Consider the following 68,881-nt stretch of genomic DNA (forward strand, 5'->3'; position numbering starts at 1 on the left):
GAGTCAGCCCTCTGCATTTCCATATAAATCTTAGAAGGAGCTTGACAATTTCCACACAAAAAATCTATTAGGGATGTTGATTGGTATTGTATTGAAATCTATAGGTCAGTTTGTGGAGAAGTGCTAGGCTCTGTTCTGTAACATAATAATAATAGTTTATCCATTATTGAACTTCACAGAAATGGGATCATAGAGTATGTACTATTTGTGTCTGGCTTCTTTTGCTTAAATAATGTGGGTTTTTAAAAAAATACTTAAATATTTTTTTAAGTAATCTCTATACCCAACATGGGGCTCAAACTGATGACCCCAAGATCAAGAGTCGCACACTCCACTGACTGAGCCAGCTAGGTGCCTCTAAATAATGTTTTTGAAAAGCTTCCATGCTGGGATGCCTGGGTGGCACCCAGTCAGTTGGGCATCTGCCTTCGGCTCGGGTCGTGATCGCAGGGTCCTGGGATCAAGTCCTGCATGGGGCTCTTTGCTCAGCAGGGATCCTGCTTCTCCTTCTGCCCGCCACTCCCCAGCTTGTGTTCCCTCTCTCTCTGACAAATAAATAAATAAATAAAATCTTCAAAAAAACAAGTGAAATGCTTCCATGATGTTGCATGTGTAAGTAAGTCCTTTTTATTGCTGAGTAGTATTCCATTGTGTGAGTATACCACAATTTGTCTATTTATTTTCCCATTAATGGACATTTGGTTTGTTTTCAGCTTGGGGCAATTATGGGTAAAACTTATGAATATCCTTGAACAAGTGTATTTTGGGGCATGTTTTCATTTCTGGGTGAATAGATAGGGGTGGAATTGCTGGGTTATAGGGTCAGTGTATGTTTAATTTCATAAGAATATGCCAAACTCTTTTCCAAAGTGATTGTACCATTTTACACTCTCATCAGAAATGTATGAGAATTCCAATCATGCCACATCATTGACAATATTTGGTATAGTCAGTCTTTGTAATATGAGCTCCATTTTTTTGTGAGTGTGAAGTGTATTTCATTGTAGTTTTAGTGTGCATTTCTCTGATGACCAATGATATTGAGCAAATTTTCATGTGCTTATTGGCCTATACATCAAATTGGGGAGAATTAACATCCTAATAATATGTAAACCTCTAATCCATGAGCGTGGTATATCTCTCCATTTATTTAGGTGTTTAAATTCTCTGAGAAATGTTTTGTAGTTGCAAGTATGAAAAAGTCTTGCAAATATTTTGCAAATTCATTTTTAAGTATCTTATGTTTTTGATGCTATTATAAAATGTATTTTTAAAAAACTTTTTGTTTGTCACTTCTTTTTTGGTAGTATATGGAAATACAATTAAATTTGTGAATTGGCCTTTCACCTGTGATTTACTAAATTCATTTATTACTCCAACTGGGGTTTTTTTCTTGTTTTTTTTTTAAAGATTTCATTTATTTATTTGACAGAGAGAGACATAGCGAGAGCAGGAACACAAGCTGGGGGAGTGGGAGAGGGAGAAGCAGGCTTCCCGCAGAGCAGGGAGCCCGATGTGGGACTTGATCCCAGGACCCTGGGATCATGACCTGAGCCGAAGGCAGACGCTTAACGACTGAGCCACCCAGGCGCCCTCTTGGTATGTTTCTTAGGATTTTCTATGTATACAATCATGGCATTTGTGAATAAAGACCACTTTACTTCCTCATGTTTTTCCTTTTTTTTTTTTTTTAATTTTAAGTAAGCTCTGCACCCTACGTGGTGCTTAAATTCATGACCCTGAGATCAAGAGTGGTACGCTCCACTGACTGAGCCAGCCAGGCGCCCCTACTTCCTTGTTTTCAATCTTTGTGCTTTCTATTTATTTTTCCTGACATACTGCTCTTGCTGGCATCTCCAGGGCACCACTGAATAGTAATCATGAGAGCAGACATCCTTACCTTCTTCCTAATCTTGGGGGAAAGTCATTCAGTATTTCACCATTAATTAAGATGTTAGTTGAGGTTTTTTTGTAGATGACTTTTATCAGATTGAAGAAATTCCCTTCACCTCTTAATTTACCGAGGTATTTTTTTTAATCATTAATGGGTTTTGAATTTTTCCAGATGCTTTTTCGACATCTAAAGAGCTAATCTTGTGTCTTTTCTCTCTTATTTGGTTAATGTGGTGGTTGGTTGATATTTCTAATGTTAAAGCAACCTTGTATTTCTGGGATAACCCACCTTAGTCAGATATATCATCCTTTTTGTATGCCACTGGATTTGATATGCTAATATTTTTTTGAGAAATTTTGTACCTTGGGGGCGCCTGGGTGGCTCAGTCATTAAGCGTCTGCTTTCAGCTCAGGTCATGATCCCAGGGTCCTGGGATCGAGTCCCGCATCGGGCTCCCTGCTCCGCGGGAAGCCTGTTTCTCCCTCTCCCACTCCCCCTGCTTGTGTTCCCTCTCTTGCTGTGTCTCTCTGTCAAATAAATAAATAAAATCTTAAAAAAAAATTTCTGTACCTCTGTTCATGAGAAGTTATTGGTCTGTAACAGTGCTGTCCAATAGAACGTTCAGTGATGATGTGATGTTCTGATCTTGTGTGGTCCAGTATGGCAGCCACTAGGCACACGTGGCTACTGAGCACTTGAAATGTGGCCAGTATGACATTTTACTTAATTATAGTTTCCATAACCACATGGGCTAGTTGCTGCTGTATTGGACAGTACAGGTCTGTAATTTAGAAACTTATAATCTTCTTGTCTTTTTAAAATATTTACATATTCTGTTATCTTATTTTGATTTTCCTGTTGAAGGACTGTCCTTACATGAGTCTTTCTGTTTGTTCTCTATAGCTGTAATTTTCTCTCTAGTCCTTTTAATACCTTTTTTTTTTTAAGATTTTATTTTCAGGTAATCTTTACACCCAATGTGGGGCTCAAACTCACAACCCCGAGATCAAGAGTTGCATGCTCTATCAACTGAGCCAGCCAGGCGCCCCTCTTTTAATACCTTTAGTTCAACTTCGTCCTGATTGCTTTCTCCATATGTGTCCTCTATTAGGGTACTTTAGGGTCTTTATCTGCTTCGGAGGTCTTTGAATTTCATTATCATTGCAGTGATGAATTTATTTTATTATTCTTCCACTTCTTTCCTGAGCTCTGACAGATTATGTTTTATCTTATCCTGTTTGCTCACAATTTCTACCCCAGCTGCTGTTACTTCTTCCTTGTTTTTATGCTTCATAAAAGCAATGCTTTAGTTTTAACTTTAGAGTAAGATGTTTGTCATAAAGTTTTATCTATTCTGTTACAACTTTTTATAAACATATGCAATTAGCAAAAGAGCCCCCAAAATATGATGCATAAATGAACAACAAAATAACAAGGAGAAATGGACAATTAAACGATCATATTTGGAAACTTCAATTCTCAACTTTCAAGAATAGATACAGCAATCAGGCAAAAGAGCAACAAGGATGTAGAGGACTCAAAGAACAGTATAATCCAACAGACCCAACAGACATCTCTAGAATAATACTCCATCCAACAATAGCAGAATACACATTCTTTTCAAGCACACATAGTACATTCTCCAGGACAGATCATATGCTAGGCCACAAAACAAGCTTCAATAAATTAAAAAGGATTGAAATCATACAAAGTCTGGCCTATGCCCACAATGGAAGTTAGATTTCAATAATAGAAGAACTTTCGGAAATTCACAAATATATGGAAATCAAATATCACACTCCTAAATAGTCAATGAGTCAAAGAAGAAATCACACATAGAAAACACTCTGGGATGAATAAAATAGGAAATACAACATACTGAAATGTATGGGATGTAGCAAACCTTCTATGTTCATGGATCATTAAAATTGTTACGATGGCAATACTTCTCACATTGACTTACAGACTCAGTGCAATCCCCATCAAAACCCCATCTAGCTTGCTTGCAGAAATTGACAAGCTGATCCTGGTGTTCATTTGCAAATTTTAGGAACCCAGAATGGCCAACACATCTTGAAAAAGAAGTTGGGAGGACCCATACTTCCTGATATCAAAAGTTACTACAAAAATGCAATTATCAAGACAACCTGGGGGCACCTGGTTGGCTCAGTCAGTAGAGCGTGCGACTCTTAATCTCGGGGTTTTGAGTTTGAGCCCCATGTTGGGTGTAGAGATTACTTAAAAATTTTTAAAAATCTAAAAAGAAAAAAAACGTGGGACTCACATAAAGTTAGGCATATATATCGATGAAATAAAATAAAGAATCCACAAATAAACTCATACATTTGTGGTCAGCTGACTTTTGACAAGGATGCTAAGACAAATGTGCTAAGGATACAGAACAGTTGTTCTAACAAATGTGGAAAGAATAGTCTCTTCAACAAACGGTGCTGGGACAACTGGATATCCCCTTGCAAAAGAATGAAGTCGGATCCCAACTTCACTCCATACACACAAATCAAGAGCTAAAAGTATAAAAGACTTAGAAGAAAATAAAGGGCAACTTCTTGTCAGGCAAAGGGTTTGTGATATGACACCAAAAGCACACAACAAAATAAAAAATAGAGAAATTAGACTTCATCAGCACTTAGCAACTTGTGCATCAATATCAAGAAAGTGAAAAGAACAACAAAATACAAGCACTCTTAGAATCATCTTTTATACATGTGCATGCATTTATGACAATGTGATTAAAACAAGAAAGTGAAAAGACAACCCACAGAAAATATTCACATATCTTATATCTGAGAAGAGTCTAGTATGCAGCATACATAAAGAATTCCTACAACTCAATAGTAAAAAGGTAGGGGCGCCTGGGTGGCTCAGTTGTTAAGCATCTGCCTTCGGCTCAGGTCATGATCCCGGCGTCCTGGGATCGAACCCCGTGTCGGGCTCCCTGCTCAGCGGGGAGTCTGCTTCTCCCTCTGACTCTCCCCCTGCTTGTGTTCCCTCTCTCACCATCTCTCTCTCTGTCAAATAAATAAATGAAATCTTTTTTAAAAAAATAAAAAGGTAAAAAACCTAACTTATTTATTTATGTATTTTTTAAGTAGGCTCTCCGCCCAGCCTGGGACTTGAACTCGCACCCCGAGATCAAGAGTTGTGTGCTCTACCAACTGAGCCAGTCAGATGCTAAACCTAATTTAAATAGGTAAATAACCTAATTTAAAAGTGGGCAAAGGATCTGAGTAGATATTTCTCCAAAGAAGTTATGTGTTCTGGCAATAAGCTCATGAAAAGATGCTCAACATCGTTAGTCATTAGGGAACGACAAATCAAAACTGTGATGAGATACCACTTTATACCTATTAGGATGGCTATAATCAAAAAGGCAGATAAGATGTGGAGAAACTAGAATCCGTGTGCAGTGATGATGAAAATCTAAAATGGTGCAGTGGCTTTACAAATCATTTTGGCGGTTCCTCTAGAACTTAAACAGAGTTGCCAGTTGGTCCAGCAGTCCCATTCCAAGAAAATTGAACACAAGCACCAAACAAACATGGACACACGTGTTTCATAGCGGCACTATTTACAATAGCTTTATGAACTCATATGTCCACGAATGGATGAACAGATAAACCAAATATGGTATGTCCATACAATAGAATATTATTCAGTCATAGAAAGGAATGAAGTACTGACAGGTTACAATATGGATGAACCTTAAAAACATTATGCTAAATGGAAGATGCCAGTCACAAAAAACCACATGTATGATTCCATGTATATAAAGTATTCAGAATAGATTATAATCTAGAAAGACAGAAAATAGATTATTAGTTGCCAAGGACTGAGGAGGACAGCAGTGGGAAAATGGAGGGGGGAGTGACTGCTAATAGATACGGGTTTCTCTTGGAGGTCAAGAAAATGTTTTAAAATTGGATTTTGTAATGGTTTCACAGCCCTGTAAAAATGTTGAAAACCACTGAATAGTGTACCTTAACTGGGTGAATTAAAGCTGTTAAAAATTTGCACAATTCATCAAGATGTTAAAATGCAGGTGTGACTTAGTAAGTCTGTGGTAAGGAGACAGTTTTGAGTAGCAAGGGGATTACAGACAGTTCTTTCCTACAGAAGCTTCCATGCCTACTAGGCATATGAGACATAAACACAATATGGTCAGTAAAAAAGGAGGCGAAATACATTACCCTCCAAACTTGAAAAACGATCTCCAAGGGTAGAGACTGAATCTTGAAAGAACCAATACACGAGGATGAGGATAGTTACTGCAGACATTTCAGGAGGCATCTGTCCAAAGAAATTTGCAAACATCCAACCAAACAGGCCAGTACGTCCTTAGGAACTGCGTTTAACCAAAATTGAAATCCAATCCATTCTACTGAGCCTCAGAGAAGCTGTGTTTAAAGAACGGGGCTTATACCCAGGAAAGCAGAGCCAGAGAGTCAGACCATGTTAGTGTCCCGGGCGGGTCTGTCCCTGCAGTGAGATGGTGGTGGCATCCTGTCTGGGCCTGAGGACCTCTGTCATTGAGGGTCGATCTGGCTCAAGCGACCTTCCAGTAATCATTACACTCTCCCTGGGGGACTCTCATTTAAGAAATTTGTTAACCTGGTTCACTATAAATTACTGTTTCGGTGTCTCATTTACCCAGTTGAAGTCATTCATGAGTCCTGGCTGTATTCCATTTCTGGACTCCAAGTTGAGACTCAGACTGTGGATCACAACAAACACAGCAAGCCGTGTCCTCTGAGAAGCCTGGTACCTCCAGACAAACAGTAGCTGTACTTCGTTCTCTTTATTACAACTCAAACAAAAACTCTAGGCTAAATGCCAAGAGAGATGAGGTGTGCCAGAAGGAGTAATTGTCAAAAGTTGGGCTTGTCGGGACGCCTGGGTGGCTCAGTTGTTGAGCGTCTGCCTTCGGCTCAGGTCATGATCCCAGGGTCCTGGGATCGAGTCCCACATCGGGCTCCCTGCTCAGCGGGAAGCCTATTCTTCCCCTCCCACTCTCCCTGTTTGTGTTCCCTCTCTCGCTGTGTCTCTCTCTGTCAAAAAATAAATAAAATCTTAAAAAAAAAAAAAAGTTGGGCTTGTCAGGGATGCCTTCCATGAGAGGTAGGGCTTGAGACAGGGGGTGAAGAATGGCTATAATCCGAATATCTTGGGGGAGAAAAGAGACCTTCTGGGTAAGAGACATGTGAAGAGTAAAGTTAAGATGGGAAAAATTGAATTGACTTCCTTAGGTGACCATCTGGCTGGAACAGAGGAGTTATTCAATTAGTAGAGGCACTTTTAGGCTTGGAAAGGCAGGTAGAGATCTGATCAGGAGAACCCCGAACACTAAGCTGTAGAGTTTGAAATTTGTCTTCTAGGTGGCGAGGAGCCATTGATGATTGCTTTATAAAGGGGAATCCTATTTTAAATGACATTTGAGGGTGGAGGTGTATACTCTGTGGGGTACACCAGAGGTTGTCAAACTCTGGCCCCCCACCTGTTTTTGTAAATAAAGTTTTATTGGAACACAGCCACTTCCATTCTTTTATGTCTATCTGTTTTCATGCCAAAAAGGCAGAATTGAGTCATTGCTATAGAGACTGTATGGCCCACAGAGCCTAAAATATTTGTTATGTGGCTCTTCTCACAGGAAGAATTGGCCAATCCCTGGTGTACAGCACAGAGTAGAGAGACCTACATCAGACAGCAAGGAGCTCAGGTCAGGGATGCAAAAGGACGGAGTCACAAGGTGATGAGGGGAGCTTGGCAGAGGGGAGCTTAAGGACCCATCATTTCAAAGGAAGAGTTTACGGATTGACTGGAATGTGGAGCTGGGGAGAGGAAAGCACTGAGGATAGTTCTGAGGTTTGGAGTTCACCTCACTAAAAAAAAAAAAAAAAAAAAAAAAAAGGGAAAATTAAAAGGTAGAATCTGGTTTGTGATCATGAAAGCTCATCCAGCCTCAGATACCCAGAGAGATATGGCAATTTGGAACTTTTGAATTTTCCTGGAAAAAAAATGCATGGGTTTCCAATGAGAACATTTATGTATTGCTTGCATAACTTTTCAAAAAATCAATAAGACGGGGCACTTGGATCCTAGTTCTAGATATTTCATACAAGTGGAATCATAAATATGTGTCCTTTTGTGTCAGGTTTCTTTCACTTGGCGTAATGTTTCCAAGGTTCATCCATGTCATAGCACATGTCAGGACTTCATTCCTTCTTAGGGCTGACTAATGTCCCCTTGCATGGATAGGCTGCATTTTGTTTATCCATTCAACTGTTGGCAGACACTGCGTTGTTTCCACCTTTTGACCATTGTGAATAGTGCTGTTTAGAACATTGATGGGCAGGTGTCTAAGTCGCTGTCTTCGATTCTTTGGGGCATATACTTAGGAGTGGAATTGCTGGGTCATATGCTAATTCTATGTTTAGCCTTTTTTTTTTTTAGCTTTTATTTAAATTTCAGTTGGTTGGGTGCCTGGGTGGCTCTGTCTGTTGTACGTCTGCCTTCGGCTCAGGTCATGATCCCAGGGTCCTGGGATTGAGCCCCACATCGGGCTTCCTGCTTGGCAGGGAGTCTACTCCTTTGGCTCTCTCTGCCCCTCCCCCCTGCTCATGTGCTCTCTCTCTCTCAAATAAATAAAATCTTAAAAATAAATTCCAGTTAGTTAACATATAGTATAATATTAGTTTCAGGTGTACAATTTAGTGATTCAACACTTACATACAACATCCGGTGCTCATCACAAGTGCACACCTCAATCCCCTTCACCTGTTTCCCCCATCCCCCCACCACCTCCCCTTCCCCTCTGGTGACCTCTCTATAGTTAAGAGTCTGTTTCTTGGTTTGTCTCTCTCTCTCTTATTTTTTTCCCTTTGCTAGTTTGTTTTGTTTCTTAAATTCCACATGTGAGTGAAATCGTATGGTATTTGTCTCTCTCCAACTGACTTATTTCACTTAGCCTCATACTCTCCAGCTCCATCCATGTCGTTGCAAATGTCTGTGTTTAGCTCTTTGGGGAATCTTTTCCTTCCTTGTTTGAAGTCCCTGGAAAAACTATCTAATGCCATTTCACTTTATGTTTGTATATAGAGCAAAGTTACGTCCTTTTTGTGGAATAGAATGTGAACCTCTGGGTTTGTCGGCATGAAGAGTTAATAGACTTTCCATATGATGAGCGTCTCACCTAATCCTCAAGATTCAGAGGTACTTTTACCTCTCATTTAGAAAGGCTCAGAGGCTGAATAATTTTGTTGCATAAAGACCTAAACCGCCCGAATCTTAAAGGTCCCCCCTCTTTTCCAGAATGGTATTTAACCAAAAGGAGGCTGAGTCCAACAGAGGAAAGGAATAGAATTAAAATGCAAAGTTCTAGAAAAACAGTCACCAGGGAGTCATTGGTTTGAGTGTGAGAAGCTTATTAGCTTGCAAACTCTTGGCTGCGTCATTTTTAAGACATCAGAGGAATCATTAAGATATATATATATATATAGGGGCGCCTGGGTGGCTCAGGTGGTTAAGCGTCTGCCTTCGGCTCAGGTCATGATCCCAGGGTCCTGGGATCGAGTCCCGCATCAGGCTCCCTGCTCCTTGGGAGCCTGCTTCTCCCTGTTTCTCTCTCTCTCTGTCTATCATGAATAAATAAATAAAATCTTAAAAAAAAAAGATATATATATATATATTTAAAGATTTTATTTATTTATTTGACAGAGAGCTAGAGAAAGAGCACAAGTAGGCAGAGAGGCAGGTAGAGGGAGAGGGAGAAGCAGGCTCTCCATTGAGCAGGGAGCCCGATGCGGAACTCGATCCCAGGATCCTGGGATCATGACCTGAGCTGAAGGCAGCCACCTAAACGACTGAGCCACCCAGGCACCCCCTCATTAAGATATTTTTATAAGCAAAAACACTGCAGTTTGCCACCAGTGGGGCCATGCATTAATAGGGAGGAGAACCAAACCAGCTCATGTCTCTGTTCCTCTGTGTCCTATTCCTGGGGAACAAGAATTGTAATTAACATAGGGACGATACTTAAAACCAGTGTTCCTCCTGTTGCCTCCTGAAGAAACCTCCTCTGACTTCTCCAGGGAGGTAGAAAGGATCTGGCTTTTTTAGGAGGCGTTCTTTGTAGCTTGCAGGAAAGGGGACTCAAGATGAATGATTCAGACCCACCCGAGCAAGCTGTCTGTAAGAGGCCCTGAGCTCCACGCTCATTAACAAGTTGTGCCCACACCTTCCTTTTCACCAATCTGGGCAGCAGCTGGGGTGAGAATTTCACCACCGCCCACCCCTCTTCCCCAGCATTGCCCCTGCTGCCCCGCCCCCCATAGGAGTTCAACCATGTGCCTACATTTTTTTTTTTTAATGATCCTGTCTCAAAGCTACTACTATCTGGCCTCAAATCCTGGTTTGAACAGAAAATCTGGCTGAAGATCCTTCCTCCCACCCCCCCACCCCCAGAAGCACTACCATCCCTGTCAGTAGCCCCTTCATCAACCTGGCTAATCATAGCTCTAGCTCTTACCACTCCCTGAAATCAGAGTGTGTTTATATTCTCTCTCCCCCTGGCAGGAATGCAAGCCCCTCAAAGTAGGGACTTTATGTCTGTCTCGTTAATCGCTATATGCTCAATATCTTTTTTTTTTTAAGATTTTATTTATTTGTTTGAGAGAGAGTGCAAGCGAGCACAAGCAGGGGGAGGGGCAGAGGGGGAGGGAGAAGCCGGCTCCCCGCTGAGCAGGGAGCCTGACACGGGACTCGATCCCAGGACCCCGGAATCATGACCTGAGCCAGAGGCAGATGCTTAACTGACTGAGCCACCCAGGCGCCCTTATGCCCAAAACCTTGAACAGTGCTTGGCACAGAAGCTTAAGATTATGTGTTGAATAAAATAATTGGTATCTCTTATCTTATTTTTAAATTACCTTTTCTGCACTGAAACAACAGTTCTTTTCTGTTGTCCCGGAGTCTTCAATAAGGTTTTCCTATCATATCCTGTTATCTTTATTTGGGGGAATACGAAGAGGGTCTCCTGCTCATACTCGGGCCACATGGGATGGATGGGGAGGGTGGTGACAGTGGCAAAGTGACCCACAGAGAGTGAGTGCGCGGGGACTGGCGAGTTCCTGGATTGTTGCTTCCCCAGGGGTTTAAAGAAAAGAATGATTCCTAAAGCCTGGAAAATTGAGGTCTATTTATGGATAAGTTATGTTTGAGTTCCATATTGTTACATAAAACACCTTCTTGCACTTGAGGAACAACGAGTGTAGAAGGCAAGCAGATGTCTAAATAGACAAGTACAGCACCTGGCTGGCTCAGTGGGCAGAGCATATCTCCCTTGATCTCAGGGTTGTGAGTTCAAGCCCCATGTTGGGTGTAGAGCTTACTTTATTTTTATCTTATTATTTTTTTAAAGCGACAATAATTTATTTCCTAGAATTCTGGAGGTTGTCTGGGCTCAGGTGGCGGTTTCTTGCTGGTGTAGGCTGAGCTCACTCATGAAGCGGCACTCTGCTGGGAGCTTGGCTGAGGTCCAGTGTCCAAGAGAGCCTCTCATCGTCCAGAACCTCTCTGTCCCTGTGGTCTTTCACCCAGCAGCAATCTAACTTGAGCTTTTTCAAGCCATTTCAAGACATCAAAAACAGGAGCTCCCAGGATTCTTTTTTTCCCCATTTTTAATTTTAATTTAAATTCAATTAATTTCAGAGGTTTCAGAGGTAGAGGTCAATGATTCCTCATCTTATATAACACCCAGTGCTCATTGCATGACGTGCCCTCCTTACTGCCCATCACCCAGTTACCCCATCTCCCCACCTACGTCCCCTCCAGCAGCCCTCCGTTTCCTATGGTTAAGAATCCCTTAGGGTTTGTCTCCCTCTCTGGTTTCATCTTTTTTTTTTTCCTCCCTTCCCCTATGCTCCTCTGTTTTGTTTCTTAAATTCCACATATGAGTGAGATCATATGATACATGTCTTTCTCTGATTGACTTACTTCGCTTAGCATCATACCCTCTAGTTCAATCCACGTCGTTGCAAATGGCAAGATTTCTTTTTTCTTTTTCTTTTTTTTTTTTTTTGATGGCTGAATAGTAGTCCAACTTTATTTTTCTTTAGGGTGGACCCCTAAAGTTTTCTTTAGTCTCTTAGCCCTGGGTGATTTCCAGTGCATTCACATAAACTGAATCTCAGGATTCAGCCTGAGAAAGCCCTCTCACTGGGTCTGCTCTTCATGAGGAAATTTCTTTTTTTCTTTTTTATTAATTTAATTTTATTTTTTTATGAAGAAATTTCAAATGGCAATGAAAGGCAAGCCACTGTCGGAGAGAAGGGTTCCCTCATCTCGCGTCCTGGAGTAGATCGGCTCCCCATTCATGTTCCCATATATCCCACACTTACCTTTTGTAACCACGGTCCCCTTGGCTAATGTGTGTGATGTCTGAGGTCCTCATCAGGCTGTCTGCTCCGGGGAGGAGGGGGTCAGTCCCTGCTGCACAGCACTTGGTTCAACAGATAATTACTGAAGGACCGACCACTCCCTGTTTCTTTTACTCTCCTTGAGCAAAAGGGAGAGCCCGGTGATCCTGGCCTTGAAGACGCGCTGGTTCCTGAATCTTCCTCCTTGTGAGGGACCGAGCAGGTTAATCAGGGCGATAGTGTATGACGGCGATTGGTTCCCGGGCCACCGGTGCGGGCAGTCTGTTCTGGGCTGTTCAAAGCTGGAGGGCAAGTCTTTTTACTTATTTATTTATTTATTTATTTGAGAGCGAGAGAATGAGAGAGAGCACATGAGAGGGGGTAGGGTCAGAGGGAGAAGCAGGCTTCCCGCCGAGCAGGGAGCCCGATGCGGGACTCGATCCCAGGACCCCGGGATCATGACCTGAGCCGAAGGCAGACGCTTCACCGACTGAGCCACCCAGGCACCCCAAGAAATAAAAATCTTAAAAAAAAAAGAGTAAAAGTGTCTTTTGGTGGTGGTGGTCACTTGTCAATTCAGAGTTTCCTACTCTTGTGTTACTTCCACATAAAGGCTTGTCCTAAACAGTACACTTTCCTTTTGTCATTTAAAACCTCTGCTTTTTTGGGGTGCCTGGATGGCTCAGTCCATTAAACATCTGCCTTCAGCTCAGGTCATGATCTCAGGGTTCTGGGATTGAGCCCTGTGTCGGGCTCCTTGCTCAGTGGGGAGTTTGCTTCTCCCTCTCCCTCTGCTGTTCGCCCTGCTTGTGCTCGCTTTCTGTCTCTCAAATAAATAAATAAAATCTTTAAAAATAAATAAATAAATAACGCCTCTGCTTTTTTTCCTAGAGATTAAAATGGGAGTCCTGTTGACATCTTCCTCAGTTTTCTTTAGTCTTCGAGCCCTGGGTGATTTCCAGTGCATTCACATAACCACATCTCAACTAAACCACAGCTGTGAACACACAATGCCTTCCATTGCCAATGCACACGATGTGACCTCATACCGTCCTTCTAGAAGTCCGAGAGATTAGCCTCAGGAAGACCTCCATAAAGAGGTGTGCCTCCTTTTGTTCTTCCTGGAAGGGGTTTATGGTCCTGCAAACTTTCTCCCTGTAGATACTCAGGTCAGAGTCGCCACAAAAAGAAGCTATTTAACCAGCCTGTCTACAATTCATGACTGGGACATATATGTCAGTGTTTCCCAGAGCCTCCCGCTTACTTAAGATCAAACAAAATGCAGCTTTTCAAGAATTGCTGAAATTAAAAGATTTGACTCTGCATCTCTTCTAGAAATGAAGCAGGGTCTTCCCTGAGGGTCTACTTAGTGCTTCTTCAGAAAATGGGGGGATCAAGGGTTGAAAAACTTAAATACCTTGGAAAAGGTGAAACAGCTGGTTTCTACAGCAAGGTGGTGGTACTCTGCACAGAGGCATTCAAATTAAATTAAAAACCAAAAAAACCCTCTTTTTTCTTTTTAAGATTTATCTATTCATTTTAGAGGGGGAGGCAGAGGGGGAGAGAGAGAGAGAGAAAATCTCAAGCCGATTCTGAGCTGAGCGCGGAGCCCGACACGGGGCTCAATCCCACAACCCTGAGATCACAACCTGAACCAAAACCAAGAGTCAGATGCCCAACTGACTGCACCACCTAGGTGCCCCCCAAAACAACAAAATTCTTGTGGTTAAATGTCTGGGAGGACTATTTTCCTCTTGTATAGGCTGTCATGCAACATTCTGCGCTATGTTTAGTTAAACTTGGAAGGGGATGGTGGGGGGAACAGCAGCTCAGATTATAGCGCTTTGTAGGTAGACTTGATTTTAACCAATGAGCCTAGAATGTTTTCTCCATTTGTTCCAGGAAAATAAACCCTCCCTAGAGTTTCTTTCTATTGGGAACACACTTCATCCCATCAGGGGTCCTCCATGGGAAGGCAGGAGTAGAAGTTGTGAAAAGGAAAGCCAAAGCGAGGGTCTATCAAAGAGAGGACAGTGCCAACACAGGACCCTGTTAAAGGGGAAATCTCCCGACTGTAATGAGGTAGGGCCCAAGGCTTGGGTAAAGTCACTCAACATAGAACCATTGAAAAGTGCAGACAGACTGGGTTGGAAGACCAGCCTCCCACCCCTTACTAGTGGGCAAGAACCTTACCCTCCCTGGACCTATTTCCCCATCTGCAAAGTGAGGGGTTTCCTGTCCCCCAGTCACTGAAACGTGCTAGTTACTGTTACTACTCATGAGAATCTACAATGTGAGAAAAATCCTCTAAAAGTAGAGATCTGGGTTCAGACCTAAAAGCCAGAAATAGCTCATGTCCTAATCTCAGAATTTCCCTAGTCATCTGAACCAAACTTAGCAACGTCCTCCCTTTTATGCTTGGCTCATCCAAATTGTATAAGTCGTTCAAGAGCAATAGGTGTGAGAAAAAAAGAAATGTCAACACGCTTTAATTTTCCACGCTTTGGGGCGCCTAGCTGGCTCAGTCGTAGAGCATGTGACTCTCAATCTCGGGGCGGTGAGTTCGAGCCCCATGTTGGGTGTAGAGATTACTTAAATCAATAAATAAACTTAAAAAAACAATCTCCACAGCTGTGATAGGACCTTGACTAGCAGAAGCTGTGCTTGGAAGCAAGAAAATACATCTAAAAAAAATGGTCTCTCATTTTTCAGGAAGAATAAATCCCCCTGTCTCCCAGGATAGGTAAAAAATAATTAAATTTGAGTGCCTATTATCTGTGCTAGGCACTTCATATCTACACCATGTTATTATTTTTTTTTAAGATTTTATTTATTTGTTTGACAGAGAGAGAGCACAAGCAGGGGGAGTGGCAGACAAAGGGAGAGGGAGAAGCAGACTCCCTGGCGAGCAGAGAGCCCAACATGGCGCTTGATCCCAGGAACCTGAGCCGAAGGCAGATGCTTAACCGACTGAGCCACCCAGGTGCCCCTATTTTCTTAGACCATATACAAAAATAAATTCAAAATGCATTTAAAGCCTAAATATGAGACCTGAAACTATAAAAATCCTAGAAGAGAGCAAATTTCTCTGATACTGGCCACAGCTACTTTTTTCTAGGTAGGTCCCCTGAGCCCAGGGAAATAAAAGCAAAAATAAACTATTGGGACTCCATCAAAATGAAAAGCTTCTGCACAGCAAAGAGAACAATTAACAAAACTAAAAGGCAACCTACAGAATGGGAGAAGATATTTGCAAATGACACATCTGACAAAGGCTTAGTATCCAAAATACATAGAGAACTTACACAACTCAACAACCCCCCCCCCAAATAATCCAATCTAAAGATGGGCAGAAGACATGAACAGACATTTCTCCAAAGAAGACATCCACATGGCCAACAGACACATGAAAAGATGTCAAAATCACTGATCATCAAGGAAATGCAAATCAGAACTACATGAGATATCACCTCACACCTGTCAGAATGCCTGAAGTCAACAATATAAGAAACAACAGGTGTTGGCAAGGATGTGGAGAAAGGGGAACCTTCTTACACTGTTGGTGGGTATGCAAACTGGTGCAGCCACTCTGGAAAACAGTATGGAGGCTCCTCAAGAAGTTAAAAATAGAACTACCTTATGATCCAGCAATCACACTACTGTGTATTTACCCAAAGACTACAAGAACACTAATTCAAAAGGGATACATTTGTAGCAGCATTATTTACAATAACCAAAATAGGGAAACAACCAAGTGTCCATCAATAGATGAATGGATAAAGAAGATGTGGTATATGTATATATGTATATATATATATATATATGAATATTATTGAGCGATAAAAAAGAATGAAATCTTGCCACTTGCAACAATGTGGATGGAGCTAGAGGGTAGTATGCTGAGTGAAATAAGTCAGTCAGAGAAAGACAAACACCATTTGATTTCACTCATATGTGGAATTTAAGAAGCAAAACACAGGAGCAAAGGAAAAAGAGAGAGAGAGAGAGAGAGAAACAAACCAAGACACCGACTCTTAACTACGGAGCACAAACTGAGGGTTACCAGAAGGGAGGTGGGTGGGGGGATGGGAGAAATAGGTGATGGGAATTAAGGAGGGCACTTGGGATGAGCACCGGGTGAATAAAATAAAAACTTAAAAAAATATGTCATGGTCTCTGCTTCCTTATTATTTCTTCTCTGATAATTCAGCATAGCCTGATTCAAGTTTCTTTCTTTCTGTTCTTAAACCCCAAATGCAAAAAAAAAAAAAAAAAAGGCTAGAGGAAAGGATTTTTCCAACAGTGGTAGGAAAATTGACTTTCCAATGAAATAAACCAGAGTTGAAATTCAGGCATTTACTCTCCACGTAGGTAACTTAAGCAAGTCACTTAACTATAGCCTCAGTTTTTCCAATAATGTCTAATTTATGAAGGAAGGAAATACAGATTTAATAATGTCATTATTGTTTTAAAAGATTTATTTATGTATGTATTTAGAGAGCGAGCGAGCAGGGGGAGGACAGAGGGGGAAGGAGAGTTAGAATCTCAAGCAGACTCAGGGCTGAGCATGGAGCCCGATGCAGGTTTGATCCCCTGACCCTGAGATCATGACCTGAGCCGAAATCAAGTCAGTCACTTAACCACCTGAGCCACCCAGGCGCTCCTAATATCATTATTTAATAATACCTAGTTTATGGTGTACTACATATTAAACTAGACAGGATGCATATAAATAGCCTAATAGTGATTATGACTCATGTTTATTGAGCATTATCACATGGCAGACATTGACATGGGTGCTTTATGCAGTGTTCCTAATATTCAAAGCAAAGTTGCAAAGCAGGTATTGCATTTTTGAGGTGAGGAAACTGCAGTTGGAGATTAAGCAATCCACTCAAGAGTGGAAAGTCTGTAGTGTGTGTTAGGATATGCTACCTGTCAGAAATGGCTATTTCAATGATATTCCTGCAATGAGTAGAGGACTTTTTGAGCAGGGCTCATCTGGTTTTACTGGACACCTTAGATAAATCCTGGTATGAGAAGTGAGTCTGATAATTTGCAAATATCTGGAAGTGGTGAAATTAATTTGGATAAACATTATTTATTTTTTTAAATGTCAAAAAACCAAAGACGGTACAGAATCACCCAACAGTAGCGGAAAACACATTCTTCTCAAGTACATCTGGAAACTTCTCCAGAAGGGACCATATGATAGGCCATAAAATAAGCCTCGGTAAATTTATTTTATTAAAGATTTTTATTTATTTATTTGACAGAGAGAGACACAGCGAGAAAGGGAACACAAGCAGGGGGAGTGGGAGAGGGAGAAGCAGGCTTCCCACGGAGCAGGGAGCCCGATGCGGGGCTCGATCCCAGGACCCTGGGATCATGACCTGAGCCGAAGGCAGACGCTTAACGACTGAGCCACCCAGGCGCCCAAGCCTTGGTAAATTTAAAAGGATCAAAATTGTGGAAAGCACATTCTCTGACCACAATGGAGGGAAATTAGAAATTAATAACAGAAGGAAATTTGGAGATTTCACAAATATGTGGAAATTAAACAACACACACACCTAACTAACCAATTAGCCAGAGAAGAATCACAGGAGAAATTAGAAAATACTTTGAGATGAATGAAAGAGAAAACACAACATACCAACATTTAGGGGCTGTGGCTAACACAGAGGCTCGAGGGAAACCTACAGCTGTAAACAACTATATTAATAAATGAAAAGATTTCAAATCAATAACCTAACTATATATTTGTAGACACTGGAAAAAGAAGAGCAAACTAAACCCAAAGCAAGAGGAAGAAAGGAACTAATGAAGATTAGAGTAAAAATTAATGATATAAAGAATTTAAAAAATTGAGAAAAACCAATGGAGCCAAAACTTGGTTCTTTGAAAGGACCAACAAAATTATCAAACCTTTTTTTTAAATTATCAAACCTTTACCTAGACTGACTGGGAGTAAGGGGTGGAGGGAATATCCAGAGAGACAGAGAGAGAGAAAGGAGAGAGAATTCAAATTACTAAAGTCAGGAATGAAAGAGGGAATATTACTATCAACCTTACAGAAATAAAAAGAAGTATAGAGGAATATTATGCACTGTATGCTGGCAAATTAGATAAATTAGATGAAATGAACAAATTCCTAGGAAGTCACGAATGACCAAAACTGACTCAAGATGAAATAGAAAACTTGAACAGACCTACAACAAGGAAAAAGACTGAATTAGTCATTAAAATTTTTGACACACACACACACACACACACACACACACACACAGCGCAAGCCCAGATGACTTCACTGGAGAATTCTATCGAACATTTGAAGAAAAAATGAATGAGTTTCCTCACAAACAAATTCAGTTTCCTCACAAACTCTTCCAAAAAACAGAAGAGGAAGGAACACTTTCTAACTCATTCTTTGAAACCAGTATTCCCTGATACCAAAACCAAAGATATTACAAGAAAACCACACACCAATATCTCTCATTAAAGTGTACGCAAAAATCCTCAACATAATACTAGAAAATTGAACCCAGTAATGTATAAAAAAGGTATATATACCATAACCAAGTGGGATTCATCTCAGGAATAAAGGTTGGTTTTAAACAAAATATTTATTTTATTTATTTATTTATTTATTTATTTATTTATTTTAAAGATTTTATTTTTATTTATTTGACAGAGAGAGACACAGCGAGAGAGGGAACACAAGCAGCGGGAGTGGGAGAGGGAGAAGCAGGCTTCCTGCCGAGCAGGGAGCCTGATGCGGGGCTCGATCCCAGGACCCTGGGATCACGACCTGAGCCGAAGGCAGATGCCTAACGACTGAGCCACCCAGGCGCCCCTAAACAAAATATTTTAAAAACTAAAATAAAAAGAATAAAGGTTGGTTTAATATCTGAAAATCAATTATGCAATACACCATATCAATAAAGGACAAAAACCACATGGTCATCATCTCAATAGATGCAGAGAAAACATTTGACAAAATTCAACACCTCTTCATGATAAACACACTAAAAAAATTTGAAGTATAAGGGAACTTCCTCAACCTGTTGAAGGATATCTACAAAAACCACAGGGCTAACATCACACTTAATGTTGAAAAACAAAGCTTTCTCCCTAAGATCAAGAACAAAACAAGGATGTCTGTTCTTGTCACTTCTATTCAACATTGTACTGGAGGTTCTAGTCATGGCAAGTAGGCAATAAAAAGAAATTAAAGGCATCTATATTGGAAAGGAAGAAGAAAAACTATTTCTATTTACATATTACATAATCCCATATATAGAAAATCCTAAAGAATGCACACACACACACACAAATTATTCAAGCTAAAAATGAGGGGCACCTGGGTGGCTCAGTGAGCTGAGCATCTGACTCTTGGCTTTGGCTCAGGCCATGAGCTCAGCACTGAATCTGATTGAGATTCTCTCTCTCTCTCTCCCTCTGCCCCTCCCCCTGCTTGTGCACTTTCTCTTTCTCTCTAAAATAAATAAATAAATCTTAGAAAAAACCCCCCATAAACCCAGTTGTAGTATAAAGGGGCTTGTAATGAATAACAAGACACCCATTTCACCTTTATGGCTCTCAAGTGGTTTCCAGAACTGAGGACAAGAGACCAAATATTATAACCAAAGATACTCCCATTGCTCTTATTACTGACGAAATGCCAAGGGTTTTTATGAGCTGTGAGCCAGGAACTATGGATGAAGACCAAATATATGAGAAGAAATATCTTTTGGTCATCTGAATGACCAAATATATATTTCTGACAAATCATAATATCCCAAGCCCCTTAACATATGAGTCATAGTTATTTTAAATTTCCTATCTGTAATTCCAAACTCTGTGTCATATCTGAGTTTGGTTCTGATTCTTGCTCTTTTCTTCAGTCTGTTTTTTTTTTTTCTTGCCTTTTAGCACGGCTTATAATGCATGATTTATTAGATAAAGGGACTGATACAGACCTTTAACGTCAAGTTTGATGTTAGTCTGGCTAGGAGTTGGACCGGTTTAATGGTTCCTGTAGCTTTAGGTGCCAGTGGCCTTAAGTTCTTCTAGTGTCCTTGTTTGTTTGACCTCAGTCTGGCTTCATCATGTCTTGTTCAGCCTAAGCTCTCCCTCCCCCAGACTCCATCCTCCACCCCCCAGGACCGGCAGGGTGTTAGATCCCAAAGGATCTTTCTATAACACAGACCCAACCATATGTCTCCCTGCTCAGAAACTCTCCCCTGCTTGAAACCCCTGCGCCCATGGAATGATGTACATGTTGCTCAGTGTGGCCTTCCCAGGTCCTCAGGGGTCACCTTAGCCTTCCCTCTCCTGCCCACCTCCCCCGACTCCTACACCGCATCAGGGTACCAGGGACACCCTGAACTGCTTCCAGGTCCCTCAACATGACACGCTGTCCCCGGTGTGTTTCTGCCTTGCACTTGCTGATCCTTCTGGAACCCTTCCCATTGGGACTGCAATGTGGCTTCACCAGCGAGATCCTGCCTTTTGGGGGAGGACTTCCCCAAGCCCCTGGTACATTCCTCGGACAGAATGCCATGCTGTGGATGCCACCAATGTCCCAAGGGAACTCTCCAACAGGCAAACCCCCACCTTACCCCAGGGAGAGGAGGCAAGGGGCAGACACTGTGGATCACCCCCCTGGCTCTGCTTTTGTCCCAGAGGTGGGAGGGGCACCAGACAGCATTGACCAGCCCTCCCACAGGCCCCCTCCGGCTGGGGAGAGGAGGAGGGAAGGTCTGGAAGGAAAGGAACATCTGTCTCTTGCCACCTGCTATACAGGCCAGGGATGAAGGAATCTGGCTCTCAAGTCGGAGTCTTGGGGTCCAAATCCCAAGCTCCACCAGGTATCAGCTCTCTGACCTCGGCAGGCTACTTACCGCTCTATGCTTCATCCTCCTCGTCTATAGAACAGGTGAATAATCAGGACCTAGCTTAGGTAAAGAGAGGCTTCATGAGAGAACGCAACAGCAAGACTTCTGTATGTGGTTAATGCCCACGGACGGCTAGGTGCTATTCTAGCCACCATGTTGGTCAAATGCCACCCAGCTACGTCCTGGGTCCACTTCCTCCACATCCTGGCCGGCAAGACAAGGATGTCGGCTCCTCTCGTGGAGCAGGCAAACAAGGTGCCGAGCTGTCTGCTTCCTCCCCGAGCGAACCACCGCTCAGCGCCCCCCTCCTCCTCTGCTGGAGGGGTGGGGGGCGGTAAGGTGGGGAGGCCCCGGCTGGAGAAGCAGGGAGGCTGCACATTCAGGCTGCATCAGGCCTGGCCCGGGGTGCCTATGGGCTCCTGGAAGGTGGTGGCAGTGGCCATGCGGGGCGGGGGGGGGGGGGCGCGTAGGGGGCCTCCCCCAGCCAAGGCAGCTGGTCCTGCTTCATTCTACTCCTTCCATGCAGGTGGCAAGGAGGGAGCTCCCTATTCTTGTGGGTCTTGCTACGTGCTAGGTGAGTACCGAGCTGGGGGCTCTGATGGCATATCCAGTCTCGCCAACTCCAGAAATTGGCGTTCTGCCTCCATGTTATAGAAGTCCAAGATGATGCAGCCAGGGTTGTCCAGAGACTGGCCCACAGGGAGCGAGCACTTCACTCCCCTCTCCTGGGTCTCAAGTTGACCAAGTCCCTCCTACTGCCCTTGCACCGTCATCGCCCTGTGCTCGCCCCTCACCAGGCTGAGTGAAGCTGAACTGCTGAAAGAGGTCACTTCAGGATAACAAGGACCCTCTGTTAGACATCTGAATAGTTACATTGTACTCACACTGCGCTCAGGTGATGCAGTGCACAACCCCCACAACTGTACACGGCGGCCCTGAGATCATCCTCAGAGGGGTAGTCTTTTTGGAGCACAGCTGTTGAATCCACCCTCCTGAACTCTGGGACTTCACTCCCTTCTTCTGGCATTTCAGGTGTCCTGTTTATTGCTAAACAAACCAATCTTCCCTGGTCCCAAGACTCTCCTGACTTCTGGCCCAAATCTTTGGCAGTCAGATGCCTTGAAGGAGTGATCTACCTTGCAGAGCCCCTCACCTCCCACTCTCATTGGCCCCAGGCTTCCTTGCAGGTAATTCCTCCAAGGTCACTCCCCAATTCCATGGTCTCCCATGGCTCCCCTCCTTTGCTTCTCCTGGACATCGTGTGATCAGTGCTAATCTGTCCTCATGCTGTGGGAACAACCCAGGATTCTCCTGCTTCTCGTCTTCTTCCTCCCACCTCAGAAATGTGGTCTTCCCACCTCTGAGCTACGACCAGGTCCTTGCCGGCACCTTCTGCCTACCCTGAGTCCGGGCCTGTGGATCTACGTCTGTCCATCCCAGTGTGGCAGGATGAAGCACCCCCCACCCCAGAGTCGGAGCCCATCAGAGCCCAGGGGGACCAGACTGCCCAGAAGGGCAGCGAAGCCTGGAGGGCTGTGGGAGGTGGCAGGAACCTTGCCCTTCGTCCGGCTTCTCTCCCACCTGACCTTCCCCTGGCTTTGGCGTCCCCAGCCCTGTCCCAACCCCTTGCCAGCTCATCACTAAGGGAGGTGCCATCTTTTGCCCCATCTCCCTCCGCTTGGTCACAGGCGACAAACTGGTGGTCCACACACGTTTTGTCTGGCCCACCACCCTTTTCTGAAGTTTCAATTAGTTGCTAGCGTTTAAAAAGTACCCGATTTCACGGAAGAATCCAGAATTCTAGTTTCTTTTGAAAAAATCAGAAGATCTGGCAACACGGGGCCCACATTCCTGCACAGTTGACACCCAGCGGGAGCTGGCCTCTGCAGGTTCCCTTCCTGTGGGACTTGCATGCCGGTTTCTGCAGTTCCAACCTTCTGGATCACCTGGTCACCCATGTCCACCACCTGGCTTCTGCCCGAGGCGGTCCAGGGGAAGGAACCAAAAGCCCTCAGGTCTAAGCGCACCAAGGCGGGCAGGACAGGGCAAGCAGGAAGGGGGTGGGCAGTCCCAGGTGGGAGCCGCGTTCCAGCCTCTCTCCATCGCTGTTCATTGCTAGCAGCGTCCCCGGAGCCCAAGGGTGTCCTGTCCCAGCTCCAGCCTGCCCCGGGGGGGCCGGGCTGCTGCAAGCGGGTGGTTTGCTAGCCGCTGCTTTGGGCCCCTCCACATCCTACTGGAGTCGGGCCCCGGTCCCGAGGCTTTGTCCTGAGCCTGAGGAGCTGTTGTGGCCTGTGGGCACGGGCTTCCTTACTGACCCGCCGGCTCAGCCAAATGTGCACCAGGGGGTGGCGGCCTTGTCACAGTCCAACAGGATGTTGAGGACAGTGCAGGGGGCCCCACCCACCGACAGGGCGGTGCGGGAATCCACGCGGTACTTCACGGTGCTCAGGCCGCCCTCCCGGTCTACCTTGAACTGCTCCTGGGAAGGGAAGGGGGAGAGGGCATGTACTCAGGGCTGTGTGGCTGTCCCCAGCAGCACCGCGGCAGTAAGCAGGAGAGCCAATGCGCCGATATGGCAGGGTGCGGGATAGTGGTCCCTGTGTCACAGGTCTGCCTGGGAGTCGGCACCTACAGTGGAGCCCCTCCCCTGCTCCCCGCCTGCCCAGGCCCTGAGGTCTCAGCTGGCCCACGGCACCCAGGTGCTCATGGCAGCCCCCAGAGTGGGGACTGTGCTGGGCCAAGCAGGGGAGGACAGGGCCATCTGGGCCCAAGGAGAGCTTGGTGGTAAGGCTTGGCCCTGTTGCTTTCCCCACGTCACCACCTATGCGTCCCCAATCAGGGTACCAGTCAGCACCTGTTTTTGAGCGGCGATGCGCTTCTGGTCCCTCTTCCGCCAGGCTGGGTCATGCAGGTGGCGAAATGTCTTGTACCCAGTTGTGATTCCCGAGGGGCGGAAAAGCTAAGAAGGCCAAAGGAAGGTGGGTCAGGCCGCCCTCCCGGAGCTCTGGCCCTCACCACTAGTCTTCCGGGGTACCCCCGCCTGCCACGGGCCACAGGCCACAGGCAGGGGCCTGCACTGCCACTCGGCAGGAGAAAGGGGTGCTCATCAGGGGCAGGGCAGGGGTGGCCATCTCCAAGCCCCAGGAACCTCATCTGAGCCAGAGAAGGGAACCTCAGGGCAGCCACAATGGCTGAGGAGGTGGGGAGTCCTTGGGGGGGGCATTACCTGCAGCCCGGCCCCTTTGATGCGGCGGTAGAACTCGTCGTCTTCGCGGCCCCAGCCCCAGAAGCGGTTGGACATCCCGTTGCACTAACACAGAGACAGGGAGCGTCACTTGCCCCATCCTCCCAGGGGTGCTCCCTGGTCTCCTACCACTTGGGAGTCGGCCAAGGCCCTCTGCTCCCCACCCCCACCCCGCTCCTGTGGAGGTTTGAATGGACACCCAGTTCCCGCTGCCGAGCACCGCGGCCCAGTCCCTCTGCCTGTTCTAATGGGGCCCTGAACTTGTGTGAGATGACTGGTTTCTCAAAAAAGTCTGGCTGGCGGGAGAGCACCTCTCCGGGGAGCTGGTGATGGGCAGAAGTGCCGGCTTGTGCTTGACTTCTGCCTGCCCCATGCCCCCGCTTCTCCCCGGGACGCTCTGCCCTGGTCTCTCCCTGGGGGGACGGGGACAGCTGGGCTCTGCCACAGCACCTTTGTCTGTCACCCGACCTGGAGCTTCTTCATTTACATAAAGCTGGCTTCAGGCACAGCCTGAAGAGAGGTGCAGCAGATGGAGGTCTGAGCCACTTGGTCCTCCCCGCCCCTCCACCTCCAGCCAAGCCTCTGACTCCGGGACGGGCCCCTGACTCAAGTCAGGCCAATCAAGAGGCAGCAAGGCACAGTTCTGGGACTCCTGTCTGGGTTGCTGAGGAAGGTACTTCATCTTCCACTGAACCTGGGCCTAGGTGGACGGGGGGCACAGCTCCAAGCACCCCGCACCTCGAATGTCTGAAAATAAATCCACTCTGCCGAGAAAGCCGAGCTGAGAGATGGCGGGGGAGATGGTGTCGGGGGACCCTTGTCTGAGAGGCTGGGCCAGCCGCACCTGAAGCCAGACCTTCCCCCGGGCCCGCCCAGACCGGTCCAGTCTGAGAGCCAAGGAACCGGCCCCCCTCCCACCCCCCGTGTTCTGTTCTGAAGCCAGCTGGTACCGGGGCTCCCTAACCAAGTCTCCCACGTGGCTGTCTGCTCCCGGGCTCCCGCAGGCGGGCGCCCCCTGGCTCTGGGCCTCACCAGCTGGTAGTGCTGCTTGGAGAGCAGCAGGATGCCGCCCACGTAGGTCTTGTAGTGGTAGAGCGGGTGGAGCTCCGGGGAGGCCACGTGGAAGGGCCCGGCCTCGGGGAATCCGTAGTCCAGCTCCTCATTGAGGGGCAGCAGGTCCACGTCGTGCATGGCGATGTAGTCCGTGCTGTTGCTGGTCTCCAGGAAGCCCACGTTGATGAGGGCCGCGCGGTTGAACCTGCGCAGGGGGGTGGCCGAGGCTGAGCGGGCGGGCGCGGGGGAGCTTGCTCTCCCCCCGACAGTGAGCAGGAGCCTGTCCTCCGCAGCACCCAGCCTGGCGCCCCACGCCGCCTTCCCTGGGGGGGGCTGCCCGACACCCCCCCCCCCCGCCCGGGCTCAGCTCACACAGATCTACCGAGCCCCCACCATGTGCCGGAAACCGCCGGGATCACTGCAGTGCCCGCACTGAGAAATCAAAGCCCTGCCTTCTGGGAGTTGACATGCTTACAAGGGAGAAAAATAAGTATGTGCCCAGCCAGACCCTGGTGAGCCCTGCGGAGGAAAGAACAGCAGGGCGAGGAGGGGGGAGCCCGCTGGGGGGCGGGGCGGTGTTCTTTCAGACAGGGGGGATGGGGGGACAGGGTAACAGAGTGGCAGGGGAGGGGAGTGGAGGGGATGGGGCTCCGAGCAGAGGTGAAAGCAACCGCCAAGGCCTGAGGCAGGAGCAGAGGGACCGAGGAGGGCTTAAGGGATGCGGTTGAGGGGGGGGCCCTGGCAGGTTGGGGCTGTGACCTGCAGGAAGACTCAAGAGCCACCGCAGGGCTCTGAGCAGGGGCAGGACGTGCTGTGACTTGGTGTGTAACGGGGTCACGGCAGTTGGGGTGTTGGGAAGAGACGGGAGGATCAGGGGCAGGAGCAGGCAGTCAGGTTGGGAGGCTCCTACACTCATTTAGGCAGGAGACAGTTTGATTTAGCTCAGGGGGGCAGTGAGAAGGGGGCAAGTTCTAGATGTATTCTGAGGGTCGGGATGCACCCCGTGAGGGAAAGAGAGGGGTTGAGAATGATTCTGAGGCTTTCCGGCCTGAGCAAGCAGAAGCGAGGAGGGGGCAGCTTCTGAAATAGGGAAGGGGGGGCGGGTGGGAAATCAGAAATGCTGTTTTGATCATGTTAAGCCTGGGCTGCCCGACACCCCCAGAAGGAGGGTGACGCAGGTGGTTGCACGAGTGGGTCTGGCAGTCAGGAGAATATGGGGGGGTGGTCAGCAGGGTACGGGCAGGGTTTAGCACCATGAGACCGACCAAAAACCCCCAGGGAGTCACTGGAGCCAGAAAAGAGGACGCTGAGGCGCTGAGCCCTAAGAGCACCACGTTGAGAGGTCAGGGAGGGGAGGCTTTGGGGCACGGTGGTGGGCTCATGGGGGCTCACTGGGGCTTACTGGTGGTATTGGCGAGAGCTGCCTCCGTGTCATGACAGGGGTAAACGTCAGAGCGGAGCAGGTTCCAGGGAGTGTGAGGGGAGAGAGGGAGGTTTTGCTACAAAGGGGAGCAGAGAAATGGTGATGGGAGGTCACGGGGTCTTGTCTTCTTTAGATGGGCGCTATCTCAGTGGGCGTGCTGCTGGGAGTGCCCGTTGGTGCGGGCGAGAAAGGAGCCGTGGCTGGAGCCACGTCCTTGAGCAGCACAGAGAGAAGGGGATCAGGGCCCGAGCAGAGGGGCTGGGACAGGGCATTCCTGGCACAGCGGGCGCCTAGGCCCCCGCTGGTGGGCACCGGGGCGGGCTCTCTTCCAGCTGGTTCTGTTTCCTCACACAGGAAGCAAAGTCATCAGCCGAGGCTGAGGAGGAGGAAAGAGGGGGCAGAGCTGCCTCAGAGAGCCGAGAGGCAGCAGGCCAGAGGAGCACGGGGCTCCAGGCAGGCCCTTCACTGCCAGGAAGACCAGCCACCTCTCCAGCCACATCCTGCGGCCCATGGGCCGAGGGACTGATGCTACTGAGGGACTGATGCTACCGATGGACTGTGGAATCCAAGCTGGGGGAAGACACAGTGAGGCCCAGGAGGGGTGGGCTGTGAAAACTGGGGCAACTGTGGCCTAAAGGGCCGGGTGGGGCCCCAGAGCCTTTGGACCTGTCTCCCAGCGGAGTGAGCAACTTCGAAGCTGTGGTCTTGACCCGCCCTTCCCCAAATACCCACAGCCAATCCACTAGAAAGCTCCTCCCCACCACATCTCCCACAGAGCCAAGACACCCTCACCTCTGACCACCCAGCACCCCTCTGGTGTCCAAGTAAAAGCTATTCCTCATACAGGAGCTGTGGTCATCTTTGCAAAATGGGTATTGGGGCACCTGGGGGGGGCGCAGGTGGTTAAGTGTCCGACTCTTGGTTTCGGCTCAGGTGGTGGTCTCAGGGTGGTAAGATCGAGCCCCACGTCAGGCTCTGCGCTCAGCGGGGAGTCTGCTTGGGATTCTCTCTCTCCCTCTGCCCCTCCCACCTGCTCACTCTTTCTGTCTCTCAAATAAATAAACAAATCTTTTTTAAAAAAGATAGATCAGGACCTTCCTTAGCCCCAAATTCTCCCCTCAAATTCCCGTCACACCAGCGAGAAGGGTCTACTGCTCCCCACCGCCCAGCCACCGCCACTGCTCCCCAGGGATTGGGGGGGGCTTTCACAGGCCAGAGACCCCCCCTGGCATGGGACTCCTGTGGGAAAAGGAGGAGCCCGAGGGGCTGGGGCAAGGTGAGGCCCTGGAGAGGGGCTGCTGAATCAGGAGGCTGCCCCTACCTGAAGTGGTCCACCTGGTTGAGCACGTAGATGTGGTGCTGGATCTTCTTCCTGCTCAGGAAGCGGTGCATATGGGGCACAAAGACCAGGAGCTCCTCAAAGCGCTCACGGAAGGGCACCAGCACGGCCAGGCGGTGGGGGCCCCAGGATGAGTCTTCTTCCCAGTGCTCAGGAGGTGGCTCGGGGGGGCAGGACCGGGGTGGGCCCGGGGTCTCCTGCCCTTGTCCCCGGGCTGCCCGGGCCACATCACCGGAGCAGCTGAGCTGCAGCCAGAGCAGGGAGAGGAAGCCCAGTAAGAGACAGGCAACGAAGAGGTGGAAGACAGAGCACTTCCGGGGGAGGCCGCCGGGGAGCAACCTGGACCTGGGACAAGAGCAGGGACAGGGTCAGGAGGGCGGGTGGCACAGGGGGCCCTCTGACAGGCCCCTCCTCTGGCTTCCCCCGAAGTTGGGTACAAGGACCGGTCTGCCCCAAGCGCCTGGGAGTTAGTGCAGAAGCCAACACTTGAATGCTTTTGTTCATGCTGCTACCTCGCATCAGAATCCTGCTCGCTGCTCTGGGCCCAGCCTCTGTCACGCCACCTCCAGGAAGCCCTCCGTCCCCGGGGCAGAACTGCCCCAGTTCCTTCACACCCCCTTACTTTGTGTGAGTGAGTCCAGGTCAGACCAAGAGCTGCTGTAGGACAGGGATGAGACTCCTTGTGCCTTGTACCTGCCCCTCCCCAGGACAATGGCTGGAGGTCCAAAGCCTGAGCTGACGGCAGGAGTGCTGCCTTAGAGATCCCATCCACTGCCTTCCAAAACCGCTCCCCTGTCAATTCACCCCCAGATGAAACCTTGGCTTCATCCTGCTTCTCACACCAGAAAGGCCCCTAAGGCAGGGGCCGGTGCCGATATCCATCCAGGGAAGAGACTTGAGTTGACTCTGGGAAGATCGGATCTGCCCCCAAAACAACACAAGGCCCAAATGGCCAGTGGCAGTTCACTGAACGAGTCTCAAAGTTTCAGTCCAAGGGGCAGCCCATGTGACAAGAGATGAGAGATGGAAGAGGGAAAGGAAGATGCAGGCCGGGAATGGAACCCAGGCTGGGTTTAGAAGCGGCCAGTGCCCCTGAATGGCCTGGACACTGAGGGAGTGCTCGGAGAGGCTGCTCTCTAGGTTAGGAAGGTGGGATTCACCTGATCCCTTTGCTGAGGATAGCAAAGGAGCTGAGCAACCTAAGAAAAAGCAAGCTTCCTCGATCTACTCCCCCTGCAATAACTTGCAAAACACTTGGCTTTATTGCCTTTAGGAGTCACCAGTTAGCTGGCAGGCGGCACAAATTCGACCTGAGTTGCTCCCTACCACTCACCCAGGGCACACATGGGGTAACCCAGAGCTTCGCCACTCACCATAGTCCTTCCTGCTCCAGCCCTCACACAGTCCGCCGTGCCCTTCCTTATTTTATCTGCCTGGAAGCCCGCTGCTGATCCTCTGGGGCCAACCTCCCATGTCATGGCCAGCATGGTCCCTCTCCCTCAACTCCAACGCCAGGGCCCACAGGGCCCTCCCCTCAACGTGCGTGCGCACAAACTGATAGAGCACTCCCTCCATGGCCTCTGGGCCTTCCCTCCTCGGAGCTCTTAGCGATCTGTAATCACTTGTGTCTCTGTAATCACTTGTGTCCTTGCTCGCTGTCTTCCCCCACAGGTCATCAGTTTCTGCCTGTGGCCCCAGTTTAGACAGCAGAGGGCTTGCTAGGTGAGTCACAGGAAAGGTTCAAGCTGTCAAGGACATGCTTTAAGTCACACACCAGAGCCAGACCAGCTCCTGACTTTCTCTAGAGCACAACCTGGAAGCCAGCAGCCCTGCAGCCAGGTCCCACACACAGCAGAGAGGTGGCCAGGTAAGACAGGGCTTCTGACTTACCCCCCATTGTCCTGTGGTAGGGCTCTCCGCTGGGGAGGAGCGGAGCCCAATCCTGCCAGTGGCTTGGGAAGGCTGGAACCTCTACAGATTCTCTCTCGCCCTCGGGGCTTTTTCTGGGGGTGGGATGTAGACCAGGGATACGGACATGAAGAAACATCCCACCTTTGGGAAAAGAAGCAGTGACCGTTATCCGGGGGTGTGGCATGGCTTGGGCACTCTGTGCAACTTCACAGTCTGTTCCTTCAGTCCAGCTTCCCTTTCCAGGATCACGTTCTCATAGGCAATCCTATCCTTTGGGCTCTAAGGGCCCAAATCGCTGAGCAACTGAATTCAGAACCAAATGTCAATTCCTCAGGACAAGTGGACACTGAGAGCTCCTGGCGCCACCTGGTGGCAAACTCCAGATCTGCAGGCCCAGCAGCTCCCAGAGCTCCCTGCTCTGAGGGGCAGACCAGAAGAGGTTTTTTGTCTCCATCAGTCTGTGCCCAAGGCTAGAAAAGGCAGATTCAAATCGAGGCAGGCTGGCTCCAGAGCCAGCACTCTCGATTGCTACACTAGCCTGCATTGGTTGCATGGACCTTTGAACCCCCTGGGTCCAAAGCAGGAATTGACATGGGTAACTTTTTTGGGGAGCACAGGTATGTTCCAAAGGTTAATGGAAAGGGATCAGGAAATGGAACTTCTCCTCCACTACCTTTCCTCTCTTTCCTTACACAAATCTTAGTGATACAGGTTTGAGTATCAGCTGCTCTGGTTAACAGCACTTCCCAACTGCAAAGGGACCTGTTAGACACGTCCTCTGTGCCAGGCACAGTGTCAAGAGCTTTACGGATGTGGTCTCTTTTAATCCTCATGCAGCACTGCAGAGTAGATATTATGATCCCTGTTTCAGAGATGGAAAAGCTGAGGTCAGAAAGATTAAGTGATCTGTTCTGGGTCACATGGCTATCAAAGAGGATTGCCGCCCAGGGCTGACTCCACTGTCCAGGCTTTCCTTCTCTTATATTCCTGTCTTCCGACTTCAACACCAAGTTGGAAAACCCCCCCAAACGAAAGAGTTGTGCCCATTATATTTCAGAATCTTTTGGCACCTGGCAAACTCAAGAGACATACAGGGAATGAGGTGTCATTCACTGGGCCTCCAGAGACCTGCTATCCGGTGTTCTGGGTGAGAAGAGTTTTGTGGGCACATCTTAAGAATGAAGTGTCGGTGTCCCCCCAAATCTAGGCGGGCAAATGGCTCCCCTACCCTGATTCTGCTTATTGGAGAACATCACTAGCTAAGGTCTGGATCCAGCTCACACCTAACCCATGGAGCAGGTCCCACTCGAGTACAGCTGCACCGGAAATGAACCAGCATTACGTGTGCGGAGTGCCTAGTACGTGCCAGGCAGGGGCCTGCCAGGCACAGCACCCAGAGCTTCGGTCTGGTCGGAAAAGCTTCTGGGCGGTCAGCAAAGGCTGGGGAAGCGTGAGAGAGGGTAGGGTCTGAGGCTACATGGACGTGAAGGGGGAAGCGGGAGACCAGAGACAAGGCAGAACGACCCTCTGGGGCCAGGGGCAGACAGAAAGACAGAGATCCAATGGGGAGAGGTCAATGGAGTCAGAGACCCGCACGAAGACAGACGCCAGTGGAGAAACACAGACACAAAGAGACCCACACGGAGCGACAGAGCCTCGCAAAGCGAGGGACAGAAATTCACAAGGGGAAGTCACCGGAGAAATACAGACCCGCGGAGCGACGGAGACCGCGAGACACAGAGACCCACACGGAGAGACGGCGACCCGGACTCAGAGAGAGAGACAGGGACCCACAAGGAGAACCACAGACCCTCAGGAAGCCCCGCAGACGCGGACGCGACGGCCTCGGGCTCCTAGATTCCGCGGGGCGGCCCGGAGAGGATCGGCACCCGGGAGGACGGGGCCCGGGCCGGCCGCCGCCGCTCACCTGCCATCCTCCCAGGGCAGCTGCGCCGCTTTTCTCCGGGAGGGGAACATCGTGGGGGGAGGTGGCGGCGCATGGGACTCGAGCTCCCAGCCCGGCCGGCCCGGCCTCCCGGGCCTACGCGGCGCCTCCGCCTCCCGCCCCGCCCCGCCCCGTCCGCCCCGCCTCCCGGTCCGCCGGGTCCGCCGTTCCAGCCGCGCCGTCCGCTCCTCCAAGCCACCGCGTCAAAGGTTCCGCGTGCGAGGAACGCCCGAGCGCTCCCACCGTGGGACCGCTCAACTGCCCTGCCGGGGACCCGCTTGTTCTCCCGAGAAACCGAGAGCCCGGAGGGGGCTTAAGTCACTGGGCCGGTGCTGGACTTAGACTCCAGGCTTCCAAACCGGCGCTCTGGGATGACGATCCGCACCTTCCTCCTCTTCCCGGCCCCAGGTGGTGGTGCATTCTTCCTCCGCAACAAGCCAGGAGGGGGGCAAGGCCAGGCTCGGGGCTCAGCCTCGGGTCCAGCAGAGACCCCAGGCCCTAGGGGGCAAGGCACCATCCCCTTGCACCTGTTTCCTCACTTGCGTGGATAAATAGTCACTGATCGACGTGGTTGCTTGGGTTGAAGGACAGGCCAACATACTTGGTAGGGTGCTGGGCACAGTCAACCCGATGTCAGTGACAGTTATTATGCAGGAGGGGGACACTTTGTTGGAGTTGAGGTGAGCACTGAAGGCGGAGTATAAAACGAAGTTCTTATACTTATCTGCCCTGGCACAGTGGGAATTTACCCGGCTGGGCCAGCCTCCCACCTGGAAAAAGACAGCAACAGAGCTCCTGGGGCTTGATCTCCCCTGCTCTTAGGTAAATGTGAAGTTCCCTAATAAATAGCTAACATCTACTGAGTGCTTACTAGGTGCCAGGCATGGTTCTAAATTCTTTACTCCGGTTCTCTCATTCAGTCCTTACGAGTAGTGTACTTGTGCCCACTTGAAAAACTGGGGCAGAGAGGCAATTCAGGGTGTAAACCAAGATACCTTGGTTGCACAGTTGCTGCTTCCAAAAGGACTTTACTGTCGGTGAGGAATTTAGTCACCCCAGCAGCCCCCTTTCTCCTTTAAACCCAGCATATACCCACCAGGGACCTCGCTGCTAAACTCTGCATTGCACTGCACCCTAGAACAGAGCCTTGGCAAATGCAGCCTAGGTTCGCTGATGACACAGGGGAGGCTGAGGCTGACCCCCTGCAGAGACCAGTCCAGTAAGGCCAGTGACAGAAGCAGGGAGGTGGGACTGTGATCTGAAAGCACAAGCCCACCTCAAGGGGACAGCTGCAATTCGGTCCAGCTAATTGTCACATCAGAATGAAGCCCCACTAGCATCAGATCTGATTTGTCTCAAGAAATCAGATTTCACATAAAATTTAATTTCAAATGGTGACACCCACATTCATGTTGATAATCAGCACCATAGATATGATGGAATGAGAATGGCACATTTTTAGTCTTTCTTTCAAAAACTCAGAACTCCAGTCTAATCATGAAACAGCACACAAATCCCAATTGAGGAACATTCTACAAAAAACCTGAACTGTACTCCTAAACTGTCAAGGTAATAATAAGCAAGGTAATTCTGAGAAACTGTCACAGCCAAGAAGGGGCTAAATGTAATGTGGTATCCTGGATGGGATCCTGAAACAAAAAAAAACAAACAAAAAAAGGCTTAGGCAATGGCTAAGGAAATCTACATATGGTATGGACTTCAGTGAAAAATAATGTATCGATACTGTTTCTTAACAAATGTGCCATACTGATGTATGACATTAATAGGGGCGAACTATTTTATACAATTTTTCTGTAATTCCAAAGCTGTTCTATTAAAAAAAAAAAGCGTCTTGTTTTTAATGTGGAGGAGGTCTAGGTGGCAATATGAGGTCAGATCACATCCTCCTGGCAGTTCAAGTAGTCTGCAAACTCGTCCCCCCCACCAATCTCTTTCTCTCACACTGTTGGGTTAACCTTCCTCAAATTTATCTCCACGGGGGCTGCCTGGGTGGCTCAGTTGGCTTTTGGCTCAGGAATGATCCCAGGGTCCTGGGATCAAGTCCTGAGTCTGGGGAGCTTGGTTCTCCCTCTGCCTGCCACTCCCCCTGCTTGTGCTCTCTTTCAAATAAAATCCTGGGGCGCCTGTCGTTACGCATCTGCCTTTGGCTCAGGTCATGATCCCAGGGTCCTGGGATCGAGCCCTGCATCGGGCTCCCTGCTCAGCGGGAAGCCTGCTTCTCCCTCTCTCACTCCCCCTGCTTGTGTTCCTGCTCTTGCTATCTCTCTCTGTCAAATAAATAAATAAAATCTTTAAAAAAGAAATAAAATAAAATCCTGAACTCCAGTGGAAACCATGCCCATCAACCTCCATTTGCCAACGCTCCCAACTCCCAGGCTCTGCCTTCTTACCTCAGAAGCCTTCCTCTCCTTCAAGGTCCTTGCTGAAATCCCATGCTATTGGTTAAGACCATCAACATCCTCAACCCCACCAGCCCAGGGACTTCTGTCCTTCCCAAACCTGCTGCGCTCTTCTGTTCAATGCCGACTACCTTTCCGAATGAGGCACCTCCTGGCAGCACCGTGACAATGCCGTCCACCTGCTCTGGAAACGCAGGGAAGGCACTTGTATCTCAAGGGAGTGGACACAGAGGAAAATGGTGTAAATTTGAGCACCAAGCCCACAAGTCACTTGTTTTATGGTCTTGGGCAAACCCACTATCCCCTGCTGCGGGAAGGTGGAGAGATGAGATGGTATAGGCTTGTAAGCCCCTTGCAGGCCAGGGTCATTTGAGGACTGCACTGAGGTTAAGGACAGCCAGGCAGGCCTAGGCCAGGAGGAGAAAATGTTCTCTTCCCCTTATCTCATGTTGCAAGTCCTAAATGCCTGGATCAGCAGGAAGTGGCTCTTGCCTCGCTTAAAGTGTGTCTTTCTAATCAGAAGTGTTCTTTCTAAAGACAAAGAACATGTTGTCTCCAAAGGAAGGATGGCTAAGAGAATTCTTTGTTCTGCAAGTATAAACAGGATGTATTTTGTTCTTATTGAATTTCGTGTATATTTCACTTCACGGATGTTGGCTTGATACTTTAAGTATACATTGTTATGTTTATCTGATCTCTGCAAGTATATAGCTACGTGAGAAATAAACGGCAGTATGCAGTTGCAAGTGCTGCCTTTGCTCTGCATCCCCTGTGTCCTGGTGATTTCGTAGACCCTTACCCAGGGACCCCAACGCACTAGACGTTGACAGAGAGAGGCTAGGAGGACCAAAGTTCACAGGTGGATTTTCATCTTGGAACGTGAGGTACACAGTGGCAGAACTGATATTCCCCGACTACCTCCGTGTTACGGCCACTATAGTAACTACACTGGACGAGAAGTCACTTTTTTTTTTTAATTGGGAAACCAATGTAACAAACCTAGACTTATTGAAAATGAAATCAGTAAGATTCTGCAGGCCCCATCCCCAACCAGCACCAAGGCCTCTGCTTGGCTTGACCTCAGTTCCTCAAGCCCCCCAAAGGACAACCAATGTGAGAAGCTGAGGTCAACCTCAGGGCTATTTTCCCCACACTGCAACCCCCTCCACCCCTCCCCTCCCTTGACACACACATCCTGGATCAGCAGTCTGGGCCCAAGGAGGGTATAGTGAGGTTCCCAGGGTGGCAGGGAATCACAGCCACACCCAACCCGCTCAAAATCCCACGTTAGCAAAGGAAGACAGAAAAAAGACTGGCTTGCCCACCCGCTCCCCTCCCCCCAGCCACCCCAGACAATAGCCTCACGTCCCTGATCAGTAACACTGTGATTCTGAGGTGCCAATGGGGCTCCCAGTGGCTTCACTGGCCCCTGGGTGATTACTGCAAAGGGCTCAGATCCCGGGGGAGGGGGCAGGCATCGCCCCACCATCTGCTCGGTATCAGCCAGCCAAGCCGCTGCCCTAAACTTGTGCCTGGGGTGCCTGTAGCCCCTCTCCCCTCCAGATATCCACGGCTCGGAACCAGTCCTCCTGCCAGAGAGAAATCAGTTCCAGGAGGCCCTTTCTCCCCCAGCCCAGGAGGAAGGATGGCCTGTGAGGCCTGGGATGGCTACACCAGCTTCTTTGCTTCAAAGAAGCTTTTGAGGTGTCGCATCTGCCAGACGCCGATGGCTACGAGGATGAGGGTCTGCAGAATGGACCACCACAGCACCCGCTGGTTGGTGCTCTCGCTGGTCTGCCGGAAGCGCTCCTCTCGCCACTGTGGGAGGAGAGAAAGGAAGAAGGGCTGAAGTTTACTGGGCCCCACCAGGCGCCACTTTAACTGCTGGATTCCCTTCCCAGAGGGTGCCCCAGGCCAATCAGCTCTGCTCAGGTTCCCGTCAAGTACCTGCAAAAAGTCAAAGAGACCCCCCACCTGGGGACTGCTTTCATCCTCCCCAGCCAGAGGACCTCAGGGAACCCACTCATTTAAGTCTGTCTGCTCCTCTGTCAGGGACAGCACTCCACTGGTCCTATCCTGGAACCTGGGGGAGAGGTAAAGTAGTTGCAGTATCACTCCGTCAGACAGAGCTGTCCTCTAGCACTTAGGAGTGGACTTGCTCTGATCTCTCTGCCCAGCTCTCCCCAGCTGCTCCTTGAGGATTGTGGGCACAAGCTGCGAACTGGTGGCCCTGTGGTGGCATCTGGCACATACACGTGTTTTGCCAATATTTAAAACCCGGAAAAATTCATATTGCTTCTCTTAAAACCCAGGGCTAGCATATCTGCAACGCTGCCCTCAGCTGACAATTAACTCGAGGTCCCTGAGGCTTAGACACGTAATAGTCCCTATGGCCACAGATTCATTCATGGTCCCATCCTGCCTCCCCGACACAAGTGAGTTTGGAATAGCTGGTCTTAGAAGCACTTGGAGCCACGGAAATAACACCCACGGTATTAGCATCAATTCCCGCTCTTGTCACTGCGCACGTGTCACTGTGATTTAGAGCAATGACAGCCTCTTAAGAGCCTGTCTCCTTGGTTACAAACAGGAGTGAGTGGTACCCACCCCGCCTTTTAGACTTGCAGAGCGGCATAGACAGATAAGTCCCTTGGGTTTCAAAATGAATCCGACCAGCATGCAACTTCTGGCTGAGCCAGGGGAAGGCATCTGGGATGAAGCCCACTCAGAAGCTCCTGCCCGACATACCCGTTGGTAGTTCTGCTCTTTCTGGATCTGCTCCACCTGCTCCACCAGCTGTCTCACTCGGAGCTGCAACTCACTCAGCTTGTCTTTGGCAGCAATTTCTGCATAGTCGTTGGCGTGTTCCCCCACCTGGATGTCCAGGTGTACTCTCTGGGGACAGACAAGGAAGATAAGAAGAAATCAGGCAGCCCTGCTCCAACTTCCTGCCAGGGGCTGACAGCTGGTCCCCCACTTTCCTTCATTTGTGCATTTAGCCAATGCTGACTGAGACCTCCTCAGTGTTTGGCCCTACGGGTCTCTGGGAAAACAGGCAAGAATCAGCTTGGCTGAGCCTTGGACCAAGGCATACACAAGGAGCTCAGCAACTGTGCCTGGATGTTCACTGGAAACCCAGATTCATTAGGAAACACAAAATCGGACATACTCATCTCACACCCAAAGCACCACCAAGTCTCCAGTCCTGACCAGGCTCTAGAGCTTGAAAGCTACAAATCCCACGTGGTTCCACTCACCAGCATGCCTCCAGCAAAAAGGGAGAACTTGGTGGAATTGGAGTGAAGACAGATCTGGTGTTCGCCAGGGGTATGGGAGGTGAAAGTGAACCTGCCTTCAGAGCCATACTGCCGGGCCAGGATGACCTGGAGAGAAAAGCCTTCAGTGTTACAGGGGGCATGGGGCTGGAAAGAAACAGGGCTTCAGGCTCTCAGTGCCTCAAAAGTTGGCAAACAGAGCCTTAGGCACCTCGCAACACTAAAAGGTCTAGAGCTGCGCAGCAGCAGTTGCCAAAAGCTTGTCTGAGAACCTTCTGGGGTAAGGGGTGAAGCGTCTGAGATGGAGCTGACACGTGACTGCTCTTGGGAAGGGCTCTTTATTGGAGCTCCTGCCATTTCCGCTCTTTTGGTGTGGTTCTTTTCTTAAACCAAAGGTGGGGAGGGAAGTACCAGCACCCGCCTGGTCTGGCGCTGAAGTGCAGAGCGGAGGGCTCGGCGGGGCTCAGGGGCCGGCTCACCTTGTCCTCTGGGTCCTTCACCTCCACGAACATACCAAGCCCGGGGGTGGCCGGCTGGTACTCCTCCCGCTGCTTGTCATACAGCTGTGTCCGGTAGTTTCCTGGAGGGAAGTGGGGCGAACCCAGGTCAGACGAGCGCGAGGTGGGGTCGAGTCGGCCCCCGCCAGGACGCGGCGAGACCCGCTGCTCCCCGCTCTGGAAGAGCGGACTCTCCCGCGCCCCCCGCCCCAAGACCAAGGTCTTGTTCCAAACTCTCCCCTTCCACCCGCACCTATAACCATGGTCTCGTCCGGAATCTCCTCAATAAAGCACTTCTTTTCGGTCTCCCCGATGTGGAAGTAAAGCGCGCCTCCGCGGGCCGCAAAACACAGCAGCAGCACGAGGGCCCGAACCACCCTGCGCAGTCCCGCTCCGGGCCGGGGCCCTACGACCCTCACGCCCTGCTTCGCAGCCATCTTGCCCCACCTGCCGGCGCAACCGCAGCCGGCGGCGCCACGTAGCCCTCCCGCCGCCGCCGCGGGGCCTGCCGGGACAGCGAGTTCGACCGTCTGGACTACAAGTCCCGAGATGTCCCGCGGCCACGGCGAGGCAGTAGTTGGTTGGAGAGCAGCTTCTGCCTGCAACCGAATTGCACCCTCAGAATTGAAACCTTCCTTCCGTTGATCGTGGTGGCGGTCCGGCGACTACTAGTGTTTATCAACCTTTTTACAGATGCTGCAAGTAACGCAGTTTGTTGTCGCAGAATGAATTATGAGCAGCTACAGGATTGAAACTGAGGATCCCTGACTTGTCTCTGCGTCCGACACTTTGGGCTTGCTTCTATTTTTAAAAAACTGAACTTTGAAAAAGTGACACCAACAGTGCACCAACTGATTTTTCGAAAAAAATTCAAATACAAAAAAAAAAAAGCCTAGGAGACTCCTTTTACCACTTCTCTTTCACCTCCAAATTCATCGACTCCTAGATCTGGTCTGATCTGGTCTGTATGGTCCCAGGTATCCCCCTCCCCCCGTCCCCGCCCCCACATCAGCACCAGACGTCGTCCACATGGGCTTTGCTGCAGAGCTCGGCCGTAGTGGCTCCTTTCCAGAACGTGGTTCGGTGCCCCAGTGGCCCGCAGGTAAAGGAGTATTGGTGGGGGTCTTGGGGGCAGAGCTGCCCCGTTTTGGAGGGCTCTGCGCTCAATGTGAGATCAGTAGAGGTCTGGGTGTGCCCTTCGTGTCCTTCCTGGATTTTATCCAAATTCCGGTGTATTTTGGCAGCTCTTTGGAGTTAGCAGTTTCTGATTGTGCCACTTCAAGGTTTCATAGAAGTTGGAGATTTTCTTTCTAATTCGGGTTCTCTTTGTTGTTTCGTTTGGTCTTGGGGAGGGAAGTTTATTGAAGATGTTGACATTTCCCCTTCATTGGAAGTCTTTACCTCATTTTTCTTAACAGTAACAATATAACATAATCTTGGTTCATACCTTATTTTTTTTTAACCATTCCTGTGATGAAAATGGTTAAGATTTCTTTCCCCTAATCATTTGCTCTTACATATATTGCACATAAATTTGTGTTCGTTTTCTAAAAAAGCAGTACTGTAGGACATAGTTTTTTGGTAAAATTGCCCTTTCAAACTTCATACCAGTTTACAGTCTCACCAGCAGTGGGTTCTTGTGCTTACTTCTTTTTTTTTTTTTTTTAAAGATTTTATTTATTTATTTGAGAGCGAGAATGACAGAGAGAGAGAGAGTATGAGAGGGGGAGGGTCAGAGGGAGAAGCAGACTCCCTGCCGAGCAGGGAGCCGGATGCGGAACTCGATCCCAGGACTCCAGGATCATGACCTGAGCCGAAGGCAGTCGCTTAACCAACTGAGCCACCCAGGCGCCCCTCTTGTGCTTACTTCTGCACACCCTGGTCAAAGTTCTCAACCGTTGTTTTTTTTTTTTATGTTATGTTAATCACCATGCATTACATCATTAGTTTTTAAAAAAATTATTGTTATGTTAATTACCACACATTACATCATTAGTTTTTGATGTAGTGTTCCATGATTCATTGTTTGTGCATAACACCCAGTGCTCCATGCAGAACGTGCCCTCCTTAATACCCATCACCAGGCTAACCCATCCCCCACCCCCTCCCCTCTAGAACCCTCAGTTTGTTTCTCAGAGTCCATAGTCTTTCATGGTTTGTCTCCCCACTCCTGTTTCCCCCCTTCATTCTTCCCCTCCTGCTATCTTCTTCTTCTTTTTTTTTTTTAGTTCTCAACCTTTGTAATCTTGCAAAATAATTGAATGAAAAGTTGTATTTCACTATCTTAATTTTTATTTCCTTGGATACTGAGCATTTTTTTGCTGGTCATTTGTTTTCTTCTGTGAATTACTGCTTGTGTTTTTCTTTTCTTTTTTTTTTTAAGATTTTATTTATTTATTTGACAGAGACAGAGATAGCGAGAGCAGGAACACAAGCAGCGAGAGTGGGAGAGGGAGAGCAGGCTTCCCGCTGAGGAGGGAGCCCGATGTGGGACTCGATTCCAGGACCCTGGGATCATGACCTGAGCCGAAGGCAGATGCTTAACGACTGAGCCACCCAGGCGCCCCTGGTTGTGTTTTTCTTAGTGCTATTATAACTACATGCTATTAGTGCTGATGTCACCAGGATTCGGAATTAACAAATGATTACAGAATTAATAAATGATAACATTTTATAATAAAAATTTCTGTTACTTTTAAAATTAAACTTTTTATGTTGAGATTATTATAGATGAACATACAGTTGTAAGAAACAATGCAGAGAGATCCAGTGTACCCATTACCCAGTTTCCCCCATGGTAACATCTTGCCCACATATAATACAATATCACAACCAGGATATTGACATTGATACAGTCAAGACAGGGAACATTTCCATCATCACAGGGATCCCTCATGTTGTGTATTCAAGCCACACCCACTTCCCTATTCCTTCACCCTCTCCTTAACCTCAGACAAGTAATCTGTGTTCTCCATTTCTATAATTTTGTCATTTCCAGAATGTTATGTAAATAGACTCATAAGGTATGTAACCTATTGAGATTGGCTTTTTTCACTCAGTTAATTATCTGGAGAGTTAATCAGCTTATTGCTTATATCAACAATTATAGCAAAAAAGTAGCCATAACATACAATGTGTACAGACATAATTTGTATGATATCAACCACAGAAATGGGTGAGAACAGAGCTGTTAAAGGAGATGTTTTTTCTGTTATTGAAGGTAAACTGGTATAAATTCAAGTTAGAATGTTTTAACTTCAGGATGTTAAATGTCATTCACATGGTAACCACAAAGAAAATAGCTGTAAAATATACACAAAAGGAACTCGGAAAGGAATTTACATGTTTCACAACTAAAAAATTAACTAAATGCAAAGGAAGATAGTAAATGCAGGAGTTGAGGGACAAAAAAAAAAGGTATAAGGCAAATAGAAAACAAATAGCAAAATGACAGAGGATAAGTCCCTCCTTATCAGTAATTAATTAATTAATTTTTTTTAAAGATTTTATTTATTTATTTGAGACAGAGAGAATGAGAGAGAGCATATGAGATGGGGGAGGGTCAGAGGCAGAAGCAGGCTCCCTGCTGAGCAGGGAGCCCGATGCGGGACTTGATCCTGGGACTCCAGGATCATGACCTGAGCCGAAGGCAGTCGCTTAACCAACTGAGCCACCCAGGCGCCCCTAATTAATATTTTTTAGAGAGAGCACACATAAGAGTGGGGGAAAGGGCAGAAATGAGAAGGAGAGAGAATCTTAAGCAGGCCCCTGAAGTGGGTCTCCATCTCAGGACCCTGAAATCATGACATGAGCTGAAATCAAGAGTCAGTCGCTCCACCAACTGAGCCACCTAGGTGCCCCTCAGTAATTACTTTAAATGGTTAAACTCTCCAATCAAAAGACAAAGATTGGCAGAACGGATAAAAACCACGACCCAACTATATGCTACCTACAGGAGACTTGTTCAGATCCAGAGACACATGTAGGCTTGAGAGTGAATGGAAAAGGCTTTTCCACACAAACTGTAACCAGAAGAGAGCAGGGAGACTATATCAGTATCAGACAAAGTAGACTTGAAATCAGAAAAGGTTACAAGAGACAAAGTACATTATATATCAATAAAAGGTTCCATACAGCAAAAAGACATAACAATTATAAACATTTACATACCTAATAACAGACCATCAAAATATATGAAGTAAAAATTGACAGAATTGAAGGGAGAAATAGATAGTTCTATGATAAGAGTTGGAGACTTCCCTACTCTCAATAATGGAAAGAACAACCAGCCAAAAGGTAAGTAATGAAATGGAAACCTTGAGTAAGTGGGTAAGCCAACTAGATCTAATAGACTTCCGAAACATTCTACCCAACAACAACAGAGTACACATTCTTCTGAAGTGCATATGGGACACTTTCCAAGGTAGATGAAATATTAGGAATATACTGAAACAAATTAAGTCAATAGATTTTATTTTTTTTAAAGATTCTATTTATTTATTTGAGAGAGAGAGAGAGAGCATGAGCAGGGCAGAGGCAGAGGAAGAAAAAGATTCTCCACTGAGTGGGGAGCCGGATGTGGGTCTCAATCCCAGGAGCCTGGATTCGTAACCTGAGCCAAGGGCAGATGCTTACCTGATTGAGCCACCCAGGTGCCCCTAAGTCAATAGATTGTAAAAGATAGATATCATACAATTTAACTTCTCTGATGACATGGGATGAGGTTAGAAATAAATTACAGAAGGAAAACTGGAAAATGTAAAATTTGTGGAAATTACATAAGACTTAAAATAATAGACTTTTAAAAAATGGTGATTAGGGACGCCTGGGTGGCTCAGTCGGTTAAGCGTCTGCCTTCGGCTCAGGTCATGATCCCAGGGTCCTGGGATCGAGTCCCGCATCGGGCTCCCTGCTCCGCGGGGAGCCTGCTTCTCCCTCTGCCTCTGTCTCTCTCTCTGTCTCTCATGAATAAATAAATAAAATCTTTTAAAAAATGGTGATTAGATCTATTCATTTATTAAATACTATGAGTTGAGCACATATTTTGTGCCAAGTCCTATGCTCAGTGTTAGAAATATGTTGGTGGGGCGCCTGACTGGCTCAGTTGTTAAGCGTCTGCCTTCAGCTCAGGTCATGATCCCAGGGCCCTGGGATCAAGCCCCGCATCGGGCTCCCTGCTCTGTGGGAAGCCTGCTTCTCCCTCTCCCACTCCCCCTGCTTGTGTTCCCTCTTTCGCTGTGTCTTTCTCTGTCAAATAAATAAATAAAATCTTTAAAAAAAAAAAAAGAAATATGTTGGTGATCCAAAAATAGACACATTCTCTGGCCATTTGGTGCTTACAGTTTAGCAATATTGTAATTACATATTTCTATTTTTTTTCTCTTTAAGCAACATCCTCTTTTTTTTTAAAGATTTTATTTATTCATTTGAAACACAGAGATACACAGAGAGAGAGAGCATGAGCAGGGAGAGAGACAGAGGGAGAGGGAGAAGCAGGCTCCCCACTGAGCCAGGAGCCCGATGTGGGGCTAGATCCCAGGATCATGACCTGAGCCGAAGGCAGATGCTTAACCAAAGGAGGCACCCAGGCGTCCCTCCTCTTTTTTTCTTAAGATTCTATTTATTTATTTGGGAGAGAGCGAATGAGCTGGGGGGAGGGGCAGAGGGAGAAGGAAGCTCCCCACTGAGCAGGGAGCCCAAGGGGCAGGGCTTGATCCCAGGACCCCGGGATTATGATCTGAGCTGAAGGCAGATGCTTAACCAACTGAGCCACCCAGGCGCCCCTAATTAACACCCTCGTAAGCAACCAATTAATCAAGAAGAAATCACAGGGGATTTCTGAGAAAAATCCTTAGAGATGAATGATAACAAAAACACAAACTTACCGAAACATATGGGACACACAGAAAGCAGTGCTAAAAAAGACATTTATAGCTATAAATGCGTACACTCATAAGCAAGAAATATCTCAAATCAACAACTTCACTTTACAATTTGAAGAACTAGAAAAAGAAGACCTAAACCCCAAGTAGAAGAAAGGACCTTTACCCATCTGGTTGGAAATCTCCCCCACTGGGCATTGGACACAGTCAAAGCAGTAGGTGGGCTTCATGTCCCAAACAGTTTTCCTAAATCCACAGCCACAGCTCTGAGAACACTCAGAGGTGGGAGTCTGAGCAGTATTCAGAAAAGAGAGGTCATGAGGGATTAAGTAATGGAGGGAATGTAGAAGAGGCAGTAGGAGGAGAATTTGAATGTGTGAGAGTATGTATATATATATATTATATATATATATAATATATATATATATATCCTGTGTGTGTGTGTGTGTGAGAGAGAGAGAGAGATTTGGGGCACAGGTATGAAATTTATTCCTGATACGTGTTTGGGGCCACAGGGAAATTGGAAAGAACATCAGCCAGTGTTGATGGTAATTGAACTTACTTTACTTTGATTCCATCCACCTGTCCTTAAGGCAGAAGCTCCTCCAGAAGGACACCACACTCTCAGGAGGTAAATACCAGCACCACCTCTCTCCAGACCCAGGGAGCAGTTCTGGGGTTCCCTTCCTCCTCCAGTGGTGGTTGGCCCCATTGAACTGACAAGCATTCACATAGCTGGGTCCTGAGGCTAGGGTGATTGACACAGACCTCTGAGAGGCAGAGAGCTCTGTAGCATGAACCAGCAGCAAGAGTACTGAGTGCTCACCTGGAGCAACCCTAGGGGCAGGAAGACCTGCGGACCAGAGAAGGGAATGGATGTGTCCAAGGTCATATAATCAACCAACGGCAGAACCAGTCCAGAATCCTGGATCCTGGTTCAGGATAGGGATGAGGAAGGATAGAGACAAGGAACCACCTTGAGTTGTTTGAATTTGCTCTTCAAAGCCTGAATCATAGCTGGGGCTTTGCCAAACTGGGGACAGCAATATTCTGGCAGCTGGAGCAGTGGAAACCCAATATCCTATTTTGTTCTTTTTTTTTTTTTAAAGGTTTTATTTATTTCAGAGAGAGAGAAACTGCCCGGCTAGCTCAGTCGGTAGAACATGAGACTCTTATTTCAGAGAGAGAGAGAGAGAGAGAGAGAGCACACTAGCAGGGGGAGCGGCAGAGGGAGAAAAAGAAGTAGATTCCCCACTGAGCAGGGAGCCCGATGTGGGGCTCAATCCCAGGACCCTGAGATCATGACCTGAGCCTAAGGCAGCCGCTTAACTGACTGAGCCACCCAGGCACCCCTCCTATTTTGCTCTTAACTTGGGCTACCCTACCTGGACCCCAACCTGCTCCACCCCAATCCAAGAGAAGGTAGGGCAGTGACCCACCTCCTGCCCTGTTCCCCTCACTTAGTTTGTAAAGCCCTAGTAGAGGTGGGAAGAGAATGATGCCATGGCCCTTTGGAGACCCAGTGGTGTAAACTCCAGTTGGGGGGGTTGGTATATAACTACATTTTCTATTTTCTGTATTCTTGGTGCTCTGGCATCTGGGGCTTGACTAAGAGGTACTGTACCTCTCAGGGTTAGCCAGTTCCTAGATATAGCAAAGGACTCTCCTGAAAGTGCACCTTTCTTTCTTTTAAAAAAACTCATTCATTTTATTTAAAATGACAAAGTAACACATTTATTATAGAAAACTTAGAAAACAGAAATCAGCAATAATATGAAATTTTAAGGCACTCTTAGTCCCATCACATTGAGATTACCATAATTAACATTTTGGTGAATTCCCTCCAGATATTATTACTGTTTCTATAGATTTTTAATATAAATGAGATCACACATTTATATACCTCCCCCCCCCCCACCCCCCCGCCACTTTCTGGAGAGTGAACTCTCTAGTTTGGCTGAGTTTGCCTCTTGTCGGTGTTTTATCATCTGGTAAATTCAGAAGGTGCCTCTGTGTGGTCTGCAAGGTGGTGGAGAGGGTGGAACTTTCACAGACCACCCAACCAATCCAAAGTCCATACCCCCAGGCGCCATTTTTAGTGAACTTTCATGTGCCAAGCCAACATCCCGGTGCCCTAATCTACTCAAGGCCAGGTACCAGACCATCTGGGACAGCCCCTACAAGCCAGAGCCTGCTGAAATTATTCCAACTAGTCAATCCTAAACCTGCTCACCTTGCTCCCTGCTCCCCACACCAATTCCTTCCCATGAAGCTACAATAAAGGCTTTTACCCCTGCTTTCCCGTCACTCGCTCTACCTCCTGACTGACCCTGGCGCAGTCCCCTGTGGCCCTTGCATGGTGTGGTATAGCCACTCGTCTTGGGAACTGTGGGTAAGAAACTATTTTTCAATGGCAACCATCTCCTATTCTGTTGGCTTCACCATACCAGAATAAAGCCTACATTTGAATACAGGGAAAGCAGACACATGGGAGGTGCTATGGGATGGGGGGGCAGGGGGCAGGTGGGGACCGAGGGAGGGAAAGGGAAGTAAGTAGAGCACATCTGTGTCACTGTCTGCATTTGCCATCTTCCTCCTCTTTGCTCCACTTTGGTCTCCCCGTCATGTCCCTTCCCTCCCTTTTCTCTTGGGTTTTTTCTCATCAGGGACAATGAATGACCTTTGAACTTTGAACCTGAAGAATGAGGCCTCCCACATGCAGGAAAGATGGAAAGGCTTCCTTCCAGGGCAGGAGCAGTTACTGGTTAGGGAACTTGACAGAAAGGATTGGCAACAGAAGGTGGTCTGAGAAATCTACATCCCATGTCCAGGTTCATCTGTGCGACCTCAGGCATGAGGAGAAAGGATATGCCCTTGGAGGGAGCGGAACCCAGAGAAGTGTTCTGGTGCCTCAGTCAAGTCTGTGCATTTCTTCAACTGTCCAGAAGAGATGTTTAGAAGACAGAGAACTTTGAGGGGACTGCAAACATTTTACTGTGGGAAAAACATCATGGCATTTTGGCTGTAGTAGAGCTGAGACTTAGGTGGGCAGGTATGTAGCGTTTGGCCACATTTCCCCTAGAAGTCCTCTGAGTCTTGGGGTCAATGGTTTCCTGACTCTCAGGGACTGAGGCACAGCCTGGCCACTCTCCTGATTTGCCCTACCTATGGGAACCCCCAGAGTGTTGGAGGGCAGGAGGACACAAGCCCTCAGTTAGGGTTCAGTCAGGCACAGACCTGTGGGACAGACTGCCCCAGGAGGGATGGACTGGTGACCCAGTGAGACTCCTGACAAAACTCACCAGGAGTGTAAGGATCCTGTTAGAGGGACCACTGTAAGCCTAAGGAGGGTGGTGAAGCAGGTTCAGCAAAACATTGTTTGTGATATCCCTGAATTCAGCACCACCACCCCCATGTCTAGGTGTTCTGGGATAGAGAGCACAAGGAAAAGAACTTTCTTAGGAATTCTCTTTGTAGAGATGGTCACAAGGAATGGAAGTTGTTTTTCCACAGGCCAGGGGGAAAATGAGTGTAGAAGGCAGTGGTTCAGAGGAAGGGACAGTGGCATGGTCCTGCTCTGGGGATGGTGTGAAAATCAGCAGCAAACCAAAAGAATCCACCCAACACCAGAGCAGAAGAATTGCACAGGGCAGCTCTGATTTTATTTTTATTTTATTTTAATTTTTTTAAAAGATGTTATTTATTTATTCATGACAGAGAGAGAGAGAGAGTGAGAGAGAGAGAGGCAGAGGGAAAAGCAGGATCTCAAGGAGCAGGGAGCCTGATGCGGGACTCGATCCCAGGACTCTGGGATCATGACCTGAGCTGAAGGCAGACGCTTAACCATCTGAACCACCCAGGTGCCCAACTCTGATTTTATGTACAGAACATTCTATCCCTGATGCATCCCCACCCTAAGCATGCCCAGGTCAGGATGCCTATGGAAATAATCAGGAGGAGACATCACAAGAAAACCAGACATAGAGTATGGAGATTTTGGCTTTTCCTATAATTACGAGTCATCATTACCCTTCTTCCCTCTTTCTCTCCCCCCTCCTTCTTCCTTGCTTGCTTCCCTCTGCCTTCCTCCTTCCCTCTTCTGTCCTTCACTGTTTCCTTCTTCTTCCATCTTCTCTTTCATTTTCATGCGTCTCCCTTCTTTTCCCTCCATACTCTCTCCCTTCTCTCTTTCTTTCCTCTCTCTTCCCTTTCTCCAAGCAGACATCAACTGCCTACTGATGCTGTTGCTAGCTCTTTGCTAGGCTGTGGGGAGCACAGAGATAAATGTCTCTTCCAGCTATCAGCCCGGGAGTGCCTTGCTTGTGAATGGACTATTGCAATTCAATGTGGTTAACATAGCAATAGAGGCATTGACAAAGCCCCCAGGAGGAGGAAACAAATATGACAATGCTGCTGGACTTGAGTCTTGAAAGGATAAATAGGAATGAGGCAAGTGGAGGAGGTAGGGATGGAGGCTCAGGGCATTCCCCAGAAAGGGCACTGCAGGTGGTAGAAGCCTGGATTTCCCTGGGTTTTGTGACTCTGGATTTTTTTTTAAAGATTTTATTTATTTATTTGTCAGAGAGAGAGAGAGCACAAGCAGGGGGGAGTGGCAGGTAGAGGGAGAAGCAGGCTCCCGGCTGAGCAAGAAGACTGATCCCAGGACCCTAGGATCATGACCTGAGCCTGAGGCAGACACTTAGCTGACTGAGCCATCCAGGCATCCCTGATTCTGGATTTTTAAAAAAAGTTTTTTATATGAATTATATCAAATCTACTACTGTATGAATGGAAATTAAGTCTTTAGGCAGTTTTTTTTTTAAATGATTCTTAATTCTTCAGTATCGTAATCTCCAAGAGAAGACTAGACATGTTCTAAGAAACACTTTTTTTTTTAAAGATTATTTATTTATTTGACAGAGAGACAGTGAGAGAGGGAACACAAGCAGGGGGAGTGGGAGAGGGAGAAGCAGGCTTCCCACCGACCAGGGAGCCCGATGCGGGGCTCAATCCCAGGACCCTGGGATCATGAGCCAAGCCAAAGGCAGATGCTTAACGACTGAGCCACCCAGGTGCCCCTTTATGCAGTTTTATATGCTGTAATATTTCTTCAAATAAATATCTCCTTTTAAAAAAAACAAACCTGTGGAAGTCTGATGTCTTGGAGGAACCACAGATGAGGCAAGTAGATGTAGCACCCCAGTGTCTTCTTTGAATCTCACAAATGGCACCCAGGTTCAGTGATATTGGCAGCCATTGCAGAATGAGGTTTTTACCAAGTGGATTCCAGAAGGGTGGGTTCATTGCTCTCATGTTCCTAGCCTTGTCATCAGTCAGAAACAGGTTCTTTCCTTCCTTCCTTCTTCCTTCCTTCCTTCCTTCCTTCCTTCTTTCTTTCTTTCTTTCTTTCTTTCTTTCTTTCTTTCTTTCTTTTTTTCTTTCTTTTTCTTTCTTTCTTCCTTTCTTTTCTTTCTTTCTTTCTTTTTCTTTCTTTCTTGGAGAGAGAGAGAGAGAGAGCCGCCCCACCCACCCACCCCCATGAGACCCTATCCCAGGACCCTGAGACCAGGACCCCAGCCAAAGTCAGATGCTTTACTGACTGAGCCACCTGGGCACCCCCAGGTTGTTCTGTTTTTGTTTTTTTTTTTAAAGGTTTTATTTATTTATTTGACAGAGAGAGACACAGTGAGAGCAGGAACACAAGCAGGGGGAGTGGGAGAGGGAGAAGCAGGCCTCCCGCTGAGCAGGGAGCCCGATGCGGGACTCGATCCCAGGACCCTGGGATCATGACCTGAGCCAAAGGCAGACACCCAACGACTGAGCCACCCAGGCGCCCAGGTTGTTCTGTTTTTAACAAAACACTTTTGCTACTTGGACAGTCATGTTCCCCCTTCCTAATGTCTGGTTTCTGGGCCTTGAAATCTCACTGGTGCACTATCTCCTACATACATGTAGCTGCAAGCATTTTCCACTTTGTACACTTTGGGAGATTCCTATGAGTAGTCTGGCCAATGGACCACTGCCATGCAAGAGTGGTATTCACAGTGTGGTGTGGGGGCTGGTACTGGTCCATGTTTGTTACAGGTCTGCAATGAGGTAAGTACGGAAATTGACTAAGCATTTAGGAATTTTTACAGAAATTTAATATTGATGTGATATCCAAGCACATGATTAGTTTCATTTTTTATTGTATTTTATAGGAGCATTGGCTTGTGAGGGATTGCAAATTTTATTAAAAATAAAACAGCCAATGCTTTACTACAGGCGGTGGTACTGGTCTAGAGAGGAACCACGCTTCAGGACCACGGACAGCACCTCGCTTCCCAGGACTGAATCCTGGCTTTTCTGCCTCTGCTCCCAGCTTGGGCTGCACCCCTGGTGAACAACTAGCTCCCAAATCTCCAACAGATGCTTTTCAGCTTTTGTCTTATTTGACCTTTCTAATGTATGACTTTTGTTAACATCCGAATCTGTCATTTTTGTTTAATGATCATTCCCAGTGAAGAAATAAAAAACACTGCCAACGAGCTACACCACTAAAATGAGGGGACCATTCCTGGTATCTAAAACATATTGTCAATCTTTTTTTTTTTAATATTCTTATTTATTTATTTGACAGAGAGAGAGAACACACAAGCAGGGGGAGGGGCGGGCAGAGGGATAGGGAGAATCAGACTCCCTGCTGTGCAGGGAGCCCATGTAGGGCTCCATCCCAGGACCCTGAGACCATGACCTGAGCCAAAGGCAGATGCTTAACCATCTGAGCCATCCAGATGCCCCCATATTGTCAATCTTAAGACACTGAGATTGAGATTATATATATATGTATAAAGATCATCATCATCGTCGTCATCACCACATATTACTGAATAAACTAAGGAGCATCTCTTATCACTGGGCACTAGGAGGTGGAAGACTTCATCCCATTACCTGGGTTGGGCTACATATTTCTACTGACATGTTTGGGTCTACAGTGTTCTACCCTGGGCATTGTGAACTTTGGAATTCTCGAGACTTGCTTTTTCTGGGTCCCCATTTTGTCATGTTGGCTTCACCCTCCCACTCCTTTCAGTTGTGTACCCCTATCCTTTTCCAGTGGCTTGCTTGCCATCTTCTCTTCCCTCCAGGCTCACCCACAACCTTTTTGGTCCCAATGCAGAGAAAAGTACACTGGAGGAAGGGCTCCCCTGTTGAAGTGTGCTCAGCACCTCCTGCGCCCTCAGATTCAGTCCAATTACCTCCTCCCTCCACGTTCCTATAACTTTTCTTCCCCCAGTCCCTTAAGCGGCCAACTGGCTGCTAGGCAATCCTGGGTTCCCCTGCCTAAACTGCTCTTGTTCCCCGCTGCTCGGGGAGATTTTAACCATCCTTCAAGGCTTGAGTCAAATCTATCTCTACCATGAAAACCGCGACATTTCCCCCTCCCCTTCCTGAATTACTGCTTCAGGGCTTCTCATTCCGTCTCACCATGTCACCTCCTTCCCCCAATCGATTCTAAGCTCTTCGAGGTTGAAGTCCAGGTAATATACTTCCCATTAGCCCCATCCCTTCCGCACACATCTGGGGTGGCTGCCCTGCAAGTTGCAGAGGGCAAGCCCCCTCTCCTCTTTGAGGCTGTTACCCCAATCAGCAAGAAGGGCTAACAGCACCCATGCGTCCTCGAGTTTCTGCGCGGAGTAAGAGATGCGGGGCGGTGGAAATCGCTCCAGAGCCTGGCGCTGGTTGGGTCGGGGCTTGCGTGGCCCCTCCGCAGCGCGGAGCAGCAGGAACGCGCCGGGGGCGGGGCCGCGCGGGGACTCCCGGGAGTTGTAGTCCGCGAGCGCGCTCGCAGTCTCCGTACGCTCCGCGCGGAGACCCGTGGACTCGCCTGCAAAGGTGGCGGGGGCCTGCGGGGCTCGAGGGGCTGGGCCCGGGCCTGACCCCGGGCGGGGATGGGGCAGAGCGCAAGCAACCGGTATGGCCCTGCTGTTGCTGCTGGGGCAGCTGCTGGCGCTCATGGGCCATGGGGGCGCGTTCTACTTCGAGGTCCGCGAGCTGGAGGAGAAGTGCTTCATACAGGAGATCCCCGATGGTACCGTGGTCATAGGTGCGCGCGCCCGCCACTCCCAGCCTTGCCCTCCCTGCACCCAGAGTCCTGAGAGGGGAGGGGAATGGGGCGCCGTGGCACCAGCTCAGGTCCTCACCTTCCCTCCCCTGCTGGGGGTGGGCTGGGGCGGGAGGGAATGGGTGGACAGAAGTCTGGCCAAGGCATCCTCTCTCTTGCTTGTGCGGGGCGCCGAGTCTTATCCAGACTCGAAGGACGGCAAAGAAGTGGTGCTGGAGAAGGGAGGAGAAGCGGAGGGCCTTGGTCAGGATCCTCAGACTCGAGATCTTTCTGTCCCTCGACCCCCACCCCCGACCACCATGACTTGGTCACGGGGATGGACGGAATGCACCTGTTGGCTCTCCGTTAGGTAACTACAAGACGGAGCTCTACGACCCCGCTATGGAAAAGTACCAGCCCTCCCCGCAGTGGATCAATTTGTTCGTGTTTGTGAAAGACCCCGAGAACAAGGTGAGGCAGGCCTTTACTCCTTGCAGGCCCCCCAACGCCCAGCGTCAATGCGTAGCCCTCTCTGGTCGGTCCTTCATTTCTCACAGAAGGATCTGTCTCCTCACAGGCAGGCTAGCTCAAGGAGGGCCATGGTCTTTGCCATCTGTATTCTGTATTAGCAGTGCTGGCATCTGAGACTTTCCAGCCAAACCGATGCCATTTCCCTCACACCCACCCCTCTGGCCTGCGGGGGTCTTCACCTGGGATACCCCCAGAATTCTCCTGGGAGCAGGTACAAGGCTAACTTCTCTGTGCTCACTGGATGCTGCTTCCTTTAGAACCTTCTGGCCCGACAGTACGGCCCTCAGGGCAGCTTCACCTTCACCTCCCAGTCTCCCGGAGAGCACCAGATCTGCCTCCACCTTGAGTCCATCCGGTTCGCCCTCTTCTATGATGGCAAGCTGGTGAGTGTGGCAGGCGGGAGGCCCCCGTCCCCAGGGTCTCAATTCCTTGGCCTCTAGAGTGAGAGGGGTGTGGTGGGTGGTGCCTATTGAGTAGGGCAGGGACTTTACCTGACGCATCCCAAGAACCACTCCTGAGGATGAAAGGGGACCTTGGGAGGGAGTCACTCTGACTTAAAACTCTCCCTTGGACATTGCTGCTATAAACATCGGGGTGCACGTACCCCTTCGGATCCCTACATTTGTATCTTGGGGTAAATACCCAGTAGTGCAATTGCTGGGTCGAACGGTAGCTCTATTCTCAACTTTTTGAGGAGCCTCCATATGCCATTTGCAACGATGTGGATGGAACTGGAGGGTATTATGCTGAGCGAAATAAGTCAATCAGAGAAAGATGTATCATATGACCTCACTGACATGAGGAATTCTTAATCTCAGGAAACAAACTGAGGGTTGCTGGAGTGGAGGGGGGTGGGAGGGATAGGGTGGCTGGGTGACAGACGTTGGGGAGGGTATGTGCTATGGTGAGTGCTGTGAATTGTGTAAGACTGTTGAATCACAGACCTGTACCCCTGAAACAAATACATTGTATGTTAAAAAAAAAAAAAAAAAGATAGCAGGATGGGAAAAATGAAGGGGGGGAAATCGGAGGGGGAGACAAACCATGAGAGATTATGGACCCTGAGAAACAAACTGAGGGTTCTAGAGGGGAGAGGGGTGGAGGGATGTGTTAGCCTGGTGATGGGTATTTTTTTTTTTTTAAGATTTTATTTATTCATTTGAGACACAGAGATAGAGAGAAAGCATGAGCAGGGAGAGAGGCAGAGGGAGAGGGAGAAGTAGGTTCCTCGCTGAGCCAGGAGCCCGATGTGGGGCTCAATCCCAGGACCCTGGGATCATGACCTGAGCCGAAGGCAGACGCTTAACCATCTGAGCCACATGGTGATGGGTATTAAAGAGGGCACGTTCTGCATGGAGCACTGGGTGTTACACGCAAACAATGAATCATGGAACACTAAATCAAAAACTAATGATGTAGGGGCACCTGGGTGGCTCAGTCGTTAAGCGTCTGCCTTCGGCTCAAGTCATGATCCCGGGGTCCTGGGATCGAGCCCCGCATCGGGCTCCCTGCTCCGCGGGAAGCCTGCTTCTCCCTCTCCCTCTCCCCTTGCTTGTGTTCCCTCTCTCGCTGTGTCTCTGTCAAATAAATAAAAAAAAATCTTAAAAAAAAAGAACGAATGATGTAATGTATGGTGATTAACGTAAAAAAATAAAAGAAAATTTGACAGCAAAAAAAAAAAAAACCAACAACAAAAAAACACAAACTCTCCCTTGGCTCCCAGCCAACCCTAGGATAAAGACCAAGCTTCATAGCGTGAGAGTCAGAGCTATTCTGCCCGAGTGCTTCAGGGCTCTCCCCTGTCACCTCCCCATACAGAACTTCTAGTAAACTGCCTGGCTCAGAGTCACATCTCTATTTCTCTGCACGTGTAGTCCCATCCTTTGTGTTTTGAATGTAGAACTCCACACAAGCAGGGTCCCGATCTGGTGTTTTGACCCCCTGAGCAGGGCCAGTCACCAAGTCGGTGTGTGAGGAATGGAGCTGCCAGCATCAGGTCCAGACAGAGATGTAGAAGCTAGATTTCTGGCAGGTTCACAGAGCTAAGCTCCCCTGACCCCCATCCTGGGTTCCCCTGTTCCAGGCCATTCACTTGGACATGCAGTTGGGTGAACACACCAACGATTATGCGGAATTTGCAGCCAAGGACAAGCTGACCCAGATGCATCTGCGTGTACAGCAGCTTGTGGAGCAGGTGGAGTTGATCCAGAAGGAGCAGGAGTATCAGAGGGTGAGGGGCTGGGTTGGCACAGCTGGGGCAGGGGCTGTGTGACCTCCTGGGAAGTGGCTCTTCCGGCTCTTCCCCCTGAGGGTGTGGGGGTGAAATTCAGTTCTAGACAGGCGGCTTCTCCCTTCTCTCCTCCCGCAGTGGCGAGAGGAGCGCTTCCGGCAGACCAGCGAGAGCACCAACCAGCGGGTCCTGTGGTGGTCCATTCTGCAGACCTTCATCCTGGTTGCCACGGGTGTCTGGCAGATGCAGCACCTCAAGAGTTTCTTTAAAGCCAAGAAGCTGGTGTAGTTGGGCCCCAGACACCTAGCCCCAACTCATTCCCCTTCTGTTAACTGATGGAAAGTGACCTGGCCTGGTCTGTTTCCTGGCTCCCAATCCCCCAACCCTGCAGGGGGGACAGAGGACCTCTTTCAACTGGTTTCTCAGCCAGCATTTGGGAGAGGATGGGTTGCCCACTAGATGCTTGGTCAGGGAGCTGCAGGATTTTGTGGCTCTGTGCTGTTGAAGAGGAAGGTGAGGGTGCCCCACACCCCTGGCTAAACCGAATGGATGAACTGTCCCAAGATGGAGAGAATTAAGCATGAATTAAGAGTGACTATAGGGCGCCTGGGTGGCTCAGCTGGTTAAGCGACTGCCTTCGGCTCAGGTCATGATCCTGGAGTCCCGGGATCGAGTCCCGCATTGGGCTCCCTGCTCGGCAGGGAGTCTGCTTCTCCCTCTGACCCTCCTCCCTCTCATGCTCTCTGTCTCTTATTCTGTCTCAAAAAAAAAAAGAGTGACTATAAACTGCAACCTTTCTGACCTAAACATTTATTGCCTCCCGCTCTGCAATTCATTCTGGTGTTTTGTTTCTAACCAGATATTAACATGTGAGGCTTTGCATGCATTGGTGGGGACTGATCCTGAAATGGATGGGATGAAGAAAGCTTGTTCTCCAAAAGCCTTAGCAACCTGTGGAGCCCTTTCCAGAAAGGTCCAATTTGGGCCTATGTTATGGGTAACCTGAGTGCTTGTGGTGCTCCTGTGCTTCTTTGTGGGCTCCGGTCAGGTTCATGTGCTCTTCTGCTGGGTTCTTCCAGGTAGTCGGATGAGCACCTCTGTCTTCCCACTATTTTTCAGCCAACTTGTGTCTCTCTTTATGATGTTACAGGTTAATTTTTTTTCAGGAGATGCTTTCTTTTCTCCTTTAAAAAAAAAAAAGGATTCCAAGTAATAGTTTCCATTATAGTCAGCATCTCCTATAACTTGACCTTCACATGTGCACACAGGTGTAGATGACCAGGCATCTATGCACCCACCGCATCTGCCTGCTCTAGCCCACATTTTACCTCTGCTGGTTGCCCTGTTGGAATAGTCATCTCCCATGTGAATCTGACATTTTCTGTGATAAGGAAATTCACTGGCTGGCACCCTCAACAAAATGAAGTCTAAATCATCAAGGCTAAGGATGTTATTAAAGGGAGACTCCCCATGAGGAGAGGGATGTGGGGACAGCCCCAGCACTTGGCCCCTGAGAGAGACACACCCACCCCTAGGATATGTTTTAGGGACACTGCAAGCCTTGGAGATTCGTTCATTTGTGGGCGTGGTCATGACTGGCCTCTGGAAAGTATGAGTGGACTGAACTGACGGCTGGTGGGGAACCACTGGAGAGTAACCTCAGACCACAGTTTGTGATCTTAGGGCCCATTACCCTTACCTGAAGGGGTGTGAGTGTGTGTGTGGGGGGGTGCTCTGCTCTCTGCCATAGGAGCAGCAGAGTGATCCAGACAGGCACATTTTTGCACATGGAGCCTATGGTCTGATACCAAATGAGGCAGGGCTTGAACAACAGGTAAAGGTGATGCATGCTTCTGAGAAGGGTATTTGCTGAGAATGACATGATACTAGCTCTGGTCTAATCGAGATGGTCCGGAAAGGCTGCTTTTTAGAATTGCATTCATGATTAGTAGGAGTTAGCTGGGGGAAGTGCGTTCTGGCCAGGACTAGCACATACAGGAGCCCTAAACCAAAAAAGAATATGGCAATCTGAGAAATCAAAAGAAGGCCACTATATCATAATCCCAACTCTAAGAGACCACAGGACAGATCTGGTGTTCCCCTGGGGTATGGGAAGTGAAAGTGAACCTGCCTTCAGAGCCATACTGCTGGGCCCGGATGATCTGGGGAGAAGGGGCTTCAGCAAGTGTTACAGGGGGATTGGGCTGGAAAGAAACAGGGCTTCAGGCTCTCAGTGCCTCAAAAGTTGGCAAACAGAGCCTTAGGCACCTCGCAACACTAAAAGGTCTAGAGCTGCGCAGCAGCAGTTGCCAAAAGCTTGTCTGAGAACCTTCTGGGGTAAGGGGTGAAGCGTCTGAGATGGAGCTGACACGTGACTGCTCTTGGGAAGGGCTCTTTATTGGAGCTCCTGCCATTTCCGCTCTTTTGGTGTGGTTCTTTTCTTAAACCAAAGGTGGCAACTAAAGGTTTTTTTTTCTTTTGCTTTAATATCCTTATTCGTCGAAAGTAAAAGCCGCTCATTCGTTTTGGAAAGCACCCCGTTCTGTGAACTCCTCAAGTCTAGACATCACAGCATTAGAGTTAACGAAATTCTTTGATGGCCAACACCACAATTTACCCACGAAGCACGCCTACAAGACAGGTGCGTTTCCATCTCACAGGCCAGGAAAACGGCTCGGGGCAGGGAAGGGGCTTGGCGGAGTCATGCAGCCGTCGGGAAGCTGAGAGGAGCAGCTAGCCTACAGCAGCCCAAGTTTGGCCTAGAGCGAAAACCCGGGATCTTCTCACCAACCCCCAATGACGGCCAGCAGTTGAGCGGCTGCGGCGAGTAGGAGGGAAGTACCAGCACCCGCCTGGTCTGGCGCTGAAGTGCAGAGCGGAGGGCTCGGCGGGGCTCAGGGGCCGGCTCACCTTGTCCTCTGGGTCCTTCACCTCCACGAACATACCAAGCCCGGGGGTGGCCGGCTGGTACTCCTCCCGCTGCTTGTCATACAGCTGTGTCCGGTAGTTTCCTGGAGGGAAGTGGGGCGAACCCAGGTCAGACGAGCGCGAGGTGGGGTCGAGTCGGCCCCCGCCAGGACGCGGCGAGACCCGCTGCTCCCCGCTCTGGAAGAGCGGACTCTCCCGCGCCCCCCGCCCCAAGACCAAGGTCTTGTTCCAAACTCTCCCCTTCCACCCGCACCTATAACCATGGTCTCGTCCGGAATCTCCTCAATAAAGCACTTCTTTTCGGTCTCCCCGATGTGGAAGTAAAGCGCGCCTCCGCGGGCCGCAAAACACCCTTCTCAGACCCGCTCTGCATCCGCCCGGCACTTGTATCCACAGCCGCAGGCGGCGGCAGCACGTAACCTTGACGAGCCGCAGGGCCTGCCGGGATGACGAGTTCCATTGGCTGGACTACAAGTCCCGAAATGCCCTCGGCCCCAGCGAAACTACCTGATAAGGGAGGCGCTTCTGCTCCTGATAGAATTGGGGCCCCGGAATTGAAACCTCCTTTCCGTTGATTGTCGTGGTGGCCGGCGGATGTGTTTATTAGCTTTTTACAGATGCTGGAAGTAACACAGTATGTTTGTGGGGTGGCAGGATGAATTATGAGCAGGTACAGGATTGAAACCGAGGATCCCTGACTTTTCCTCCAGGTGTCTGCATTTACACTTTGGGCTTGCTTGCATTTTTTTTTTTTTTTTTTTTTAAGATTTTATTTATTTGCGAGAGAGAGAATGAGAGACATAGAGCATGAGAGGGAGGAGGGTCAGAGGGAGAAGCAGACTCCCTGCTGAGCAGGGAGCCCGATGCGGGACTCGATCCCGGGACTCCAGGATCATGACCTGAGCTGAAGGCAGTCGCTTAACCAACTGAGCCACCCAGGTGCCCCTTGCTTGCATTTTTTAAAAACTGATCTTTGAGGGGGTCTGGGTGGTTCAGTGGGTTGGTTAAGCGTGAAGCTCTTGATTTCAGTTCAGGTCTTGATCTCCCGGGTCCTGAGTTTGAGCCCTGTGTTAACCACCAGCTGGGCGTGGAGCCTACTTTAAAAAAGCAAAAACAAACAAACAAAAAACAGGGGCGCCTACGTGGCTTAGTCAATTAAGCATTCCAAAAGATCCTGATTTCTGCTTAGTCAATTAAGCATCCCCAAAGCTCCTGATTTCTGCTCAGGTCATGATCCCAGAGTCCTGGAATTGAGCACCGCCTTCCATAGGGGTTCCAGATGGAGTCTGCTTGAGATTCCCTTTCCCTCTCCCTCTGCCCTCCGCCCCCTCCCCCCAAGCTCGAGTGCGCTTTCTCCCTCTAGGATAAACAAATAAATCTAAAAAAAAAAAAAAGGGCAAAAAACCGAACAAAACAAACCCCTCTGAATTTTGAAAAAGTGACACAAATGGTGTGCCAACTTCTCTTGGGGGGCAAAAAAAAAAAAAGCCAAGGAGACTCCCTTTACCTTTTTTGCTCTTCAAAACCCATCCACTCCTAGAATTGGCCTGATCTGATCTGGTCTGTATGGTCCCAGGCATTCCCCCGCACAGCATCAGTACCAGACATCATCCACGCGGGCTTTGCTGCAGGGGCTCCGCCTTGGTGGCTCCTCTCCAGGACCTGGTTCGGTGCTCCAGTGGCCCGCAGGTAAAGGAGTATTGGTGGGGGTCTTGGGGAGAGTCGCCTGTTTTGGAGGGCTCTGTGCTCAGTGTGAGATCAACAGAGGGTCTGTGTCTGCCTTTCCAGGATTTTATCCAAATTCCAGTGTATTGGGTAGCTCTTCGGAGTTAGTTTCTGATTGTGCCTACCATAAGGTCTCATAGAAGATGGAGGTTTCCTCTCTAGTTTGGATTCTCTTTGTTTGATCTTGGGGAGGGAAGTTTAAAGAGGATGTGTTGACATTCCCCCCTCATTACAAGTCTTTAACTCATTTTTCTTAACAGTAACAATATAACATCATCTTGGTTCATACAGCACCTTATTTTTAACCATTCCTGTGATGAACGTGGTTAAGATTTTTTTCCCCCAATTATTTTTTTCAATGATTCATCTGCTTATTTTAGAGAGAGAGAGAGTATGTGCGTGTGCACGGGCAGCGGAGGGGCTTAGGGAGAAGAGAATTTTTTTTTTTTTATTAAGATTTTATTTATTTGACAGAGAGAGACACAGCGAGAGAGGGAACACAAGCGGGGGGTGGGTGGGAGAGGGAGAAGCAGGCTTCCCGCTGAGCGGGGAGCCCAATGCGGGGCTCGATCCCAGGACCCCGAGATCATGACCTGAGCCGAAGGCAGATGCCCAACGACTGAGCCACCCAGGCGCCCCGAGAGAAGAGAATGTTAAGCAGACTCCGTGCTGAGCACAGAGCCCAACGTGGGGCTCCATCTCACTACCCTGAGATCACAACCCCAGGTAAAAAGAAGAGTCAGTGGCTTAACTGACTGTGCCACCCAGGCACCCCCCCCCCATTATTTGCTCTTACATATATTGCTGCAATAATAATTCGTGTTCATTTTCTTTTTTTTTTTTTATTTTTAAAGATTTTATTTATTTGACAGAGTGAAACACAGCGAGAGAGGGAACACAAGCAAAGGGAGGGGGAGGGGGAGAAGCAGGCTTCCCGCCGAGCAGACCGATGCGGGGCTCGATCCCAGGACCCTGGGATCATGACCTGAGCTGAAGGCAGACGCTTAACGACTGAGCCACCTAGGCGCCCCTCGTGTTCATTTTCTAAAAAAGCATTACTGTAGGACATAGTTTTTGATAAGAAATCACAAAATTCCCCTTTCAAACTTTGTACCAATTATAGTTTCACCAGCAGTGTATTGCAGTGCTTAATTTCCACACTCTGGTCAACTGTTCTCAACCTTTTTAATCTTTGCAAAAGTTTAAAAGTGGATGAAAAGTTGTATTTCCTTTTATTTTCTGTTTATTTCATTTCCTTCCTATCCTTTTCATTTTTATTTCCTCAGATGTTGAGTGTTTCTTCTCGGTCATTGATTTCTTCTGTGAATTGCTGATTGTGTTTTTCTTTCTTTTGCTTTTTTAAAGATATTTATTTATTTATTTGAGAGAGAGAGCACAGAGGGAGAGTGAGAGGGAGAAGCAGACTCCCTGCTAAGTAGAGAGCCCGACTCCATCTCAGGACCCTGAGATAACCTACTGAGCCACCCAGGCACCCCTGGTTGTGTTTTTCTTAGTGCTATTATAACTACATGCTGATTTCACCACCATTCGGAATTAACAAATGATTACAGAATTAATAAATGATAACTTTTTATAACAAAAGTTTCTAGTATTTTAAAAATTAAACTTTTTATGTTGAGATAATTATAGATTCACATGCAATTGTAAGAAACAATGCAGAGAGATCCAATGTACCCATTACCCAGTTTCCCCCATAGTAACATCTTGCCCACGTATAATACAATATCACAACCAGAATATTGACATTGATACAGTCAAGACAGGGAACATTTCCATCACCACAGGGATCCCTCATGTTGACTTATTATACCTACACTTTACTTCCCTATTCCTTCACCCCGTCTTTCACCCTAGACAACAATTAATCTGTGTTCTCCATTTCTATAATTTTGTCAAGAATGTTATATACGTGGAATCATGCAGTATGCAACTTTTTGAGATTGGCTTTTTCCATTTAGTATAATTCTCTGGATATTTATTCAGTTTATTGAATGTTTCCACAGCTTCTTTTTATAGTAAGGAGTAACCATTACACACAATGTATAAAAATATAATTCTGTGAGGGGCGCCTGGGTGGCTCAGTCGTTGGGCGTCTGCCTTCGGCTCAGGTCGTGATCCCAGCCGGCGTCCGGGGATCGAGTCCCGCATCGGGCTCCCTGCTCGGCGGGAAGCCTGCTTCTCCCTCTCCCACTCCCCCTGCTTGTGTTCCTGCTCTCGCTCTCTCTGTCAAATAAATAAAATCTTAAAAAAAAAAAAAATATATATATATATATATATATAATTCTGTGATATCCACAACCGAAAGGGTAAGAACAGAGCTGTTAAAGGAGCAGAGTTTTTGGATGTTACTGAAGGTAAACTGGCATAAATTCCAATTAGAGTGATATAACTATAGGATGTTAAATGTCATTCCCATGGTAACCACATAGAAAATAGCCATAGAATATGTACTAAAGGAAATGAGAAAGGAATTTGAATGTTTCACTACTAAAAAATTAAACGCAAAGAAGACAGTAAATGCAAGACATGAGGAACAAAAAGCTATAAGGCAAATAGAAAACAAATAGCAAAATGACAGAAGTCCTTCCTTATCAGTAATTACTTTAAATGTAAATGGATTAAACTCTCCAATGAAAAGATAAAGATTGGCAAAATGGATAAAAGCCATGACCCAAGTATATGTTGTCTATGGGAGACTTGCTTTAGACCCAGACATAAAAGTGAAAGAATAGAAAAGGCTATTCCATATGAACAGTAACCAGAAGAGAGCAGGGAGACTATCTAGTATCAGACAAAATAGACTTTAAATCAGAAAAGGTTACAAGATATGGTAATGGCACAAAGAGAGACACATAGATCTATGGAACAGGATAGAGAGCCCAGAAATAAATCCACACTTATATGGTCTATTAATCTACAACAAAGGACGCAAGAATATATAATGGAGAAAAGACAGTCTTTTCAATAAATGGTGTTGGGAAAACTGGCAGCTACAGGCAAAAAAGAAACTGGATCACTTTCTTACACCATACGCAAAATAAACTCAAAATGGATTAAAGACCTAAATATAAGATCTAAAATCATAAAACTTTTAAAGGATAATATAGGCAGTAATCTCTTGGGCATTGGCCTTAGGAACATATTTATGGAAGGAAAGGGAAGGCAAGAGAAACAAAAGCAATAATAAGCTGTTGGGATTTTGTCAAGCTAAAAAGATTTTTGCACATCAGAGGAAACCATCAACAAAATGCACAGGCAACCTACTGAATGGGAGAAAACATTTGCAAATGATATATCTGATAAGGGGTTAATTTCCAAAATATACGAAGAACTCATACAATTCAATACCAAAAAAGAAAAAAAAAAAAAACAACAACACACAAAACAAACCAAAACACCCCAATCTGATTAAAAAATGGACAGAGAACCTGAATAGACATCTTTCCAAAGAAGACGTACAAATGGGCAACAGACACATGAAAAGATGCTCAACATCATTCAAGAGCTAGGACATGCAAAGCAAAATCACAACGAGATACTGCCTCACAGCAGTCAGAATGGCTAGAATCAAAAAGACAAGAAAAAACAAGTGTTGATGAGGATGTGGAGAAAAGGGAACTCTTGTGCACTGTTGCTAAGAATGTAAATTGATGCACCGTTGTGGAAAACAGCATGGAAGTTCCTCAAAAAATTAAAAATAGGACTGCCATACAGTCCAGGGGTACCTGGGTGGCTCAGTTGGTTAAGTGTCTGCCTTCGGTTCAGGTCATGATCCCAGGGTCCTGGGATCAAGCCCCGCATTGGGCTCCCTGTTCAGCGGGGAGTCTGATTGTCCCTCTCCCTTTCCCTCTGCCCCTCTCCTTGTTTGCACACACACATTCTCTCTCTCTCTCAAATAAATAAATAAAATCTCAAAAAAAAAAAGTACTTACCATGCAGTCCAGTAATTCCACTCCTGGGTACCCAAAGAAAATGAAAACACTAATTTAAAAAGATATATGTACCTCTATATTCATTGCACCTTTATGTACAATGCCAAGACATGGAAGCAACCTGTGTCCATTGATAGAGAATGGATAAAGGAGAAATGGTGTGTATATATATATATCACTCAGCCTTAAAAAAAGAATTAAATTCTGCTATTTGTGACAACATGGATGGACCTAGAGGGTATTATGCTGAGTGAGGTAAATCAGAGAAAGACAGATACCTTATAATTTCACTTATATGTGGAATCTTGTTTTATAAAGATTTAATTTATTTATTTGAGAGACAGAGAGAGAGAAAGAGAGAGCATGAGCAGAGGGGAGGGGCAGAGGGAGAGGGAGAAGCAGACTCCTTGCTGAGCAGGGAGTCTGATGTGGAGCTCAATCCCAGGACCCTGGGATCATGACCTGAGCTGAACGCAGATGCTCAACCAACTGAGCCATCCAGGTGTCCCTTAAAGATTTTATTTATTAGAGAGAGAGTGTGTGCATGAGTGGGGGGAGGGGCAGAGGAAGAGGGAGAGAGAGAGAGAATCCCAAGTAGGCTCCATGACCAGCATGGAGCCTGACGTGGGGCTTGATCTCACAATGCTGAGATCATGACCTGAGCCAAAATCAAGAGTCAGACGCTTGATGGACTGTCACCCAGGTGCCCCTATAATAAGTCTTTAAATCAGGTAGTGTTAGTCCTCAACTTTTTTTTGTATTTCCAGGTTGTTTTGGCTATTTTAGTGCATTTCAATATGAAGCATCAGCTTGTTAATTTTTCAGAAAAAAACCTGCTGGGGGGAGCCTGGGTGGCTCAGTCGGTTAAGCGTCTGACTCTTGATTTCAGTTCAGGTCATGATCTCAGGGTCCTGAGATTGAGTCCCGTGTCAGGCTCTGTGCTCAGTGGGGAGTCTGTTTGAGGATTCTCTCTCTCTCCCTCTTCCTTTGCCCTCCCCCGCCCCAAAATAAATAAATCTTAAAAAAAAAAAAAAAGGAGAGAGAGAGAGAGAGAAATGTGCGGGGATTTTGACTGGGATTGTGTTGAATTTGTAGACCAATGTGAGGAGAACTGATATCTTAACATTACTGAGTTTTCTGGTCCCTGAACACAGTATATCTTTGCATTTTTATAGATCTTTAATTTTTCTGAGCATGTTCTTGTGTAGTTTTTGGTTCTTTAAATCAATTAATTAGAATCAGATAATTCACTTTCTTTCTTGTGTGTATTTTGCTAGTTATTTGTGGTTAATTACAGTGAAAAATGGGGCCGACATGAAAGTGACACATATCATTTCAACTCACTACCCGTTTGCCAGAGCTAATCATATGTTCCCACCCAACTGTAAGGGGGCCAGGAACTACAATTCTGCTACATGCTGGGAAAGGAAGAAAACCAGAAATATTTGGTGACCATCACTGAGGACTATCACAATACCCTTGGTGGCCTACCCCACAGCCATTTCTCATCCCTTATGACTTGCTAAGAGAACCCCAATTCTGTCTACTCTCTTCTGGGTGACATCTGCTTTAGAAAAGACCGGACCTTTCATGGTAATCCCATTCATTCCTATTTGGGGGTTAGTGCATTAACCATGTCTGGCTAAGAGACGTAAGGATGTCTATTTCTGGAACTTCTGGAAGGTGTTTTTTCTCTCTCTCTTAAAAGACAACATCAGACAGTGGGTACTTATCTTTCATGCCTTGGTGGCGTGTTACAATGTGATTACAACCAAGAGCTGCAACCAAGAGGGGAGTGGCAGACGTTAAAGATGACAGAGTGGTAAGCTGGACAGATGCTGGATAATTGAAGGCATTGGTGTGCCATGTTGAAATAATCAGCCCTGGAAGCACTCTACCCCTAGACTTCTTATTATATAAGGTAAGAAAGGTCCTTACTATGGGCCCTTTTTTGCTTGGGTTTTCTGTCAAGTGAAGCAAAAAACATCTAACTATACCAGAATGCTAAGGCTGAGTCATAAGCTGGACATTGTGGTAATAAGTACTTCATCTGCATAAAGGTAATATAATCTAATTTCATCCTCATAAGAACACTGTGACATAGGTGTTATCATATCCATTTTGTGGGTGGGGAGATTAAATCATTGCACGAGGCCACACAACTCTAAGTGGTAAAAACAAGGACGAAAGCTTTTTTTTATTCTGTTATGTTAATCAGCATACATTACATCATTAGTTTTTTTTTTTTAAGATTTTTATTTATTTATTTGAGGGAGAGAGAATGAGAGACAGAGAGCATGAGAGGGAGGAGGGTCAGAGGGAGAAGCAGACTCCCTGCCGAGCAGGGAGCCCGATGAGGGACTCGATCCCGGGACTCCAGGATCATGACCTGAGCCGAAGGCAGTCGCTTAACCAACTGAGCCACCCAGGCGCCCTACATCATTAGTTTTTGATGTAGTGTTCCATGATTCATTGTTTGTGCATAACACCCAGTGCTCCATGCAGAACGTGCCCTCTTTAATACCCATCACCAGGCTAACCCATCCCCCACCCCCTCCCCTCTAGAACCCTCAGTGTGTTTTTCAGAGAAGGACGAAAGCTTTTGGTCTAGTCTATGCAAAGGATAACTTGAAATCATTTGTGAATATTCTATATCTTCCTTACTTTAATTGTTCTCTGAAGCATATGTAAAAAGTAGAATTGCAGTGTTTCACCCTAAGCACCCAGAAATTTCCAGGGGTATGGAAAAATACCAGAGAACGTAGAGCTGATTAACCTTATGATTTATTGCTATGTAACTTTAGGCAAGTTTTTTTTTTTTAAGATTTTATTCATTTAATGGATAAAGAAGATACACAACGGAATATTATGCAGCCATCAAAAAATGAAATCTTGCCATTTGCAACAATGTGGATAGAACTAGAGGATATTATGCTAAGTGAAATAAGTCAATCAGAGAAGGACAATTATCATATGATCTCACTGATATGGGGAATTTGAGAAACAAGACAGAAGATCATAGGGGAAGGGAGGGAAAAATGAAACAAGATGAAACCAGAGAGGGAGACAAACCTAAGAGACTCTTAATCTCAGGAAACAAACTGAGGGTTGCTGGAGTGGAGGGGTTTGGGAGGGATAGGGTGGCTGGGTGATGGACATTGGGGAGGGTATGTGCTATGGTGAGCGCTGTGAATTGTGTAAGACTGATGAATCACAGACTTGTACCCCTGAAACAAATAATACCTTATATGTTAATAAAAAAGAGTACAATAAAAAAAAGATTTTATTTATTTATTTGAGAGAGATAGCAAGAGAGAGAGCATGACTGGGGGGCAAAGAGAGGGAGAATCAGGCTCCCCACTGAGCAGGGAGCCTGATGCAGGGCTCGATCCCAGGACCCCGAGATCACCACCCAAGCCAAAGACAGATGCCCAACAGACTGAGCCACCCAGGTGCCCCAAGTATTCTTTTTTTATTTGAATGAATATGTTCTATATACTTACCAGGCACCAGGAATACAAGCATTTAGTCATTCATCCAAAAAGAAAGGAAAGAATGACAGGGTGCCTGGCTGGCTCAATTAGTAGATGTGACTCTTGATCTTGGGGTTGTGAGTTCGAGCCCCACGTTGGGTGTAGAGATTACTAAGAAAAATAAATAAATTAAAAAAAAAAACAAAGAGTGAAAAAAGGAATACAGCATGAAATCAATGCTTGATACTTACATATTATGTCATATTCACAACCATCCTATGAGTTTTAAATATACCTATTTAGAGGGGAAATCTGAAGGTCAGAGTAAGTAGTTAAGCCACAAAGCCAATAAATGGTGGAACTATGAAGTTATGGGATAAGATTGAGAACAATTATGTGTCTGACTCCTTATAAAATGTTTTATCACTACATATTTGCTGCATCCAGATATTATCTACCATCTGTGTTCTGTCTCTGAATGAAGCTGGGCTTCATAGATGGGGTCTGCTTTCTATCTCTACCTCATTTATTACTAATAGCATGGCCTTGTGCTAGTTATTTTAACCTCATCCAGTCTGCTGCTTCATCTGTATTATCTGTATCATGAGGTAATATAACTTCTTCATATGGTTTTCTGAAGCTTGGGAAAATAAGACAATACTCGTGGGCACTTAATTAATGGCAGGGTATTATTATGGCACAGCTAAGGAAATTACAATACACAGAGATCAAGGTAGTAGTAAATGTTCACACAGTTCAGTGATATCTATGCCAGGGCCAGAATATAGAACCTACTTCTGCAACAGGCAGAAGACATGAATAGACATTTTTTTTTCCCAAAGACGACATCCAGATGGCTAACAGACACATGAAAAGATGCTCAATATCTTTCATCACTGAGGAAATGCAAATCAAAGCCATGATGAGGGGCGCCAGGGTGGCTCAGTTGGTTGAGTATCTGATTCTTGATTTTGGCTCAGGTCACAATCTCAGGGTTGTTGAGTCTGCTTGGGATTCTCTCTCTCTTTGCCCACCCTTCTGCCCCCCGCCAGCCCCAGTGTGCATGTGCACGTGAACACACGCTCTCTCTCAAAACAAAACAAAACAAAACACAGCGAGATACCATCTCACACCTGTCAGAATGGCTAAAATTAACAACACAGGAAACAACAGATGTTGGCGAGGATGTGGAGAAAGGGGAACACTTTTCCACTGTTGGTGGGAATGCAAACTGGTGCAGCCACTCTGGAAAACAGTATGGAGGTTCCTCAAAAAGTTAAAAATAGAGCTACCTTATGACCCAGCAATTGCACTACTAAGTGTTTACCCAAAGGTTACAAAAATACTGATTTGAAGGGGCACATTGCACCCCAATGTTTATAGCACCATTATCAACATTAGCCAAACTATGGAAAGAGCCCAAATGTCTATCGACTGATGAATGGATAAAGATACATATATATACATATATATATATGTATATATATATGCCATCAAAAAGAATGAAATCTTGCCATTTGCAACAGTGTGGATGGAGCTAGAATGTATTATGCTAGGCGAAATAAGTCAGTTGGAGAAAGACAAATACCATATGATCTCACTCATGTGGAATTTTAAGAAACAAAACAGATGAACATAGGGGAAGGGAAAAAAAAGGAGAGAGGGAGGTAAACAATAAGAGAGTCTTTTTTTAAAGGATATTTATTTATTTATTTATTTATTTATTTATTTATTTATTTATTTAT

The 68,881-nt window shown here is 47.4% G+C and overlaps 3 protein-coding genes and 1 long non-coding RNA gene across 7 annotated transcripts; 1 reads left to right on the forward strand and 3 right to left on the reverse strand.

The window, feature by feature from the left end:
• Positions 1 to 23,015: 23,015 nt before the first annotated feature.
• On the reverse strand, positions 23,016 to 32,255 carry B4GALT7 (beta-1,4-galactosyltransferase 7). 4 transcript variants are annotated; one of them, XM_035013924.1, is made up of 7 exons: positions 32,122 to 32,255; positions 30,174 to 30,335; positions 28,266 to 28,628; positions 25,501 to 25,726; positions 24,451 to 24,534; positions 24,079 to 24,183; positions 23,016 to 23,703 (listed from the first exon to the last, which is right to left on the reverse strand). In XM_035013924.1, the coding sequence occupies exons 1-7, from the start codon at positions 32,169 to 32,171 to the stop codon at positions 23,548 to 23,550; spliced, it is 1,146 nt and encodes a 381-aa protein (XP_034869815.1). In that variant the 5' UTR covers positions 32,172 to 32,255; the 3' UTR covers positions 23,016 to 23,547. The 4 variants fall into 4 exon arrangements, with proteins under 4 accessions (XP_034869815.1, XP_034869817.1, XP_034869816.1 ...); XM_035013926.1 differs by lacking the exon at positions 30,174 to 30,335; XM_035013925.1 differs by lacking the exon at positions 24,079 to 24,183.
• Positions 32,256 to 35,519: 3,264 nt separating this feature from the next.
• On the reverse strand, positions 35,520 to 38,832 carry TMED9 (transmembrane p24 trafficking protein 9). Its single transcript, XM_035013929.1, has 5 exons — positions 38,585 to 38,832; positions 38,314 to 38,414; positions 37,817 to 37,942; positions 37,308 to 37,454; positions 35,520 to 36,377 (listed from the first exon to the last, which is right to left on the reverse strand). Exons 1-5 carry the CDS (start codon positions 38,766 to 38,768, stop codon positions 36,228 to 36,230), a joined length of 708 nt encoding a protein of 235 aa, XP_034869820.1. The 5' UTR covers positions 38,769 to 38,832; the 3' UTR covers positions 35,520 to 36,227.
• Positions 38,833 to 52,012: 13,180 nt separating this feature from the next.
• LOC118016528 (transmembrane emp24 domain-containing protein 9-like) lies at positions 52,013 to 55,478 on the forward strand. The gene is made up of 5 exons (XM_035013930.1): positions 52,013 to 52,299; positions 52,667 to 52,767; positions 53,085 to 53,210; positions 54,911 to 55,057; positions 55,196 to 55,478. Exons 1-5 carry the CDS (start codon positions 52,170 to 52,172, stop codon positions 55,343 to 55,345), a joined length of 654 nt encoding a protein of 217 aa, XP_034869821.1. The 5' UTR covers positions 52,013 to 52,169; the 3' UTR covers positions 55,346 to 55,478.
• Positions 54,668 to 58,384, reverse strand: LOC118016529. Its single transcript, XR_004680850.1, has 3 exons — positions 58,239 to 58,384; positions 57,968 to 58,068; positions 54,668 to 56,241 (listed from the first exon to the last, which is right to left on the reverse strand). It is a non-coding gene; the product is annotated as an uncharacterized LOC118016529 (long non-coding RNA).
• Between the last annotated feature and the right edge of the window lie 10,497 nt (positions 58,385 to 68,881).

The sequence above is a fragment of the Mirounga leonina genome, unplaced genomic scaffold (genome assembly GCF_011800145.1).
Source record: "Mirounga leonina isolate KUSES-001 unplaced genomic scaffold, KU_Mleo_1.0 Mir_168, whole genome shotgun sequence".
Taxonomy (NCBI): domain Eukaryota; kingdom Metazoa; phylum Chordata; class Mammalia; order Carnivora; family Phocidae; genus Mirounga; species Mirounga leonina.

Coding starts and splice junctions, on each gene's coding strand:
- B4GALT7 (XM_035013924.1), bottom strand. CDS start 32,171: ATGTTCCCCTCCCGGAGAAAAGCGGCGCAGCTGCCCTGGGAGGATGGC. Junction 24,535..25,500: donor CCAAGCAGCACTACCAGCTG/GTGAGGCCCAGA, acceptor TCTCTGTGTTAG/TGCAACGGGATGTCCAACCG. Junction 24,184..24,450: donor TCAAAGGGGCCGGGCTGCAG/GTAATGCCCCCC, acceptor TGGCCTTCTTAG/CTTTTCCGCCCCTCGGGAAT.
- TMED9 (XM_035013929.1), bottom strand. CDS start 38,768: ATGGCTGCGAAGCAGGGCGTGAGGGTCGTAGGGCCCCGGCCCGGAGCG. Junction 38,415..38,584: donor GGACGAGACCATGGTTATAG/GTGCGGGTGGAA, acceptor ACTTCCCTCCAG/GAAACTACCGGACACAGCTG. Junction 37,943..38,313: donor TGAAGGACCCAGAGGACAAG/GTGAGCCGGCCC, acceptor TTTTCTCTCCAG/GTCATCCTGGCCCGGCAGTA.
- LOC118016528 (XM_035013930.1), top strand. CDS start 52,170: ATGGCCCTGCTGTTGCTGCTGGGGCAGCTGCTGGCGCTCATGGGCCAT. Junction 52,300..52,666: donor CGATGGTACCGTGGTCATAG/GTGCGCGCGCCC, acceptor GCTCTCCGTTAG/GTAACTACAAGACGGAGCTC. Junction 55,058..55,195: donor AGGAGCAGGAGTATCAGAGG/GTGAGGGGCTGG, acceptor CTCCTCCCGCAG/TGGCGAGAGGAGCGCTTCCG.